Here is a 72,089-nt window from a genome sequence, read left to right on the forward strand (position 1 = left end):
TGTGTTGTTGGTTTATCGTCTGTAAGTGGACTTCTTACTGGAAAAGATGACAACTTTTGAATTTTATAACGTTTTGGAAGAATATTTGTCGACTGAAAAATTTATCTCAATTCGAATGAAGAGGGAGCAAAATGAAATGCGACGTATGTCTGTAAACTTTATAATGGATACGTATAGCTTTTTGTAAGTACATCGTATTGATGAAAAAGGCCATAAGAATTTTACTTTTTAGTTGCTATACGACATTCGTAATCTCGTGGTTTAAATTTGAAAGTCGCAGCATTTTCCGTATTTGGGTTAATGGATTCATTTCATTTATGTCGTAACACCCTATTAGCATTTGGTGGTGTGTTTCTTTTAACATTTGTTCGCATTTTTCATCTTAAAATGTGAACGGCTTGCTAATAATCAAGCAAAACGATGTAATCGAGGTGTCGAATTAGGAATAGAATTAGGAGAGCACGTCTGACACTCGACCGGTGTAAAGTGTGCCCTCCAAAGCCATCGGTATGTTTTATTATGTTGATATCAGATTACATAAATGCAATAGTTTTTCCATAATAAAGTTAACAAATATATAATGATGAAGGCTAAATTACATACAAGAGTAGCAACAGCTAAGTTATTACAAGAAAGCGAGATGCAGATAATAGCGTTACAAATTGTTAATGAAGCAGATCAGAATCTTACACGTTTTAATTATTTTAGTGTCTTTTCCATTTTTCAAAGCTATTTCTAGCATATTAATGTCCATACAGAAAGATGTAACAGAGGGTCTAACGTTCTGTACTTTACACTTATGAATATGAAATTTATGAAGCAAGGAAACCCCAGTTACTCCATTTCCTAACATTTAGTCTTCAAAATTGTATACAGTATAAGAACAAGAATTAAACAGTGAGATTGGGTTGTCATTCAAGACAGTAACAGAAATAAATATTTCTAAAACGTTTTGGAATAGGAGTAGAAATAAAAGAAATCTGAGGGGATTTTTTTTTTCATTTGTACATAAACTACAATTTGAATTTCCCCTTGGGATTAATAAAGTATCTATCTATCTATCTATTTTGGCGATACATTAATGTCATACTTATGAATTAATTTGTTAGTTGGGTACTATTTATTCATAATTTTGAAATGGATTTCTTTAACCTTGTTTGGTAGAAAAAATTCTATGGCAGAAAACAGGCAATTTAAAAATGTATATCCAAAACCATCAGAGAAGTGTGGTGTGCGTCTGATGTGGCACAGTGACAGGCTGGGCACCTGCTGTTGTCATTGGCTTATCATTTAAGCTGTTGGTTTTGGAGGAGTACACACACATTTTACTGAATATAATGGAGAAGGCTTGCTCCTTAGAAATAACTTCTTTCTTATTGCTGCAGTTAGAAGTACAATGCCCCTTTATTGTATTTTTTTATTGACCCTACAGGATGCCCTGTGGTAACCAGCCTTCCATGTGGCTGAACAGATGCCAGTGTACCCGAATTCTGAGACACAACTGGATGTCCTTTTCTTCTGCTTTTAAGATTCCCAATTTGAGATGATGTGCAGTTCATGTTAGATTTGCTATTTCTACATGTAAGACTACTGAGGCTTTCAGTTTCAGAATTAATTTGTTGACAATTCCTGCAAAGCCTCCCCATATTTATTACTTGATCTGTAATATTTTGCTGCCTTGAATACTGTACTGTATGTCTGCTCACTCTGTCCAGTAACTAACACGGCTTTTAATTTTAGACAGAAAGCCTCAGAGTGTGAATCCTCACAAACACAGAGACTGAGGTGCATCAGTCAGTCACTAAACAGGGATATTGTTCTCTTTTGCAAAATAACGTTTATTTTCTTAAGTTGCTGTGCTTTGTTGTTGGATTTTGAAAGAGCTGAGATGTAATTTTAACTTAAAACAAAACTAAGGTAGGAGAGAAAACGGAAGATATTTTCATGTTATTACCGACACCTGAGCACATCACATTAGAAGTTCAGATATACAGAGATTATAACACAATGTCTACTGTATGCGTAATGTAAAAGGAAAAAAAATGATGCTACATACAATGACAGTTAAGTTGGGGTTCTTTCAACATCCAACAAAAAACCACAATAATTTAAAAAATATTATTAGTTAGACTTTACTCTAAGCAGACCTTTATCTATTGTGATGGTTTACTTTGGTAATAATTGATCTACAGGTGAACCAAGAAGGAGGAACAAGAAGTGAGAGTACACTTTATTAATGTTTGAACTCCATGAGTGAATATCTACTGTGTTTATGTTTTTAACAGTTACAGTGAAGTAGAAGAGTCCGGTCGTGTTTTGGGGCAGCAGTTTAACAAGAAGGACGAAGAGATGTGTGCCATGTTGAAGTAGCGGCTGCCCTCCTGTCTGGCACTTCTAGAATCCTCCAACTCAATCCCTGCTCTGATCTGCTGTGCCCTTGCCAAGTGATCACGAGGTATTGGCCTTTTTGGTTTTTTTTTTCTTCTGAAAACTGTCTCGGTCTCATTACACTGGCTGTCTGTCTCACATAGAATTGATTTTAAGGATCTATTAAATAATTAGAAGGCTTTGAGTATTTTAGACCCTGCCTTTATTTTGGAGTGTCTGCTCCCAACATTTCTTTTCTGAAACATTGCTTTGCTTTTTATTCCAAGATCAACCATAAAATCTGGCAGCTTTCTGTACTCTGGAGTGCTTTGCCAATAGAGAAGTGCCAGGCTACAAATGTCAAGCATTTCAAAAACTTCAACAAGCCCACTTTTCTAATTTGGCTTTTTCTTAATTACTTGCATTGGTTGTAATAGTTTAGAAATGGTACTGTGTACACTTTGTAAGCTCTGCACTGGGCACTAACCTCTGCTGTTTTTCTCTGTTGTTTTTTTCCAGTTTATTGCAATGGTGCCCCCTGCGTCTCCACCGTCTTTTAAATCAACTCCAACTGCCTGTGATAGAAGAAAAGTTCACAAGACGTCCTGAAATGGAATTGTGATTGGACTGAGACGGCCACAATTATGTATGCTGGGATGTGCAGAGGGGGGTCTATGTGGGCTTTGGCTTGGGACCCCCAGAGGTTTATTATCTCCAGTGTCCATGAAGGCTGCAAGTTTGTGTTTGTCCCCGCCATTTGACCAGGCAGTGTATTTATTACAAAGGACAAGGACCCCTCCATTGGCTTCTCATTTACTTTTATAATGCCTTCAGTTTTCTTTGTAACTGTATATTTTTGTAGAGCAATTTGAGCAACACTTGTAAGCAAAGGTGATGTAAAATATTATTAGTGAATAAATATTAAAGGACAGATCAAGAAAAAATATCAGTTTAAATAGAACACATTTTTATGGAATATTGCTGGATAACAACTCTTTGACTCTGAGTAGCATCTTGTTCATAAAGCTAAAATAGCATTTTTCCTTTTTTGACAAATTTAATGATTCACTTTTATTGTGTTCAAAACCTTGGCTAACATTTTTTTAAATACTAAGGTAAAAATCTGTAAATATATTTGTGTTCTCCTTCCCTAATAGTTTTAACACCTCCCCTTGTTGGCCATTTTCATTGTAGTTGTGTTCTAGTTAAATGCATTTACCATTTATACATCTTTATGATTACTGAATTTTCTACTCATAATATACAGTATTACATACATATAAATATGGGTGTGTATAATTTTTTTTGAGAAACATTGTTCACAGATGTTTCACTTTTATTTTTAAAAATACCATTTATTTCTTCAATAAAAAATGTATGAATAAGTGTATTGTATTTCCTTTTTTAAAAGTTATAAAAATGAACTGGTTCTGTGTCAATATGGGTGAATAAAATCACTGACATGAGACGAGGAGTCTACACAAACAGCGCTGTGTTATGTTGATTAAACTTGTAAGAATGAATGTCACTGCTCTCCGTCCACATGCTGTTCATCATAAACTGAACTACTTCATGCTGTTCAAATTCTGCTCAGTTAGTGGAGAATATTTTATTTTACAGCTGTTAAATTCAGTTCATTTTTATTATATTAATATGTTAGTTGGTTTCTCAGCGGGTTTTACAGAGACGCCTTGAAATAAAATTAAAACACATCACTAAGAACAAATGATTACAAATATGAACTATAGCAGCAAGCACTTACTGTAAAAAAAAAAAAAATAGATCAAATAGATTGATTCACAGTGATAACAGCGCACTTCCTTAGTTTAAGTCTGTGGGTATAAAGTTAAACTTCTCTGTAAGATTAATAGCCATTGGAATAAATAAGGATTTGAACCGGTGGCTTTACGCTCTTCATTTCTTCAGCATCTGACCTGATTGCACAACTGAGAACGAATTACAGAATTTTAACAAGTGGACAGTCACAGTTAACACTAAGGGGCAGGTAACACAATGCCATGCAACACAGTGTTCATTGTTTTCTTTTTTTAAAGGATCATGTATCCAACCAGTTTTATAGAAATATATTAGGTTTTGTAAACCTGATGCCTTAGGACAAATAGCAATTTTATTAATAATAACTGACGTCTAAAGATATCTTTAAACAAACACGATTTGCTCATAAGAGGAAATTGCAACAATAAATCAAAACGGAAAAGAAACTTTATATGATTTATTACGTGAGTGGGAAAATAAAACACTACATACTTTATATATATATATATATATATATATATATATATATATATATATATATATATATATATATATATATATATATATATATATATATAAATAATACAAAGCGTACACAACATGTGTTTCGCCGTAATTGTGACTTATCAAGTGTGAACACCTAAGCTTCTTACGGCGATCGAACATTGGACATCAACGTTACGCCACAAAGGCTGCTTCGTTTATTTTGCAGGATGAATATTTTTATTATGGTCAACTAATGTGGAACTAAAATGTATATACCGTAATGTCAAGTTGTACTGCATGCACAGTTCTGATCGGGTCGTGCCGTAAAGTGGATTGTTTTGTTTTTTAATGTTTTTTCATTAAGCGCATGCGGTGTGTGTCACTACCTGGTTCCCGTTGCCGGCCCAATCTGCGTGCGCGTGCGTATTGAAAGGCTACGTCATCACACACTTTACGGTGCTGCCCAATCTGTTTAACGCATGCGCGAACAGTTTACGGCACGCTACGCTTTCAATACGCCTGCGCGCGCAAATCGGGTAGGCACGCAGATCGGGTAATGACAGATGCCTCATGACCAGCAACATCTTACGTCAACGTCGCCGCTATATTGCGAGTGGCACCGCTGTGGAGTGAAGTAATGGATAAAGATGCCTCATGCATGTGCTGCTTGGGATTGTACAAAACGCTGTACGCTCCAAACCAGATCCCGGGGGATAACATTTCATAGGTAAGGCTGGTTATATTAGGCCATTAGAAAATCCCGTTTTATAATCTTAGCACTCAAGGTCACTTTACAGTAAAATTAAACGACATTAGTAAAATTAAAACAGGAGAATGATAAATCAAAAAGCAATACATAGCAAACAAACAAAGATAACTGACAATAACAGTGCAAAATTTACAATTGGTATGCCAGTTTTAAAAGATAAGTTTTGAGAGCAGTTTTAAAATGTATTATTGAATCGAGCTGACGTATATAAGAGGGAAGAGAATTCCCGAGCTGATGAGCTCTAGATGTGTAGTACAGAAAGTAGAGCTGCAGATGAGGATCTGAGTGAGCGAGAGGAGTGCAATTCTGTAGGAGATCAGTGAGGTTGTGAAGAGCTATAAATATTCAGAGCGGTATTTAGTATTGTATTCTGTGGTTATCAGGGAGCCAGTGAAGCTAAGAGAGAATAGGTGTAATATGTTCAGTGGATTTAGAACAGCAGGTTATTATCCTGGCAGCAGAATTTTGAAGAAATTGTACGTGAGGTGACTCAGGCATTAACCAATACTTCAGTACTGTGTTGTGTAAGAACAAGTAAGGGGGTAAATAAGTAATCTTTTGAACTAGAGCATAAAAATCATTGATGTAAATAGAATTATTGAAAGACTAAGCTTTTGTCGACTCTGTATTCTTAAACCATCTTCCAGTTCCACAATCCCCCGCAGTCACTGAAACATTTAACACTCCCTGCTCCTTACCTGTCTTGTTACCCAAAGCATCAACACTCACTTCATTCAAGGCTTTAACGTCCTTCCTTTCATACACATAAAATAAGACACAAATTTCCTCTACATACGTGTCCAATAATAATAGTAAACTGGCAGCTGCTTTGTCTCCCATTACGTGAGCTCGTCTGCCGCCCCTCAGTTGCACTGGCACACGTTGCACTGGGGCTGGGGGGCAAATGCAATGGAGAATACCGACAATGTACACCTTCAGAAGTGGAATAAATCAACTTTATAAGTAGAACGCCTGGACAAACTTGTTAAGAAGGCAGGCTCTATTGTAGGAATAAAGTTGGACAGTTTAACATCTGTAGCAGAGCGACGGGCATTAAGCAAACTCCTGTCAAAGATGAAGAATCCACTGCATCCACTGAACAGTGTCATCTCCAGACGGAGGAGTAGCTTCAGTGACAGACTGAGGAGATCGTTCCTCCCCCACACTATGTGACTCTTCAACTCCACCTGAGGGAGTAAATGCTAACAATTCTCATAGTTATTGTCCGTTTTTTACCTGCATTTTTATTATTCTTTAATTTAATGTTTTTTTTTTGTATCAGTATACTTCTGGTGGATTATGTGAATTTCCTTTGTGATTAATAAAGTATCTATCTATCTATGTAACATTTCAGATAAACGATGAATTTTGTTAATCATAAACATTGCAACATAACTATTATATGTGTTGTTACTTTTTCAATAATGTGTGACTCACGAGTTGTAACAAATAATATGTGACACTGAGAAATTATAACTCCTAATAACGGGAACAAGTAAAAACTTAAACGGACATTGTAAACGTAGGCATTTCAATAAATAATTTATGAGGCTTGTGTATGCATTTCAATATCAATTTAAGAACTACAGGTAGGCCACCTGTTGTACTATAAACGGTAGCTCAAGCAACACTTAACAGTAAATAGTCTAACAGGACTGCGGTGGGTTGGCACCCTGACCAGGATTGGTTCCTGCCTTGTGCCCTGTGTTGGCTGGTATTGGCTCCAGCAGACCCCCGTGACCCTGTGTTCGGATTCAGCAGGTTGGAAACTGGATGGATGGATAGTCTAACAGGACAATGACTGACTGAAACGAAGATGCTGCGCCGCTACAATAAAGGCTCACGCTGTCATTCTGCATGTTTGGAAGGCGCTGATTGGCTGAAACAGTTTATAGCGAATTGTCCCAAATTGGAAGTGCCGTATAGCGATCAGAAACGAAAAGACACATTTAGGCATGGTGGACAGTAGTTTGTTTTTCTATAATACAAATTCAGTACGACAACAGAGTCTCCAAACACACAAATATGAAGTTTATTACGTTTTACAGTGAAACTCTTTATATACACAATATAATTAGGGACGTGTACCCCCTAGCTGACTGCGGCGGCCCAACCTTCCCTCGATAGCTGATTCGCTCGCTATCCGTCCAAGTTGGAAATTTTTGTTAAATTAAAGAATTGAATAAAAAAATCTTTTCACAAGAGGAGAATCAATGACGCGACACCCTGGTGTTTTTACTGAGAGACAGTTGCAATACTGAGCCACCTAATCGGGATAATTAACGAGCTCTGCACAACTGACTACTACTGTTCTTACTGCAGCAGATGTAGACAATATATGTTGTATGACATATGCACATTAAATTGGTTTAATTGACACAAGATTATCATTGTTGTATTCTCCTAATGAAGACGAAATAATTATATTTATAGATGTATACTATATGACTTACGGTTTTGAAGAAAATTAAGCGTTGCATAAAAAGGTTGCATGATTTACCTAATCTTTTTACATATATAAAGTCGATATATGACAATATATCTTTGACACTATGTATCAGACAAAGGAAATCACAGTAATCCACAATAATAATGAATTCTCAGAAACTACCTGAATTGTCGTTTCAGGCAGTCGCTTAACTATATCAACTAAAGTGTGTAGTGTCAATACAAATTACAAAATATAACTAGAGAGTTAAGTGTCAGATAGACTCTCAAAAATATAGAGGTCAATGCCTGCCTTCGAGTGTGTTGAGGCTTTAGAAAGCCTCCTTTAACAGCTGATGTATGCTCAGTGCTTTGACCACCCTGACGATTCAGTAACCAATGGGCATGTCTGCTCTGTGCTTCGGAGTGCGTGTCATAATGCAATCCCAGTGCGCATGTCTGCTTCGAAGTGTGCTTCGAATCATTATTCATCGAGCTACCGTTTGAAGTACATATGGCATCAGCAGAGTTCAAAAACTTGACAGAATTACCAGGCAAAATGAATGATTGTGGATGATCGATACATTTTAAATGATTGTACCCGATAATACTTAGTGGCAAAAAATAAAACTATAAATTATACATCATACAAATGCCAACTTGTAGAATGCATAATGCTGCAAAGAAGAGCTTTAATAATACCGGTGACAACAAATCTCTCACTATAATACTCTCATAAATATTCATTCTTCACTTCGTGCAACATTCTCATGCAACACTGAACGTATGTCATATAGTATACATCTATATATAATTGTTTTCGTCTTCATTACATACATACATAAAAAAAAAAACATACATTATATACATCTACTGCTAAAAACAGTAGTGGTGCAGCGGTAGCATTGCCACCCCATAATAAGGCATGCATGGGTTCTGGCCCCACGTCCATCGAGTGGGAATTGTTATCCGAAAGAGTCTGATTTTCTTTTTTTTTTTCATTTAACAGGAAATTCCACCGTGGGCAGATAACGAGCAAGGCGAGTTATCAAAGTGGGTTTGGATTTACAGGCGGGCAAGTTGCACACACCCCTAGTAAAGATATATCAAATATGTGTATATATAATATATCAATGGGCATTTTGTTTCATGTTTGTAACAAAAAAATATATTTCAGTGATGATTTCAACTGCTATTGTAATTGTTGATGGCAGATATAGCGGATTAAATTTTTAAATATTAATCAGGTGGAATTTGTTCTTACTTTGAATGTTTCCGGGGGAAACACGGTAAATGGGTTAGTAACTGGGATTGCACCTCTGTAACTGAAAGATTGTTTAAGAGTGATAAGACTGGACAACTACCATGTGTGTTTTAGGAAATGTTTTATTATTGCATTGTGCTGTGACTAAGACAACGTTTTACTGATCGCCTATTTGGACCTTGAACAATGTGTTCACGAGGGAGGGATGCTGCTGGTAAAGGGAAATGCTTTTTCGACAGCAGGTCCAGATGTGTTTATGCCGCTGCTTTTTGTTGCCTCAACACTCAAGAGGATCTTTAATGCCGACCTTGATACGTGCAATGCTTACCTTGGAGTGTCTTGTGTGTGTCGGTGTGCCGGTGACTGATCTGCGCCGCGTCTCTCAGTCTCTCTGATGTGATCCGGATTGACACCTTTGAATGTTTGGTGCAGCAGAGCAAATTCAACCTGATCTACCACAGTGGGTTTGTTATCACCTTATTCAATGGAGGGGATCATGGATATCAAATGACAATGAATAGAAGATGGATTAATGTAAATACGTGAGCTGCCTTACACAATTAGTCATCACATTTTGATGGCAAATCTAAGTGGGGATGATTCCCGAACAGATCTCTTATGCAATTCTTCCACAGTATCTCTCAAAATGATTTAGTTCAAATTGGCTATAAAGATTTCACTCCTGATCGTTTTTTTTTTTATTATTAATTTTGGTGAGTCTTTAATTCGGATCGAACTCAGGCTTGCACTACGCTCAGAATTTGAAAAGCAACCACCTTAGTCAGTTAATCCTCTGCCGGCATCTTTTCTTCGTAGTGAACTCGTTACTTTTATGCTCCACAAAATATTGCAAAGTATTAATAAATGAAATATCTCAATACTTGATTGAATAGTAATATTTGTGATTTAAGGATTTCACCTTTTCTTTCTCAAATGTGCTTACCTATATCATGGCAAAGTACAGGGATAAACCTTTATTTTCCGTTTAGTCCGTTTTAATTAAGTCAGAGCAAAGAAAACATTTAAGGCTATTAAATGTGATCTCAAGAAAAGATGAGGGTTAATTATAATACTAATAACAGGAGTGATTATAATGATACGGTGCAAAAGTGAATATATATTGAAAGAGCTGGGGATCCAAGAGTGAGGTGTCTTATTTTGTTTAACTCTTGCTATCGAATAGTGCATTCTGTCTGTCGGCCTTAGTTATATCTCTATCTATCTATCTATCTATATATATATATATATATATATATATATATATATATATATATATATATATATATATATATATAGTGCATCCGGAAAGCATACACTTTTTCCACATTTTGTTATGTTACAGCCTTGTTCCAAAATAGATTAAATTCATTTTTTTCCTCAAAATTCAACACACAATACCCCATAATGACAACGTGAAAAAAGTTTATTAAACATTTATTAAAATTAAAAAAATTTGAGAAATCACATGTACAAAAGTATTCACAGCCTTTGCCATGAAGCTCCAAATTAACCTCAGGTGCATCCTGTTTCCCCTGATCATCCTTGAGATGTTTCTGCAGCTTAATTGGAGTCCACTTGTGGTAAATTCAGTTGATTGGACATGATTTGGAAAGACACACACCTGTCTATATAAGGTCCCACAGCTGACATTTCATGTCAGAGCACAAACCAAGCAGGAAGTCAAAGAATCTGTCTGCAGACCTCCGAGACAGGATTGTCTAGAGGCACAAATCTGGGGAAGGCTAACCTCATCTCTCTAGAGAGATCATAAAATGGCTGGGCACCGACGCTTCCCATCTAATCTGATGGAGCTTGAGAGGTGCTCCAAAGATGAATGGGAAAAGCTGGCCAAGAATAGGTGTGCCAAGCTTGTGGCATCATATTCAAAAAGACTTGAGGCTGTAATTGCTGCCAAAGGTGCATCGACAAAGTATTGAGCAAAGGCGGTGAATACTTACGTACATGTGATTTCTCAGTTTTTTTTTATTTTTAATAAATTTGCAAAAACGTCAAGTAAACTTTCTTCACGTTGTCATTATGGGGTGTTCTATTTAGAATTCTGAGGAAAAAATGAATTTAATCCATTTTAAATATAAGGCTTTAACATAACAAAATGTGGAAAAAGGGATGCACTGTATATAATATTATAAAGTTAAACTATTGTTTATTATGTGAGGCTGTGTATATTGTAAAGAGTTTTTTTTTCTGATGAAATATGTATAATATATTGTAATAGTTCTATATGTAATATGTATGTTATGAAAACAGAGCTAGTCACATGGTGGAGGCTGTAGAGCCTTTGGTGAGAAGCGGTTTGACGCAACACCACTTAAGATGGATTCCAGTCAGTTACAGTTGTGCTTGAAAGTTTGTTAACTCTTCAGAAATTTCTATATTTCTGCGTAAATATGACCTAAAACATAATCAGATTTTCACTCAAGTCCTAGAAGTAGATGAAGAGAAATCAGTTAAACAAATGAGACAAAAATATTATACTTGGTCATTTATTTATTGAGGAAAATGATCAAATATTACATATTTGTGAGTGGCAAAAGTATGTGAACCTCTAGTATTAGCAGTTTGAAGGTGAAATTAGAGTCAGGTGTTTTCAATCAATGGAATGACAATCAGGTGTAAGAGGGCACCCTGTGTTATTTAAAGAACAGGATCTATCAAAGTCTGCTCTTCACAACACAGGTTTGTGGAAGTGTATCATGGCACAAACAGATTTCAGAGAACCTCAGAAAAAGAACTGTTGATGCTCATCAGGCTGGAAAAGGTTACAAAACCATCTTGGTAGAGTTTGGACTCCACCAATCCACATTCAGGCAGATTGTGTACAAATGGAGGAAATTCAAGACCATTGTTACCCTCCCCAGGAGTGGTCGACCAACAAAGATCACTCCAAGAGCAAGGCGTGTAATAGACAACAAGGTCATAAAGGACCCCAGGGTAACTAAGCAACTGAAGACCTCTCTCACATTGGCTAATATTCATGTTCATGAGTTCACCATCAGGAGAACACTGAACAACAATGATATGCATGGCAGGGTTGCAAGAAGAAAGCCACTACTGTCCAAAAAAAACATTGCTGCTCGTCTGCAGTTTGCTAAAGATCATATGGACAAACCAGAACGCTATTGGAAGAATGATTTGTGGAAGGATGAGACCAGAATAGAACTTATTGGTTTAAATGAAAAACGTTGTGTTTGGAAAAAGGAAAACACTGCATTCCAGCATAAGAACCTTATCCCATCCGTGAAACATGGTGGTGGTGGATTCATGGTTTGGGCCTGTTTTGTTACATATGGGCCAGGATAGTTTGCCTTCATTGATGGAACAATGAATTCTGAATTATATCAGAGAATTCTAAAGGAAAATGTCAGGACATCTGTCCATGACCTGAATCTCAAGAGAAGGTGCAGCAAGACAATGACCCTAAGCACACAAGTTGTTCTAACAAAGAATGGTTAAAGAAGAATAAAGTTAATATTTTGGAAAGGCCAAGTCAAAGTCCTGACCTTAATCCAATCAAAATATTGTGGAAGGACCTGAAGTGAGCAGTTAATTTGAGGAAACCCACCAACATCCCAGAGTGGAAGCTGTTCTGTACGGAGGAATGGGCTAAAATTCATCCAAGCCGGTGTGCAGGAATGATCCAAAGTTACCGGAAACGTTTAGTTGCAGTTATTGTTGCAAAGGGGGTGGGGTTTCACACCAGATACTGAAAGCAAAGGTTCACATACTTTTGCCATTCGCACATATGTAATATTCGAACATATTTTTGTCTCATTTGTTTAACTGGTTTGTCTTTATCTACTTTTAGGACTTGAGTGAAAAACGGATGGTGTTTTAAGTCATATTTATGCAGAAATATATAAAACTCTAAAGGGTTCACAAACTTTCAAGCACAACTGTACATGTGCTTACTGTCCAGGCAGGAGTAGACCTCACATTTTTAAGTCAGGACATCCCAGCGTGTCTCTGAAGGGAACTCCTCTGACAGAATTGTTTGCCATATTCCAACAGCAATATAGCTTCTCTCAGAGATTAGTTTCTGAACAATAATTTCTTTTGCTTACTTTTCTGGAAATGACCGAACCTCACTTGATTCCTGAAGGGTTCTAGTTTTTCTGGACTGAAAATTGAACTGCTACTGGTTTTATTCTGTTGTGAACTCTAGTGTGTCTCTGAAGGTGGCCTATTTGTGAAAACTGCTTACCACATACATTACAGCAATACGGCTTCTCTCCAGTGTGAATTCTTGTGTGGTTCTGAAGGTGGCTTATTTGTAAAAACTGTTTACCACATTCATTACAGTGATACGGCTTCTCTCCCGTGTGAACACTAGTGTGGTACTTCAGACTGCCTATATGTGAAAACTGTTGACCACATTCATTACAGCAATACTGCTTCTGTCTAATGTGAACTCTAGTGTGGTACTTCAGATTGCTCATATGTGAAAACTGTTGACCACATTCATTACAGCAATATGGCTTCTCTCCAGTGTGAACTCTAGAGTGTTCCTTCAGATTGCTTATATTTGAAAATTGTTGACCACATTCATTACAGCAGTACTGCTTCTCTCCAATGTGAACTCTTGTGTGGTACTTCAGACTGCTCATTCGTGAAAACTGTTTACCACATTCATTACAGCAATACGGCTTCTCTCCTGTGTGAATTCTTGTGTGGTTCTGAAGGTGGCCTGTTTGTGAAAACTGTTTACCACATTCATTACAGCAATAGGCTTCTCTCCAGTGTGAATTCTTGTGTGGTTCTGGAGGTTGCTTATTTGTGAAAAATGTTGACCACATTCATTGCAGCAATGCGGCTTCTCTCCAGTGTGAACTCTAGTGTGGTTCTGAAGAGCACTCCTGCCAGAGAATTCTCTGCCATATTCCACATTGCAGTGATCTTTGTTTCCTGTATAAAATTTAAAAGAAAAGGAAAAAGAAAAAAGTGCTTATTTTCAATTCAGTGCCTTACTTCAACATTAACTCACATATAAATACATTATGGCTGAAATTAGGAACAACCTTTGATCAGCATAAGCAATTATAAAACTTTAGTTGCACATGGAAAGACATTTCATTTTTTAATGTTATATTCTATATTACAACTACTCACCAGGTGCACATGCATAAAATTTACTTATCTTCAGAAACCATGCGCGTAAGCCATTTCTTATGCAAACGTCAGGATTTATAAAACCAGAACTTGCTGTGAAAACTGGCTTAAAGTTATCGCAAGGTTTAAGCATTGATATGTCCAATGCGGACATTTTTGGTGTTGGCATTTCAGCAACTCCAGGTGGCAAAACAAAGAACTGAATAGAAAATCTCATTTAACTGGACATTTCACATTCAGATGTTTCACAGGCTACACAAGGAGTGAGTTTTGATGTATCACAATGACATTTTGGCTCATGATGATGACTGAATTCTAAGCTGATTTAGACTCCCTACTATCATCCTCTTTGAATTGTGTGCTGAACTGCAGCTTTCATTAGAGAGACCATCATGCAGAAATCACACAATCCCAGTTCTCTTACAGGTCTTAACAGCTGTGGGTTATCTGGCAATGGCTGCTTTCAATGTGAACTGCCTGACCGGAGAGGAATCTCTCAGTCACCCTGAGGCACGTCATGCCATCTGTATGGAGTAGAATATTTAAGATGGTAGAGAGATACATGCAATATCATTACTATTGGGGTATGTAAGCTGTGATCAAAATGCAACCTGCAATCTGACGCAACTTCTTCTGTCATTAGCAGTGGTGGTCTTCCTTGGCCTACCAGTCCCTTTGGAATTACTAAGCTCACAGTGCGTTCTTTTTTCATAAGGATATTCCACACGATTGGTTTAGGTCATCCAAAGGTTTTAATAATGTCTTGATTGGTCTTATTATTGTTTTTCAGTCTCATAACATTCATTTGACATTCATTTGCACAACTCTTGTCCTCATGTTGAACAATGGCAACTACAGAGTCCAAAGGTAGTAAACCAGCTGAGGTGTCTTATTCCTGCTTGACTACGGCAATGAAACACACCTGAGGAATCACAAACACCTGTGACACCATTTGTCCCAAATGTTATGGTGCCCTTAAATGGGGGGGAGCAATATAGAAAAAGTGCTGTCATTTCTACAAGGTGTAACTGAAATGTTTGCAAATCCCCTTAAATGAAAATCAGTAATGTGTAACACTTGGAATAAACTACCAAGTAGTGGTAGACAGTAAGACTTTAGGGACTTTCAAAACATGACTTGATGTTTTTTTGGAATAAATAAATGTATAGGATTGGCGAGCTTTGTTGGGCTGAATGGCCTGTTGTCACCTAGACTTTTCTAATGTTCTAATAATATCATTCAAAAATAATATCAAGAAATCGGACAGAAATATATCAGGAAAGCAGAAGCTTAACAAAAGCTGAGGGATGACACAGGACAATAAGCCCAAACAAAGGAAGACATTAAAAAGTGAAAGGTTTAAACATACAGAAATTGGTGTTCTGGAATGGCTGATAAGAGACAACGAGATTCTGTGGCCTGACCTAAAGAGAAATGATCAGAAATGATCTCTCAGGGATGAAGGAACTGAAAAGGTTTGTAAAGTAGATATGGGCTAAAATTCAAGGCTAATTTGCAGCTATACAAAAGGTTTGTTGGAGGCTGTTACTGCTAAAGAAGGGTCAACAAGTACGTAAAGGAAGGAGGGCCACAGAATGGAATGTGAATATTTAATGATGTGTTGAGGACTGACAAGAAGATGTCCAACTGTTTGTGTGTTATTAGTTTAGGAGGACTGTGCTTGCCTGTAATTGCAGCATAACTAAATATCAGACTGCATTGTTCAGAGTAATTCATGCAGATACATATTCATCAAAAGGTTCACAACTTTTCTTGCAGTTGTGTATTTGTATATCACACTTTACAAAGCAGCTATTTTGGACTTCACCGTAAAATAACTACAATAGCAGAATAGCAAATTGCTAAACCTTGCATTAACACAGATTAAATCTAAAACTACATTTAAACACACAATAAATCACAGTATTTCTCATAAAAACCACAAGACTCAACCTTTCAGGTCCCTAAACCCCAATCCTAAAACTTGCACATTTTCATTTTACACTTACTTTTTCCAGACTTCCTTGTACGTGGTGCCTGATTTTCCTGAGTTCTATCAGATGTAGTTTCCTCAGCCCTCTTTGTATCAGACTCTAATGTTTCAGACTTCACATTGAAAGAAGACTCTGGAGATGAACAGTGTCTGCTTTGAGAAGAGTCTAGCCCTGTCACCACTCCATCTTGAAGAACGCCTTCCTGAACACTCATCAAATTTGCATGGTTATGCTTCTCAATACTGACAGACTTCTCTTCAGGTTCTTCTTTAATGCCCACTGAATGCAGTTCACTGTCCTCCTCCTTGATGCTCAGACTCTCCTGTTTAGTGTAGATGGACTCCGATTCACAGTCCTCCTCCTCAATATTTAAAGGTATCTCCATGATATTCATGTCCACATCACAGGTCTCCTGTTTCACATCCATTGAGATGTTAAAGCGTACAGTAGCATTTTCTTTTTCTGTGTAAAAAGAACAGTAATCAACTTCATTAAAATTTTATCACTTATGTTTAAAGACACTTGAATTATCATTTTAAAACATACTCTATGCTACTGTTTATGTAAAGTTAGACAGTTCATAGCAAGCTGACAGTAACTCATTTTTTCTCATATTTATTTCAAATTATCAGATGTGAAAATCTTGGAGTGGAGTGAAGGTCTAACAGGCTGAAACAAAAAGCTCAATCTGCTGTGGGTAACCCAAAGACCAGACAAGTAACAACCAATTAATAACCTTCACGAATATTCTAATCAAAGGGAATCTTGAAAAGAGGAGAGAGGTCAGGTAGTATGTAGGGATGACTGTTATTCATTGATTTGGTACCAGTACTGCGGTCTGAAAGCTGGCATCGAAACCAAAGTCAAAACCTTAGTACCGATCTAACAGCACCTCACAAAGTAAAGTTAGATTTGTAAGTGCATCTTTAGAATATGGGGGGAAGAGAAAAAAATAAAACACAGCAGCAGGACACACTTGAAAACTGCAGTACACAGTGTGAAGTACACACTGCTGGAGCTGTGCGGCAGTAACACAGACTTCAAATTGTTAATAACTTCTTTAATACTCATTAACAGGCCTTACCAGTTGTACTTTATGATATTGTAGTATGAGCGAATAGGAGGATAGGAGTAGGGAGAGATAAAAAATCCATGTAATTTTCCTCCCAGTCAATTTATGAAAATGTATGTTGTTTAAATTGGATTAAATAGTTTGTATAAACACCACAATGGCATCATAAAGTATTCAGAGCCTATCTGCACACTTAACTGTGTTGCAGGTTTCATTTTAAATCATTTTTGCCCATCAATGTACACTGAATGACATTTAAAAGGACTGCAAGAGCCTGAAGAAAAAGATTCTCTGGTCAAATGGAATAAAATTTGACATCTTGGCAAAAATCAGGCACTGTTCTTCATCTGCCTAATATCATCTCTTCAGTGAAGCATAGTAGTGGTAGCATCATGCTGTGGGGTGCTCCTCAGCAGCGGGGACCGAGTAAGTGGTCAAAATTGAGGAGAGGATGAATACAGTTAAATACAGAGAGGACCTTGAGGAAATACTGCTCCAGAGTACACACAGGCTCAGACTGGGATGATGGCTTTCCTTTCAGTATTATAATGACTCAAAGTATACCAACCATTACAATGATGTGCTGGCTTTGTGGCAAATGTCTAAGAGTCCAAGAGTGGTCAAGCCAAAGACCATACTTAAACCCCATAGAACAGCAGTTGAGAGACCTGAAAGATTTACAGATGCTTCCTATATAATCTAACAGAGCTTGAGAAGATCTCAGGTCAGGTCAGGTTGTGGAGCATGCACTGCTACAGTGATGAAACAGCTTGGGATCCTTGTTGTTCATTCTTGGGTATGATGTTAAACTGCATCCAGTCCTGCAATTGGTCCTCTAACTTGACAGGGAAAACTTGGGGTTGGTGGCAGGATTGGCACTCCAGCCACCATAAAATAATTTTTAGCTCTCAAACGGCAGACAGGACTGAGAAGATCTGCCAAGAATAATTCAATAAACTGTCCAAATCCACATCTGCTCTGCTTATGGAGACTTACTTAGGATGACTCAAAGCTGGAACTGCTGCCATGGGAGCTTCTGAAAAGTACAGAAGTAACATTCTGAATACTTACATAAATGAGAGGTTGTAGTTTTTTGATTTGCATTAAATTTACAAACCTTTCTGAAAACTTGTTTCACTTTGTCATTACAGGTTATTGAGTGTAAAATTGTTACATAAAGTTTAGTTGAGCTATTACATCATTTAAAATGTGTCATAACTGCACTTACAATTTTATACTTTTGCATAAGTTTTGTAGGGTTTCCCAGATAAATGCATGTCTTATACTGTCAAATGCCTTTTGAAAATCCAGAAATAGAATCAGTGGGTATCCAGAAAGTAATTCATTATATTCAGTCTAGTCTAAAATCAACCATATATTATCATCTTTATTGAAACCTGACTGAAATTCATCAATAAGCTAATTTATCCTTCATTTTCAGTCTTTTAGCAATTATGGAGGATAGTATCTTGTAATCATTGTTTAAGAGCATTACAGTACGCCAATTATCCAAAAATATAACATCTTAATAAGGAATTAAGGTGATGATGCCTTCTCAGAATGAATTAGGTCATTCGTCCATTTCAATATCTTAGAAAGTTACATTTAAAAAACATCAAATAGGTCTATAAACTTTTATAAAATTATGATGTTATGCCATCATTCCCAGGGGATTTACTATCCTTTCATTTTGATGGGCTCTTTAATTTCATTCATGCTTATATTCTGGGATCCAAATATGTCAATGGACACCATCAATTATGATCTTTTGAAGCATGCTGTTTACTGCCATTTCTGTCCCCCCATGAGACAGAAAAAAACATTTGCTCTTCTTTTCTCCTTTATCCAAACACTGCCTTCTTGGTCTCACAAAAGCTCCCCTTTGCCTTTGCCTCATAAATTATATCTACAGTAACTGATTTTGCAGGACATTTAATTTAGTTTTGTCTTCAATGATGTTACTTTCATTATTAGTTAATTTTTAAATACCTTGTGTTAGTTAAAGTACCTGAGATTTTTGTTATAAAACCTTTACCTTCTCAAAAGTGACAATTGAGCAACGACTATTATATTTTAGACGCTCATAATTTTTACCAATCCTCCTCATTATTAGCCAATTTCAAGCACTTTATGGTACGCTTATAAATCATGTCCTTTAGATCTTCATGGTGTCACAGGCTGTTATTTAGCTTCCAATAACCGCTGTCACACACGAGTGATTATAGAACAGCTAAAGGAACAAACGATGATGTCAACAACAAATTGATGATGTCACCTCCATTAAAAAAATCATCCATGTCACCCTTCCAACTTCCTTCATTTTATTTCCATTCCTAATCCCATAAATTGCTCCGTACATCCACCATTCAACATCAATTGTTTATTCAAAACCTGACCATTGTAGTGAACAACAAAGTGTTTCCCTTAAACCCATGGTATACGGGGACGGATTCCCCAACCTTTAATCTGTGTTTTCATCACACCACACATTCTTTTATTTTTTCTTTTGGTATCTACATTTAATTTAATAGTAATCATTTTGTGTTCTTTGAACATAGCTGGTAACATTTCAGTCTCCCTAGTAAGAGACATCAAGTCCTGTGAGATTAATCAGAGGTCAATTCTTGAGTGAAAGGAGATATTTTTTTTTTTCTTCTCAAGCAAACTGCTTAGTTTCTGGGTTGCAAAATTTCCAAATGTCAGTTAGCTCAAGATTTTGACAGTGGGTCTGAAGTCAGCTGCTGGAAACTTGAGGTTTTGGTGGATAACTGCCTATAGTATTATCTGAAATTTCATTGAAATCACCTCCAATTATAATGTTTGCTGATGGATATATATTTATGAAATATTTTATGACATCCTCAATCTCTTCAAAGAGTACAGTATTCATAGCACTAGAACAATAACCATAAGTATTGTGTATGATAAGCATTTTGTCATTGGATTCAATCACTATTATAAGCAAATGCCCGTTTTTATCTCCCTTGGTGCAAATAATATTTTTTGCTTTGAAAACTTTAGAAAATGACATCTCCTTATGTTAACAATACCCTGACTCATGACCCCAGAGAGATATCTTCCTATGTTTCAGAATTTTATCAGAGATTGTATGCATCATCTTTCAATCCTCAGGTAACTGATCTACTTTTAAAAGTTTACAATTTGTTATTTCTAAAATCAGTGACCACAATAGTGAATTCTGCGAGAAGCCATTTATTATTGAAGAGCTGGATGACATTGTTAAACAATATGGCTCCGGTGCCAAATGGACAACCCTTTGAATTTTATAAGATTTTTTGGGACTCTATGACAGATCTTGTGTATAACACATTTAGTGAATTCATTAAATGTGGGGAACTCACTGCATGAGTGAAACATTGCCTTACTGTATATCACTAATACCCAAACCAAATAAAGACCACAGCCATTTGGATAATTGGCATCCCATTACACTTTTAAATTTAGATTACAAGTTACTAGCTTCTCTATATTCAAATGGACTTAAACCCTGTTTGGAAGAATTCATTTCTAATACCCAATCTGGCTTTATGAAAAGGAGGCATATATCTTATCAAATTAGATTGATTAAATTGTGATGCTTTAGATACATTTTTAATAAATCATATATATATATATATATATATATATATATATATATATATATATATATATATATATATATATATATAAATATAATGGTATAAGTAGTTGTGTGTCTTCTGGCAGCTCTCCTCATTGGTTATTGGAAGGGGCATTCATCAGGACTGTCCGATCTCCCGGTTTCTTTTCCTTATGGCAGCACAACTCCTTCATCTGTATGTTACTCATTGTTCCAGAATTGAGGGCATTAGAACTGGTGACAAAACCCTAAATATCAGTCAGTTAGCGGATGGAACTTGTCTTTTTCTGATGGATGAGTCACAGGGCTCAGTTGCATTAAATGGTCTCAGTCTCTTTAAAACGGTGTATAGCTTCTCTGTGAATGCAGGGATAGGTGAAATTACATATGTCCATCATTCAGATAAGCGCAATATTAATGGAATCACTCTGAAACTATGTGTTAGGTATCTTTGTGTTGATAAGTGCAAAAATAACTCTGAGAGAATGTCTAAAAACTTTGATCCAAAATTACACCAAATGAAAAACATATTTAATTCTCAGCCACAGAGAGGTCTTACAATTTATTGAGGGGTCTAATTGACAACAGCTGAGGGCACACATATCACATTTTGTGTCCCCTGCACTGTCACTGTATGTTGAGAAGAGAATGTGCAATTCCATTGACTCCCTATTGTTTATGTTTATTTGGATGAACAAGATGGAATATATTAAGAGGAATACATTGTTAAAACGTTACAGTGATTGGGACCTTAATGCCTTGGAATTTCAGACAATTAATCAGGTTTTCAAATTAAACTGGATTAAAAAGGTTCCTTTCTGGGAGATGTTCTTTGGTATTGGAACTAACTTTTGGTATTTGAACATAGTAGTGGCCTAAACTTTTTTGCTGTCTTGTAATTTCAAATGTAGCAAACTCCCAATCAAACTTTCCAAATTTCACAAACAAGTACTTCATTCTTGGAAAATTGCATTTACACATATTTTTCTCTCCCCACACTGGTATAATCTGGAATAATGAGAACATAATGGCAGGCAACAAACGTTAATTTATAAAATCTTTACATTTTTGTTGATTTTGTAGTTTAATAGGGGCAAATGTTTTTTTTTTTAAAGATTATGTAAAGGTGATAAGGAGCATTCCTGCCACACAGAGAGCTGTTCAAAGCCCATCTCAGTTATGGCACTTTGTCTAATTAAACTCCAGACTTTAAATCAGTGATGTTAATATTGTGGACCAGAAATGTAATAATTACTTTATCAGAATAAAAATAATAATTTTGGATCATACCATTTCAAGAGATTCTTAAATGGAACGTTTTATACCCCAAATCAAACTTGAGTAGTTTGTAGATTCTTCTCCCCAATAAATTCATATTAAAATCCTTTACTCTCATCATCTTTGTAATTGATGACTAAGAAAATTTTGTAATGATGTGTCTCATTTTTGTTCATTTTGCAAAAAAACTATCGATCAATTATTTTGATAGCTGTGCCCACTCAAAAGTATTTTAATCAAAGGTTTCTGCTCGGTTGTTTGTTTCTATAAATTTGAACACATTTTCTGAAAAGATTAATTTATTTTGGATACTCAAAGACTCAAGACTGATGTGGACAACACCTTAAAACATCTTTACACGATTTTTATTATAATAGAGAGGTGTAATGTCTATGTATCTGCAATGGGTTATAATTCAGTGTTTTAAAGAAAATGACTTTTCTGTGTGTTGCTTAATATAATGGGCTCTAAACCATTGTTTTAAACTAAAGGCAAAATTCCTGGAAAATTCTGCTAAGTCGTTGTTGATGGCTATCTACAGGACATAAATATTTACAAAAGAGTCACTGTCTTTGATTAATCATACTGTTTTGATTAGTATCTCATCCACAAAGAATGTGGTGATACAGAACTGCCTGCTTCCTTTGAAAACAGTTCTGGGGATACTGGTTTCGAATCGGGTACTTCTTGATAGCGGACAACAAATACTATTGTTGAACAAAAGTAAATGTGTTTACACTGTTGTTCTGCAAAGGAAATTGGCATGCACCATTGTTTAACTGATCGTCATGTTGATCTATGCAGAGATTGAAGCATTTACAGATTTTTGGGTAAATGACAATAAAACAGAACAAAGAAGTATGATCTGAGACTCCTGACTGCTTCTTTATGCTTTTTCACCATATTGCTGTGGCTACACCCAGTAGCACCATGATCGTGTTCAGCTCTGACTGGAGAGCATCCCCGAGGTGGGATGAAGAGCATGTGGTTGCGATATCTCTGCCAATGAGCAACTACCTTCTAAAACACTTGTAACTGTGATCTCTCCCTCTCTCTCTCAAAAAATGCCAAACGTTACTCGTTAAAAATCTGTAGATGATAATGTCTGCTGAACAATCAAGTATTGCTAGCTAACCAGAGGCAAGTTACCCTCCAACAGATGGTGACAGGTAGATATACTCATTCGGAGGCTGGCACGTGAGTGATGATGGGGGTCTACTTTACCCGGCTCCCTACTTGTGAGGCCCCGCCCCCTCTTCCCTGGGCCTGTTGCTTCTCTCTAGGATTAGCATTAATTATTTGCTGCTGCAAGTGAACTATGAAATGTTGCGCAATAAGAGAAGTCGCAAAATCCACCAGAATGTTCAAGCAAATTGTAGTAAAAAAAAAAACAAAAAACAAAACCTCTAAATCCGTTAAGTAGGTCTCTCATCCACTAACTTAGCGGAAGTAAGGAATACCTCGAGTATGGCGTGTGAGTGAGGATGGCCCTGCCCCCCTCCCAACAGGCCATTCCGTCTCTCTTGGATTTGCAAATAAATCGATACTGATAGTAAACTACGACACTTAGCGCGATGAGAGAAGTCACAAAATCAACCGGAATGTTCAAGTAAATTATAGAAAAAAAAAAAACTGATCTAAATCTGATACAATAAGTAGTTCTCTCATGAAAATATACAGACATTGAATTATAAATATTATATTTTCTTTTTCTTTAGAGTGGACAGTTTGCATTTTAATGCCCCAACTTGTGTACTCCCTGATCAGTGTGTTTATTAAATTAATTTATTTGTGCAGTTCAAGTCAACTGGCCCATCAATGTTATTGTTAATTGTAAATATTTTCTTAGACGCAGTTGCGCTTCTTTTTTACTCAATAATTGTGAATAGCGTATTGTTTTCCTTAGTTCCAAAACTGCGGTTTCCTTGCCCTTCCCAGAGTGCTGGCTCAATCAATGGATGTACAGATTAACACAATTGGTGTTAACAGTTTCTAGCAGAGCCTCCTCCCCCAAAGTGGCCATTCTAAGATCACATTTTCAATCAAAAGATGCTTTTTGTGTAAATGCAGTTATAGACAAACAAAGTTTAAAAGAACGGGGAAATATTAAAGGAAGTGTGCTGTATAAGTTGGACTAATGGAGAGTCAACACTTTAAAGCTCAAACAATGAATATGTCAGAACTTTGTAATTTTATGTTCATGACAGCCCTTAATTTAAGAGTATTGGCATACATTTTGCTCTCACCATGTAGAAATGACAACACTTTTTTTTTTGTTTTTAAATAGACCCTCATTAGAAGACACCACACCATCTGGGGCACAGCAATGGCAGGTCTATTAAAGCCGTTGTCATATTCAAGACTTTATTGCCTATCCCTCCTATGTAATGACTGCTTGAAGTCTGAGATTCATAGACATCACCAGTCACTGAGGCTCTCCTCTGGTGATGCTCTGCCAAGCCTCTCATGCAGCCATCTTTGGCTGCTAGTTGTTTTGGCGGTTTGTCCCCTTAAGTTTTCCCTTCAGCAAAAGGAAGTCCTGCTCAGTCAGATTTAAATTTGGTGACTGTCTTGGCCATTCATAAATATTCCACTTTTGAACTTTGATAAACCCCTGTATTGCCTCAGCAGTATGTTGGAATCATTATCTTAGTGTAGTATGAAGCGTTATTCATTGAGGTTTTAAGGCATTTACTGGAACTTCAGCAGATCAGCTGTTTGTATTCACTGCAGAATTCATTGTACCACTGCCGTCAGCAGTTCCATCATCCATGAAGACAAGTATGCCAGTCAGGACCTGTGACAGCCATACATGCCCAGGTCATAATACCCCCAGCACCTTGTTTAACAAATGAGGTGGTCTGCTTTGGATCCAGGGCAGTTCCTTGTCTCCACACTTTTGCCATCACTCTGATGAGGTTCATCTTTGTCTCATCTGTCCACAAGACTTTTTCCCAAGAATTCTGCAGGCTCTTAAGTCCTTTTTCACAAATTTGTAATCTGACCGTCCTGTTTTAGTGGCTATCTAGTCGTTTGCATCTTGCAGTGTGTCCTCTGTGTATCTGTTAATGTAGTCTTCTGCTGATAGTCGTCTCTGGCGAACACACACACACACACACACACACATCTCCACCTGAACACTGTTTCTGATCTGTTGCACAAGCCTTCGGGGCTTTTCTCTACCATGGTGAGGATTCTTTTGTCAGCAGCAGTGGAAGTCTTCCTTGGCTTACCAGTTCCTTTGCGATTCCTGAACCCACCAGTTTGTTCCTTCTTCTTCATGATATCCCAGACAGTTGATTGAGGTCATCCTAAGATTTCACTGATGTCTCCAATGGTTTGATTCTTGCTCATCAGCCTCATGATGGCTTCTTTGACTTTCATTGACACAGCTCTTGTCCTCATGTTGAACAATTCCAGCTACAGACTACAAAGGGTAGAATAGAGCTGAGGTATCTTAGGAAGCCATGAAACCCACCTGAGGAATCAAACACCTGGGACGCCAATTGTCCCATATATTATGTTGCAATGAATTGGGGGAACCGTGGAGAGAAAGTGTTGTCATGGAAATGTTTGCAAATCTCTTAATTGAAAGTCTGCAGTGATCACTTTAATCACAATGTCAGAATTGCTTTATTTTGAATTTTAAACTGTGGAGCAGAGGGGGGAAACCAAGGAAAAACAGGTCTTTGTCATTGTGGGGGGCAATGTATAGATATAGTATAGATATCTATACAAACCACTGATGTAAAGCACTTTTCTAGTATAAAGGTATTATAAACTTGAATAAAAAAATGAATCACCAGAAATGCCACTGGTAGAATAAATGCCCAGCTGCTCAGAGTGTAGTAGTCGATGAATAAGCGTGAAGAGGGGCCATGTAAAGTGTGGTCAAGGGTCCACTTACAGGGGGTTAAGTGTGAAAAAGAGGTCTTTATGGCCAGTTCCACTGGAGCATACAGTGGGTACGAAAAGTATTCAGACCCCCTTCAATTTTTCACTCTTTGTTATATTGCAGACATTTGCTAAAATCATTTAAATTAATTTTTTCCCTCATTAATGTACACACAGCACCCAATATTGACAGGCAAAAAAAATAATTTTTGAAATTGTTGCAGATTTATTAAAAAAGAAAAACTGAAATACCACATGGTCCTAAGTATTCAGACCCTTTGCTCAGTATTTAGTAGAAGCACCCTGACTGTATTGGACAAGTGTTGAGCAGTTGTCTCCACACATAGAACATTTTGGCCTTAATTCTAAGCGTTATGTATGGAGACAACCAGGCACTGCTCATCACTTGTGCTTTTTAACCGTGTCCTGTTCGGCTGTGAAGCAATCAGAATTGATGTCTGAATGCTGGCGACTAGCCTTACAGTTTTTCTCTCAGGTGGAGCGTTACAGCTTCTGCTGACGTCACGCCTGATACCAAAACTGTATTAAAAATATTTTTAGATGTTTTTAAGATTCGAACCGGACACGGAGACAAAAGTGAAAGAAAAGAAGAGAGAGAAGGAAGAGATGGAGGTAAAGGGGGAGGGGGGGGTTTCAGATAGAATAAACAATAAATGAACCAGAATCCGCTTCTAGACCTGCAGAAAGAGAGGGGAAAAAACAAACCACAAGACAAAAACATTGCTGCATCAGCTACATGAAGATATATAAAAGTAAAAATGTTTGCTGACAATCATACAGTAATTATTACTGAGGCATTTAGGCCACCACAACCTTAGATCATGTGCTGAAGATGTCCAAGTCATACTTATGAAATCACCATGTGAGCACCTGTGTGTGTGACGCTTGTATGTGTAAGGTTTCTCTATAGGAGCATCCAATAGTGAGTGTGAAGGGCCACAGACCTGCCCCCAAAACGTGGGAAGATGGAGGGAGTTCCAAGCCCAGAGATCCAGAGGTCACCCCAGAGCGCGGAGACCCCAGGGAGGCCGTCACCAGAGAAGCCCCAACCCCCACCCGAGAGGCGCAGAGGATCACCCCGGGGGTCACAACCAGCAGCCGGCAGAGTCCCGGAGATATCAACGGCAAGCCCTCAGGCCGCCGCAGCCGCTCTCCCCGAGTCGGCCGGGCCCGGAACCCAGCAGCCCGGGACCCAGGGCACCCACCCGCCGAGGATCCAACAGAGCCCAGGGAACCAGATCCCACCAGGCAGCCACCGGGAGCGACCAGACAGATGCTTAAGGCAGGGGAGGGTAGGCAAAGATGTTGTAGTATTGCCAGATGTCCCAGGAGAGGGGAGGAGTCCAAAACCCCACCTGACATATACAGTCACACACAAACACAGTCATACACTCCCTCCCTCATGCTCTCACATACACATACAACCCAAGACTTACAAGGATGTACGCCAGACACCCATTCACACTCCCCACACACACCCTACCTAACTCTGGTCCCGTGCTGCCGCACCTGAGGTACAGCCATTCCTGGACGCCAGAGTTAGCCCGCTCCGCAGGGGTAATAGTGAGCAGGCACCCCCCCAACGAGAGCAAAGCAACCCACCACTCCAGACCACAGGCAGACGGCCAGCTCCCACTCCTAGCCTCCAGCCCCGGCAGCTAGCTGAGAACAGAGGTGTAATAAGACCTCTAGTCTCCCTCCGCCTGCTCTAATGTAGTGTTGGTGTGTGCTGATAAGGTGCATTTTGTGGTTGGGGGGGCGCAGGCAGTGCCGGCACCATGTGGCCTACACCAGCTGATGCCAACACACAGCCCCACCTCCCCCCCAAAACTCTCCGTGACTAGGTGCAGTTTAAAATTGGAAGTGGACACCGCACTCGGAGTGAGGCTGAAATTTCCCCACCGGATGCCGTTGAGTGTGCCCACTCCCAAGGCCCTAAGTGTGCATTTGTGTGGAATGTTTTTGTGGAAGTGTTTAATGTGCAAATAAAATTGGGGTGTAGGCTGCCACAGGACTGCGGAAACGGGATCCATACCCGCACCCCCTGACTTACCCACACCCCAAGGCCCTATGTGCATGTTTGTGTGATGATGTGAAGGAGCAGGAGGAGGGAAATGTCTGAGGATGGGGAGGAACGGCTGAGGGGCCTGAGCCCTCCAGGGAGCCAGCTCCCCTACTGGCCCCAATAGGCACCTCCGCTCCCAAAATCCACCCGGGGACGGAGGCCCCAGCCTATCTAGCCATGGCCCAAGCAGCAGCATCACAGAGCCCCACGGAGTCTGAGGCCACCAACCCACACCACACCACCCCAGCAGAATATTTACTCCCATCCCCACATTTACTCAACATTCAGATTAAGTAAGACATAAGACACCCAGGATAAAGCTGGATCCTCCCTCCCGGACATCCCTCCCCATGGTGGAACTGCCGACGTTCCGCCCTCTTCCCGCAGCGTATATGCCAGGACCCAATCCCCAAGGCCTCACCCATATCCCCATCCGGGGACGGCCGCCCCCATACCCTAAGCCACCAGGCCCACACCCAGACCAACCCAGGGGCATTGCAGCCACTAGGCAGCGACCCGCAGCCACCGCCAAGACCCCCTAAGGCCCCACACACAACAACCAGAAGCCCACCCCGAGGTAACCCAAGCACCACCAGAGTCGGGCAGCAGCCCCCCAGCCCAAGACCCCCCTAGTGAACCCACCCCAGGGATCCTCCAGATACTCCAAGCTCAGACTCTCCACCACATCAACCACAGCATCCCGCAGGACCATATCAATGACCCTCCATCATCGCTATGTGATGGAACCGATCAAAGGAGCCCAGAGAGATTGATTTGAAGTGGAGGCAGAGGCTGTCTCAAGTGTAATATGATCCAATAAAAGATTTCTATACTGGTTAATGCAAAGATTATCTTTTTTCCAGTTTATGAGGATAGTTTTCTTAGCGATGCATATGGCAGTGAGAACCACGTGAACCAAATTTGTTTCAATCGGGACATCCTCTAGGTTCCCCAGCAAGCAAAATGAGGGGGAAGTTGGGATATCACATTTCAGACACTTTGACAGGTCTTCACATACTCTATACCAGAATCCCTGAACAGGTGGACATGACCACAGTGCGTGGATATAACTGTCAGGAATGTTGTCTGTGCAGTGTGTGCAGGTGTCAGATGGCACAAATCCCATCCTGAACATCCGATGACCTGTATAGTGTACTCTGTGTAGAATTTTGTATTGAATTAGTTGTAAATTGGGGTTTCTGATCGTTTTAAAAGTTTTTAAACAGGTTTGGGACCAGAAAGTCTGATCAAAGCTAACTAATAGATCCTCCTCCCATTTGCCTATAGGAATTGCTATTGTATCATCTATTTTGGTCAATGTTTTATATACTTTAGACAGTAATTTGGGGTGTTTGAGATTACAGAAGTCTAATACCCTTGATGGTGTTTGTAATTCTACTTTAAGCTTAAATTTTTCTTTAACTACTGATTTAATTTGGAGATATTCTAAAAATCTATTCTTGTCTATCCCAAATTGGGAGACTATTCTGTTAAATGGAATGAAATCCAATCCTTCAACTATGTGTTCCATGTATAGAATTCCTTTACTTTTCCAGTATGGGAGGTTCATCATTTTATTGTTTTGCAATATGTCAGGATTATTCCAGATGGGTGTGCCTGCATGGAATTAGTGAAGACTCCGTCATTTTTAGATATTCCCACCATGCTGTCAGTGAGGTACTGATATTAATACTTTTAAAGCTTTCATGCTTTCTTATTTTTGAGCTAATAAACGGTAGGTCCAAAGCTCTATAGTATTGCAAAGTGTCTGTTCTACATCTAACCAGGACTCATCCAGCGGGTTATGTTGCAACCATCTTGGTATATATTGGAGCCTGTTGGTTAAGAAATAATGATAGAAGTTGGGTAGATCCAACCCTCCTCTATCTTTGGTCTTCTGTAGTGTTTTTAAGCTAATTCGTGGAGGTTTATCCTTCCAAAGGAATTTAGTGATGGAGGAGTCCAGGGATCTAAACCAATCAGATGATGGCTTGTTTGGGATCATAGAAAATAAGTAATTGATTCTTGGTAAAACCATCATTTTAATTGTGGCAACCCTTCCCATAAGTGATATCGGTAAGGATTTCCATCTAGCAAGATCATCTTCCACTTTCTTTAATAGTGGGATGTAGTTTAGTTTAGTTAGATCTGCCAGCCTGGGAGACACATGAATGCCCAGGTATGTAATATTCCCTGATTCCAATTGTGTATTAAGGGAATTGACAAAAGAGAAATTAATTGGAAGAACTGTGGATTTTAACCAGTTTATTGAATAATCTGAAACTCTTGAAAAGGAGTTTATTAGTTCAATTGCCTGGGAGAGAGAGGATTGAGAATTCTGAAGATAAAGTAACACGTCATCTGCATAAAGACTGATTTTATGTTCTATGTTCTTACACTTTATGCCTTTAATAACTGTAGTTTGCCTGATTGCTGCTGCTAGTGGTTCAATAAAGATAGCAAATAGCGAGGGGGAGAGAGGGCATCCCTGCCTGGTCCCCCTCTGAAGACAGAAGCTATCTGATGTTTGGTCATTTGTCCTGACGCATGCTGTTGGTGAACTGTATAAAATTTTTAACCAGTTTATGAAGAAGTTTCCAAAACCAAATTTATGTAAAGTTGCAAATAAGAACTTCCAGTTAACTCTATCAAAAGCCTTTTCTGCATCGAGAGATAATATACTGGTTTCCATGTTTCTGCTATAAGAAAAGTCTATTAAGTTGAGTAATCTACGTGAATTTGTGGATGAATGTCTCCCCTTAATGAAACCAGTTTGGTCTGGATGTATTATGAAAGGGGTTACCTTCTCTAATCTTTTTGCAAGGGCTTTACAAATTATTTTCAGGTCAACATTAATAAGAGAAATTGGGCATAGCTGGTAGGAAATATAGGATCTTTGCCTGGTTTTAACAGGAGACTAATGTTGGCTGAATTCATGTTTGGCTGTAGTCTACCATTTTCTTCTATTTCACACATCATTCTGAAGAATGTTGGCGCCAGAATGATCCAGAATTCTTTGTAGAACTCTGCTGGAAACCCATCTGGACCTGGAGCCTTCCTATTAGGCATGGAGTTAAGAGCTTCCTGAAGCTCATCTGATGTTAATGGCGAGTCCAGGACTGTAGCTTGGCTATCTGATAATTTAGGAAGTATTATCCTGTCTAGAAACTCATTGATCTCATTTTTTTTTTTTTTTTTTTTTTTTTTATTACAATCAATACATAGCAATCACGTTTTTACAAAAAAAAAAAAGAATTATACTAAGAACAGATCGATCCCCACCCTTGAGAGAGAGAGCAAGCCAAACAGTGTGAAATTTAAGGCTTTTAAAAATACCTAAATCAACAAATTCTCTGTGCTTTATAAAATCCTTTCAAAATATTACTGATTAGATCCTGCCATGTTTTGAAAAAAGTCTGCACAGATCCTCTAACTGAGTATTTGATTTTTTCCAATTTTAAATAATATAACACATCAGTTTCCCACTGACTTAAAAGAGGAGAGTTTGGGTTCTTCCAGTTTATCAGAATAAGTCTGCGTGCAAATAGTGTAGTGAATGCAATCACAATTTGTTTGTCTTTCTCCACTTTAAGACCCTCTGGAAGAACCCCAAACACAGCTGTTAATGGGTTAGGAGGGATTGTGAGTCCAAGACTGTCTGAGAGGTAATTAAAAATTTTTGTCCAGAATAATGTTAATTTGGAGCAGGCCCAGAACATGTGACCTAGTGAGGCTGGAGCTAATTTGCAGCGTTCACAGGTTGGATCATGTCCTGGAAACATTTTGGAGAGTTTTAGTCGAGACAGATGTGCTCGATATATAATTTTGAGTTGTATAATTGTATGCTTTGCACATATGGAGCTCGAGTGAATTCTCTGCATTGCTACTTTCCACTCCTTTTCTGATATATTAATTGAGAGATCATTTTCCCAGTGTCCTCTTGGATCTTTGAAAGGAAGGGATTGTAAAAGGATTTTATATATTGTAGAGATGGAGTCTAACTCCTTAAAATTGAGCAATAATTTTTCCAGCGTGGATGAGGGTGCAAGATGAGGAAAATCTGGAAGGTTCTGTTTAACAAAGTTCCTGATTTGAAGATAGTGAAAGAAATGTGTAGTTGGAATGTTAAATTTGGAATGTAATTGTTCATAGGATGCAAAGACGTTGTCTATATAAAGATCTCTAAGCAAGTTAATTCCAAATTTTTTCCAGATATTAAAAACTGCACATGTTTGTGAGGGTTGAAAGAGGTGGTTCTTTTGCAGGGTGCCACAGAAAGAAGCTTCTCCGTCTTAAAATGCTTTCTACATTGGTTCCAGATTCTAAGTGAGTGGAGCACAATTGGGTTATTAGTGTATTGCCGATAACGTGTGTTCATTGGTGCACAAAGCAAGGAATACAAAGAAGTACTGCAGGATTTTACTTCTATTGCGTCCATGCCTGTGTATGTTCTTCTATTTGTGTCCAGGTTCTTATCGACTGTATATTTGCCGCCCAGTAATAAAACTGGAAGTTAGGTAGAGCCATGCCGCCTTCTGCCTTTTGTCTTTGTAGGGTCGCTCTTTTGATGCGTGGATGTTTAGAATTCCAAATAAATGAGGTTATTGTTGAATCTAATTGCTTAAAGAACGATTTATTAATTGATCTCATTATCTGATGGGTTAATCTGTGGTGAGTACAAGGTTTTGTAAAAATCTCTGAAAGTGTTGTTTATTCTTTCAGGGTCATATACTATATTCCCAGTTGAGTCTTTAACAGCAGATATGGCAGTTTTCTCTTTGTTTATTTTTAACTGGTTGGCTAAAACTTGCCTGATTTATTACCGTGTTCAAAGTTTTCTATTCGTAGTCTTTGTGCTAAAATTGTGTTTTTTTGTCAATAATTCCTTTAAGTTCTAGTTTACTTTTACGCAATTTGTTTTGTAATTCTTCTTCTGGGGATGCCTCTAGAGACTTAAAGATTTCTTCTAATTCCTGAATACGTTTGTTTTCTATTTTTTTCTTATGTGATGAGAAGGAAATTATTTTACCTCTCATCACTGCTTTCCCTGCCTCCCAAAGAACAGATGCTGATGTTCCAGGAATGTCATTGTGTTCTAAATATAAAGCCCACTCTTTTTTATAATATTCCACAAAACCTTCATCTTTAAGCAGTGACGTATTAAACCTCCAGTTTTTACCTGATGGGATTGTTTTCTTATTTAAATGAGTTAAGGAAACTGGAGCATGATCGCTGACAACTATAGGGTGTATCTCTGTGTCTGAAATGTCAGCCAATAATGAGCTGCTGACTAGAAAATAGTCCAAACGTGAGTGAGAGTGATGAACGTGTGAGAAAAAAGTATACTCTACGGCTGGGATAAAAAGATCGCCATGCATCACAAAGCCCATAATCACTCATATACTGTTTGACTATATTAGTGGAATGCCAACTGCGCTGAGTCCCAGCTGTACTGAGCCTGTCTGAAGAATGATCCATCCAAAAATTAAAATCTCCCAAGTATAAGTGGACAGTCCAAGTGTTCGGAGAGTACAGAGAAAAATTATGAAAGAATGCGGGGTCATCTATGTTTGGACAGTATATGCTAACAATACATAAGCTTTGATTTTGTATAGATAGTTTTAGTATTATAAATCTACCATCTGGATCTGAGACTGTGTCCAATACTTTGAAATTTGTATTTTTGTGTATTAAAATAGCTACACCTCTTTGTCTAGAGTTATAGGAGGCAGAGAACAGTCTGGGAAACTCAGATGTTTTAAGTTCATCTGCAACTGTGGCAGACCTATGAGTCTCTTGTAATAAGACAACATCTGCCTGCATTCTTTTAAGCTGATCAAAAATCTTTAATCTCTTCTCTCTAGAGCCAGTTCCATGAACATTCCAACTGACAAACCTTAGTGTACCCATAGTTGTGTGTGTGATTAGCTAATGTATGGTGCCTTCATGTGAGTTAGTTAAGTAAATAAATGTATAATTTAATCTGAAGAAAAAAGAAAGAAAAATAAATAAAATATATATATATATATATATATAAAAATAAAGCAATAAATAAGTAAATAAAAATATATGCATAATAATGCTAATAACAATAATAATATTATTAATGCTGATGATAATAATAATATTAATGCTGAAAATAAATAATAATAATAATGCTGATAATAATAGTGCTAATGATAATAATCAGACAATAATAATAATAATAATAATAATCAGACAGAACCAAAAGTGTTTGTGGTTGTATGATAAAATGTAATAATTATAATCTAGTGTTTGTATGCGCTTGTGTGTGTGCTGACGAGTGTAGGAAAGTTGTGTGATTGTGTCATGCGGATGTAAAGTTCCAGAAGCAGGTTAAAGAAAGAAAGGAAAGAGTGATAAAGGTTAAGAAAAGAAAAAAAAAAGTAAAAAGAAAAGGTGTTAGAGGTGTGGGGTGGCGAGAGAACAGGTGATCCCATCATCTAAACACGGCTATAGCAGCTTTTTATTCTGACATGCTCATACCCAGTGAATCCCGATAAGAAAAATAAACTTGTGACCTGATGTTGGGCTAATAAAGCCAGTCTGTCACTCCTCGCTCCTTGTACAGCCTGTTGTTGACGTAGAGCTTGTCCACAGAAATGACAGCGCTCCCTTCTTGGATGAATTTTTTACGTATTGGGAACAGAACTCTGCGGCGATCCAAAATTTCTTTAGGAAATTGATCATTCACGCTAAAATTTTTCCTTTTGAGCTCTTTCCCGTGGCTCTTAACAAAATCCTTCTGTTTAAAATGCTCAAATTTAGCCACGATGGGACAAGGTCTTCTGCTGTCTGCTCTCTTGGCTCCAAGGCGATGTACCCGGTGAAAGGTGATGTTTTTTACCGTTTCTTCGGTATCTTCATGTGGGTCTGGAGAAAATACTTGATTGTTTGTTCGAATCCTCCAGTTGTCCTCCCGTCTGCTCCGCAGGCCTCGCGAACACCAGATTGTCTCTCATGCTGCGGGCCTGAAGATCCAAAACCGCTCCTTCAGGGTCTTGTTGTCTTGGGAGATCCGTGTCAATCCTTCTGTCAGGGAAGACACAGTCTCCCGCAGAGACGCGTTTTCAGCAGCAAGCCGCTCCACCTGATCCTGGCTGAATTCCAGAGATTGTCGGAGGTTCTGGAACTCCTGGTGTAGAATTTCGAGCAGGTGGAGTCGTCCCTCAAATCCCAAAAGCCTTTTATCTATAGAATCTAATAATTCTAATATATCCTTGCGGGGAGATGAGGTCGCCTCGGGGGAATCTTGAGGACGGCTTCTCTTGGTAGCAGGTGTTTCCGTGATAGCTGCTGCTTTCTTAGGCCCCATGACAACAGACTCAAAAACTTGATCAATATAATTTTGTAAACTTTCCAAATTTTCTTCACTTACCTCCAGGTTGAGTGAGTTATACTTACCGGATTAATTGCGCTTGTCAGTAAATAAATTTGGCGTAAATGTGTCTTAATTGTTTAGAATGTTCGCTAAAGAGCTGCCATCTGCTTCAAACACTGCCGAGAATCCGTGATCTTCCTAGCCAGCACTTCTCTCTCCCAGCATGCTCCCTGATTCACCTTGAACCTTCACTTCTCATCACTTGTCCAATACAGTCCCCACAGTGAAGCATGGCAGTGGCAGCATCATGCTGTGGGGGTGTTTTTCAGCTGCAGGGACAGGACAACTGGTTGCAATCGAGGGAAAGATGAATGCGGCCAAGTACAGGGATATCCTGGACAAAAACCTTCTCCAGAGTGCTAAGGATCTCAGACTGGGCCGAAGGTTTACCTTCCAACAAGACAATGACCCTAAGCACACAGCTAAAATAACAAAGGAGTGGCTTCACAACAACTCTGTGACTGTTCTTGAATGGCCCAGCCAGAGCCCTGACGTAAACCCAATTGAGCATCTCTGGAGAGACCTAAAATGGCTGTCCACCAACGCTTACCATCCAACTTGACAGAACTGTAATGGATCTGCAAGGAGGAATGGCAGGGGATCCCCAAATCCAGGTGTGAAAAACTTGTTGCATCTTTCCCAAGAAGACTCCTGGCTGTATGAGCTCAAAAGGGTGCTTCTACTAAATACTGAGCAAAGGGTCTGAATACTTAGGACCATGTGATATTTCAGTTTTTCTTTTTTAATAAATCTGCAAAATTTCAAAAATTCTTTTTTGTCTGTCAATATGGGGTGCTGTGTGTACATTAATGGGGGAAAAATTAATTTAAATGACTTTAGCAAATGGTTGCAATATAGCAAAGAGTGAAAAATTGAAGGGGGTCTGAATACATTCCGTACCCACTGTATACTGTAATGTCAATGGGCTCTTAATTGGGCTTTTTATTTGTTTATTTTCTTTAAAAGGTAGAATAGGCTTTATTTTCTGTCAATGTGTGAAGAAACCATGAAATATCAAGGATATCCAGGTTGTTAACACCAGTGCCCAGAATCTGACTTGACTTCTAGTATTATATGTGAGGCACATTAGGACCTGATGGACTCAGATGAACTACAAAGAAACATCTGTCTTGTTTTCATCTGTAAAAATACCTTTTGCTTAAGTAATGCCATTTTTTTTATTTTAATAGCCATGCATTTCATATACATAAAAGGTGACATGGTGGGATTTACTCACCTCTGATTCATGTGACCACCACAGTTCATTCGGTGCAGGGTGGAGTACTTGTCAGTGTGCCAAGTTTGATGAGTCTCACCTGAATAAAAAAGGGACACATGGCTATGTCGACATGTACAGCACAGTATAACACTTTACATGACATAAATGTGGAGCCCCAAACAGGGGAGCAGACTGGCAGCTTGGCAGAGGTGCGATGGCATAGGATTAAAAACCCTGAGGCTGTGGGTGCAAATGCATCTACTGACAAACGGGGACCTTGGGCGAATCGTTTTACCTGCCTATGTTCCAAAAGGGGGTAAAAAAAAACAAAAAAAAAACGTAACCTATTATATAATAAATGTTGTTATCTGCCTTTGAATTAGCCCATGGGAGAAATAACCCATATCTAATCTAATAAAGGTATCAGACAAGTAACGAAATGGAAATGTAGAACGATAAACGGGCCGAAACAAAACACGGACTCTCTGGCCCATTGGTATGAATCCGCTTTAAGGCCTTTCATAACGGGTCCGCACCCCACAACGTCAACAAAGAAAAGAAAGTCTTTTACCTCGAGTGGCCGAATATTCAACAGGCTGCAAAAGACACCGTGGGATCTCCAAATGGTAAAAATAAAATAAAAAAAGAAGAAGTAAGGAAACTACATAAATCCGTTAGCCAAAGATACTGCGACAAATGAAAGACGTGATTTTCATCTGAAAGAAACTTTCAGTTTGATAAAAAGTTTCCACCCTAAAGAATTGCAGGAATTCCATCGAATGTGGAGCTCGGGAGTGTAAAGCTAAACTCTGCCACCTAGCGGCCATAATGTTCCTCAATTCTCTCATTTTCTCTCAATTTATCCGTCAGCGGGTTGAACACTCGGCCTTTCACGTCTCCAGCATTCAGCGTCTGTCTTCTGTCTCATTGGTTTCGTAACAAAACGAATAACATTGATTGTTCTGCCTCACGTGCTGTTATTTGTTCAGCTGTGCTTCCCCTTCATCTTGTCATTTATTAACACACCAGTCAGTCACGTCCCACACTCACAGTGGTGCTATAAAAGTCTATGAAACTCACGGAAATCATGTAGGTCCCATAATAAACATTTGAAAAGAATGTCTACAATGTGTACATTAATCGGCAAACTGATACATTATTTCAAAGAATAAATATTCCAGATTTAGGACTTGAACGGGTTGAAAATATTAAACTCAACTTTAACAAACAAATCTGCCCTGGACAAGTTTATATTATGCCATATAATATACATGTTGTAGATGTCCAAACATTGGGACATTGTGGTTAGGGTTTTGTCCTCTAAATCCTGCATTTGTCGATTCAAGTCCTGATAGTGACACTGTGTGACCATGAGCATGTCACTTCACCTGTCTGTGCGGCGCGGTTTCGGGATCGCTGGACATAAGTAATGTAACCAGCAGTAACTAAATGTTATGCTGGATAAAGGCGTCAGTCATAAATGTAGAATTTTGCCTTTAGAATAAGTAACTAGTATGAAAAATCTGTATGAAAAAAGTACAGTGGTGGATTGCAAGGAGCATGTAGCTGGAAAACAATAAAACGATGACCAAATACATACTTAATTTCAGCCTTGTGTTCATTATAGACTCAATGGCAGATTCTGTTAAAATAGTAATAATTACCAGCAAGTCCTTTCGCAAACCTATTGTGCGAAAAATATACTGCTCTTTTTAAACCCAGATCAGTCTCCTGTCAGCTTCTCTTCATGCTCCATGACTCTACGGGTCTCCTGTTTCTTGCCCCTCCCATTTCCGCTGAAGATCACGTGAACAACCAATATAGTTTGTACGCAGAACCATAGACATAGAATTACAAGACGTCGCATGACCAGCAGCATCGTACGTCAACGTCGCCACAAAATATTGCGATTGGCACTGCTGTGGAGTGAAGTAATGGATAAAGAAGCCTCATGCATGTGCTGCTTGGGATTGTGCAAACCGCTGTACGCTTCAAACCAGATCCTGGGGGATTAAATTTCATAGGTAAGGCTAAACAATTGTTTTGGTTTTATTTGGCCATTAGAAAATCCTGTTTTATAATCTTAACTTTAGCTACACCAAGCTAAGCTAGCAAAGCTATACATTTATGTGCTCAAGTGAGCCTCCAAACAACGTTTTGGTTAAATGTATTTAGTCACTAGCTATTTAGATTGTTGTTAACTGTTAACATTTCTCAAACTCTGAAGGTTTCCCAAAGAAATCCACATCAGGAAGCACTGGGAGGTTGCCCTTAGACAGCTGTCCTGTGATGTGTGCCATGCTAGTTTGGTAACAGATGCTGTACCGGCATCATATGATCAAAGCTACCACTTGCTCACATTAAAAAACAAAGGAGGTTTCATGATTCCTTCTGAGGGTACAGTCAAGGTGGTCAAAGTAGCCGAGCGTGTTATTGGACAGTCGACATTAGAACAAGCTGTCAGTGTACCTTGATGAGATTGGTTCAGATTACGTGTTTTTTCTGAAGGAGCACATTGAGGAAACACAGTTTGAAATTGACAACCATCATTTTATGCTCATGTCTATAGTTGTGTCTTTCTTCCACAAACTAAGGCTGCACCATATTGCCAGGCTGAATACTCTCATCTTTTAAATCAACTCCGCCTACTGACAGTTTGAAGCGCAGTAAGGGCCGTTCATGCTCTGCTTTCCAGTATAGACTGGCGTATCTTGTGGCCATAAACAATGAGAAAATCATTTCACACAGGGCCGAATAGGGATCTGATTGTCTTAAGCGTTTCAGCTTTATTCACTTTGCCTCTCCTGAATTGCCTGTAGTCTGCAGTCTTCTTTTGATGTAGCTCACTACACAAGCACTCGATTCAACTTATACAGTTCAAACTCCACTGTTGCAGACAGTGCAGTAGGTATACAAAACCGATGCTGCTTCAGTGGCCAATTCAAAAAACACACGCTATTCCAATGCTCGTGCTTTGGCTGAAGCTGCGTGCACGCGCATCCTTATCAATAAAAGAGCTTGTCATTAAAAGAGAACGAGCAAGAATGGAGGCAGCACTAGAGGCTCTTCAATCCGAAAAAAGCTGCTGCCACAGTAGCTGAAGCTGAAATATTTGCAGCTGCGACAGATTTACTAAATCATAAGATCCGCAGGAGCTGAAACTCACCTCAAGCTAAGGAAAGGACGGCAGAGTATGAAACTCTTGACGCTGACACCTCTTAGCCTAACTCACCTACACGCAAAGAAATGGAAACACCACATGCAGCACAACAGGACATCATGCACGGTTGATCATACCCTGTCGTACGCAAGTTCTCTGCTCAGTTTTGCAGACTGGTAGCACCCAGCGTCAAACCAGTGCTACTGTTCCTGTGTGGTTATCCTTTCTTTTCACATCCACATTCCTGACAAAGCTTTATAAATACACTGAAATTAACCGCAAATTGTTTATTAGTTTATAGTTTATCTGATTATAATTAACTTGTAACAATATAATGGTCCACAGAATGGTCAAACTATTCCAAATGCCATAACTGCTTTAGCGTTGTTACTCTCACTGCACCTCGGATCCCACATCGGATCATCTTTTTCCATATTACTCTCAGTGCACCACTTGGAGTATTTATATCACTGTATCTGAGTGTGAATCACAGCTGTATAGCAGCTGATCAGAAAGAGAATTATTGGTATACAGCATCAAGCACAATTTGCCTCAGCCATGCTGTCTATTGAACTGCTCTCATATGACAAGTGCTTCAGAGCTTTTCCTGTACTGACCTCGCAGTTCAGAAACAGTTTCATGCCAAGAACTCTAAACGCACTCAATCAAGTACTCCTTGTAGAACTGTTTGTACTTATTAGTACAATCACCTCACTGTAAACTTGCACTACAGTTATAATATTGCACAACCTGAGCATCTTTATAAAGCACGTATTTACATATGATGACATATTGTTAAGATGAAATGCAGCAAAATATGTTTATTATACAGATAAAACGTTAACTTTAAATGCATGGTGCCGCAGCGCTAGTGAGCCGATGGCGCTCTGTTGATGGATTGTTCATGCCTCATGCTGTATTATTGCTGGTGCTGACGCAACACTGGAAGGTTAGATGGATAGAATAATTAAACACATACTACGAAGATATTTCGATGTTCCTTAAAAGTTTTGAAGAATCGTCGTTCTAAGCTTACTGGTGGCTTAACGTCTATTACAGAGCTGATTGTGTGGCGATTGGGTATTTGGAGAAAGAAAAGTAAGGACAGGAATTGGAGGTTAGTACATTTGAAAAAGACAGTACTGCTACAGTAAAGTATTTCATCTAAGGTAGCACTCAGCACAGCAAGCATCTTGCATGAAACATGAACAATCACTGCCACCATGTTTCCATGTTTAATAACATACTTTAACTCCTATCATCATGAAAATGAAATCATGTACACATCGCAGTATTTTAATTATTCAGAGAGCTGTAATATCACAAATGTAATGGATTCTGTGTCCTATCGGAGGAAGAGAAAGGCGGTTTAAGAAGCATGTAGTGATTCACACATATAGAGCACATATAAGATCAGATACAAAACAAAGCATTTAACGTGCTACTTCAGTTACAATGGGATTGAGAAACTAGTAAATTAAATGATTTTAAGATTAAGTGTATGATGTTCTACTTTAATGAGAAAATAAACTAAGTGATTAAAGTGGAGATTTCCAGATTAAAGTTGACATTTTGAGCCTTTTATTCACTGTGTCCCTATTTTTTTTTTTCTTTTCTCTGTACCCTAATAAGCTTTCATATGACACTCAAAATGGTGGGTCGCATTCTGCCTTTTCACAGCGAGTTTGATTTCTGATAACTACTTTTTTTTTATTTCGGGCACTGTGCGACTTTGTCAACGTGAGCTTTGGAGTTTCTCTGCCACTCGATCAACTTCCTTTTGTTGTTTATACCACTGTTTAAACAAACAAATAGTATGTTTTTCTTTGCCTCCACTTGGTATTCGCTGAAATTCTTCAAATTTTCCCTCTTGCTTTTGCCATTGCCTTTTAATAGAAGGCTGAGCTTAAGGGCTATTTATATTGATTTGCATATTCAAAGAGGCATAATTCTGGGAGGAGCTGGGGCGGGACAACAGGTTTGTGCAAGTGCGTTATTTTTCACGCTGACTGGGATTTATGTAGCGGAAGAACGTGGAAGTTGATGTACAAACAGATTTATGCATCTGATATTTTTGTGCATAAGCACATTTCCACTTTTGTCCGTACGCCATGTTATAGTGTGAATTCTAAGCACGGCGTTATACATGAGGCCCCTGATCTGCCACAGTCCATGGAATTCCTGCATTTGTCGTAGGGAGGAAACGTTCTGTGAAACGGAAATTATCTTTCGCAGAGGAAAAGCACGTCTTCGATTAGTAGCAGTCTTTTTGGCTAACGGATTTATGAAGTTTCTTTTTTTTTTTTAATTTTTGCCATTTGGAGATCCAGCAGTGTCTCCTGCAGTCTTTTAATAATCGCCACTCAAGGTAAAAGACTTTCTTTGTTGACCCGATTCATACCGAAGGGCCCACAGAGTATGTTAATAATAATAATAATTATTATTATTATTATTTTTTAAAACACCAATGTCTCGTTTATCGTTCTACATTTACAATTTCTAATTTGTCAGACACCATAATCAGATTGGATTAGATAGACTTTATTAATCCCATGGGGAAATTTAAAGGCAGTTAACAATATCTGAGATAGATAGATATATATAATAACTAACCATATGAACAGGCATATAGAGCGACATCACAAAGTATCAGTAGATCATTTGAACCCACACCTTCAAGGTTTTCAATCCCAAGCCATCACCACTACGCCATTCTTTCTGTCTGCTCCTTCTACTTGGGTCTCCACGGTTGTGTCCTGTGAAGTGTTATACTGCGCTGTACATGTCGACATAGCTGTGTGTCCCTTCTGTTTACTCAGGTGAGACTCTGGGTGGACTCATCAAACTTGGCAAACTGCGGTGGTCAGCGGAAATCTGAGGTGAGTAAATCCCGTAGTGTCACCTTTTAAGAACAGTGTAGTGACATAAAGCCCCAGACATCTAACGGTACCAGACACCCATTGTTTTTCTTTATTCTTTCCCAAACTATGTCTGTGTGCATTAGGCTTCTCAGATTTTCTTTTCTACTGCACATGGCTGTGGACAGGTGTACAACATTTGTAGATGCGGATAAGCCAATCCATAGGAATTGAATCAACAGATAGTGAAGATCTACTGTGGAGATGAAAAAGAGAAGGAAGTATTGAGTAACAACAGCAGTTGTTAGTGTGGTAAAAGGTTGAGATTTTGGGTATTCTGTTATGAACTAAATAATAAAGAGTATAAAAGGACAATAAGGTCACCCCTACAATGACAAAACAATGGTTGAATAACATCTTTTTTAAATTCAACACGACTAAACCCAACCCATGACGAGAAAAAATTCACACTCAAACAAAAATTATTCTGGAAAAATTACAATCCAACAGAAGACAAAAATGCAACAGTTGTAGTCTTAGATGAAACTGAACCTTTTCAAGTGACATTAACTTTGTGTACATCTTTCTTCCTTGATCAATGGCTTGAATTTTCATTGGTTGTGAAATGTCAAGATTCACCATTTTCATTTTTCACCAAGTTTCAGTTTTATTCAAATTGCTGGTTCATCACCATTAATGAGCAAAAAACATAATCAGTAATTGAGACACACCAAACCTCCACTTTCACAGTCTGTGGCTTACAAAATACTTTATAAAACAATCCGTTATTCATTGTTCTCCGTAGACTACACCTTGGTATTGCAGTTCCTACTTTTCAGAAACAACTTAAGAAAAAATATAATATGGACTTGAACATTTTCAGTCCTTTGTAATAGTAAGGATCTTGATAAGATTTGCCCATATTTCATTGAGCATAGAGTGGAACACCCCTTATACAACAGAATCACCCTATGAAAGATCTTACGGTCATATGGAGTTCCTCCAAAGACAGTCACACTTATGGAAATGTTATACTGTCAGTTTAAGTGCAGTGTCATAATTGACGGAATCCTGTCAGAATGGAGTCCGGTGGAGTCAGGAGGGAGACAGTATTATCTCTCCCATCCACTTTCTTTTTGTCATTGACTGAATCATGTGGAGGACAACAACTGACAAACATACAGGCACCCAGGGGACCAGAATATCCCAGCTTGAAGATCTTGACTTTGACAAATTACCTAGCTGTCCTCTCTTCAAAATTACACCATTTGATGAGAACAACTGACACACTAAACTCCTTTGCCAAGCAAACAGGCCTCAACATCAGTGCCTCTAAAACACAAGTGATGCCTGGTTCATCTAAATTGCCCAATTAATAAAGGAATCCTTTCTCCTTCCACATGCTGCTCTGGCCTGTTGCCTGCAGGGTGCATACAATAGTGAATGTCACCAACGGGCAACACAAAAGTGTGCATACAGAGAGGATTCAAGCCAGGGAGTTGGAAAGTTTTAACAGTGTGAGGGCCTCTGAGGAAGAAATATTTAGAATTAAGTTGCTTCAGTATTTCCAAATAATAGTGTGGTGCTAATAGAACTATAAGAAACATATCACTTATGTATTAATAAATAAGGATGTATTAAGCTAACTGAACAAATGTAATCTAATACAGACATTAAGCTGTAAGAGTGTATTCCTGTAAGACAAATGTACTAAAATAACTTTTAAGGTAGCATTTGATATTATATAATCAATTATTATGTGCTGTGCATTAACTAATAGTATAACATTAATCCTTTTATAAGCTGAAAAAAGATTCTTAAATTGTAACTACCACATAGCCATTGAAGTGTTGTAACCCTGATAGTGCAGAAGAATAGGGAAGTACATGTTTTGCAAAGGGTGGTCTCTGTAAAACTAGTCATAGCTGAATTGCATAGCCTATGTTGAATAAACAACCTGGAATTTTGGATATGTAGACAGTTCCTCTTATCTAAACACTACCGTGTACTACTCCTGTATTGATCTAATGTGTCATTTTAAGCTACTTGCAAACTCTATGTGACTTCACAATGAGCTGCTGCATTTCCTTTTTTTTCTTCTTGTCAACTAACCGGAGTATTAAAGGAAGTCTCTGTTTCCTGCTAGCAGGCTAAGCTACCTGTAACAAGTTGAGCAAGCAGGTGCTACAAGCCTCTCTACCACCAACAATAAAAAAATTGCTTTTTTACTTTTATTGTTGTCCGCCCTCTGTTGTTCTCGACTTCAGCAACCACACCTACAAAGGAGCCTTAGGGATGTGCAGACATTTAGGAGATGGGTTCGTCTCTGTTAAGTGAACTGGGGGCTTATTGTGCGTGACTTAAACCACTTTAAAACACAAAGAATTGGGTCAATTTCTGGTAAAATGATATGGGAAGCTGAATTTCTAGTCTTACTCAAAAAATGCATTTAGTTCCTGTCTGAAAGTGTTTAACTGTAATACTTCCACTTGTGTCTGCTTGTTATTTACTATTTAAAGATCTCTAGTAAAAAATAAATAGATAAAATAACTGGGCCCATTTCCTGTCATATGTAGACATTTTGTTGAACCATCAGAATGGGGCTGTGATTGTTTTGGTAATGCACCATCTCTTGGTCATCACAATCCTAAAGATGAATTTGAGACAGAAGTGAAACTTCAAACTTCACAGCCCAAAAACAGCAAAAGATAATCACTAGGCAAGTAATAATTAGGTGTTTTGGTGGGAAAAAAAGTGCAGTACGTTACATTTTCATAAATTGCATTACACCGTTTTGTGAAAACAACACAAGTAACAATAAAAGTGTAAATGATATTGCACCAATGTGCTATCAGACTATTCAGAGCGCCGAGTTTGACAATTCACCTTCCCGCTTCAGTGCGCTCGGGTGAGTTTCTGGTCAAACTATTCAGAGAAATCAAGGCCGCTGTTCACTTGTTACTTGGTCTGCATGAAGTATAATTATTGACAGCTCTTTATTTATTTCAATGAAAAAATAGAGTTTAACTAAAACAACCCTTGTGGATTGTCAGAATAGCTTAATGCACGGAAGAAACCAAGTAATGAGGTGCACTAGAGGACAAGAGTGTATCAAGCAACAGTACCCCCCTAAATGCCCAAGCTACCTTCAATTCAGTGACAACTAAACTTCAGTAAGAAATAGATTACGAATACAAACAATTATCCGATACAATGAATAACAAAGGATTTACAACAAAATGAATTTAACTGCAAAAAAGTAGACCTAATTATCAAAAATCAGCTCCTCAATCTGAGAATGGAATATAAAAGTTTAAAGCGACAAACTTTTATCCATCCCGAGCAACGAAGATACACGGAAAATGTTACAAAAGGATTTTGATGCTAAAATGGTAACTTTTAATACATTATCGAGATGTACAATGAATTGGATTTTGGAAGTATGTAAAAATTAAAGCCTCAACCAACAGCGCAAGTTCAGCAGCTACTTCAATTAGTGCCATCAGATCTCAAGAGGCAGCACATGCTGTTCTGTTGGCTAAAGCAGAGAACCAAAGAAGGCAACAGGCTCTAGTTATGGAAGAAGCACAGCTGAAAGCCAAAAGAAAAGCTGAAGAAGCACAGCAGGAAGCTAAGGAAGTACAGTTAAAGGCTAAAAGAGATCAATTGGAATTGGAAGCAGCTATTGCAGAATCCGATGCAAAACTGAGAGCTCTAAAATAACACAATCGAAGTTCAGATAAACCAAATCCTAATAATGTTCCCCGGAAACCAGATGTGAGAAGCACAAAACCACAAGAAGCAAGTATTTGTGACTTTTCATGTAACAATAAAAGTAAAAACAATCCTCAGCAATCGCTTTATAATCAGCAAAATAAAGCACCAAAACCTCTTCAACAACCGCTTTATGATCAGCGTTACGATCAACAGAAAGAACAGCAGTATAAGACTCAAGTGCCCTATTTGCCATACAGAAAGATCCCAATATTTGCCGGCGATCCCTTGAAATATATGGATTTTATTGGAGCATTTGACTGAGCTATCGACGAGGCAATAGGGAATCTGCAAGATAAATTGGACTTATTGGCACAGTTTACTTAAGGTTCACCTCACGAGATTATTAAAAACTGCAAATATTTGTCACCGTTAGAAGGTTACCAAAAACACAGAATGAAGCTTGAAAGTCTTTATGGAAACCTGCTACTGAAAGCAGATGCATATATGAGAAAAGCCAAAGGATGGCCGCAAATAAAGCTAAACGATGGAGAAAGTCTGAGCGATTATGCTAACCTTCTTGGCAGAAGTACAAACATTATGCCCAACTTACAAAGCGGAAAACAATTTGAAAGTAATGATAATCTTCATACTAAAGTCTCCAAACTTCCTCAGGACCTATTAGCACCTTGGCAATACAAAATTCAGAGTATTGAAAGTAAGGAGTACAGACGAGCCCTTCTCGCCGATCCAGTGAACGTTCTGGACAAACAGATAACATCAGCTTTGAATCCCGTGTATGGTTCAGTTCTACAAAGCCATACCTTCAAGAAGGAAAAGGACAAGACTGATCAAGAGGAGTATCCTTTGAAAGGCATCCTGAGAGAAAGCAGTTTTGCTACTAATTTTTCTGCTGCTGACGAAAAAAGGGATACAGACACCTCAGTTAAAAAGGTGGAGACGGCTGGACGTACAAGCGGTAAGCTCTGTCTTTTTTGCAATGAAAATCACAATCTTAACAAATGCAGTGCAATTCAGAAAATAACTTATGAAAGTAAAATTGACTTTTTGAAATCTAAAGGCTTATATGCTTTAAGTGCCTTAATCAAGAACATCTTAGTAAAGACTGTGAAGAAAAGATTAAATGCCAAATATGCTCTCATTTACATCCAGTCATTCTGCATATGAATAAGGAAAAAGGCACCGACAATAAAGCCACATCTCCTAAAGAGGAGAATGCTAAGTCAGAAGAGAAGAACATTTCTTCTGCCCATATTTCTGTGGAACCATTAGAGACTTGTACTGATACCGGGGCTGGTAATGAGTATGTCTTAGCTGTGACTCCAGTCGAAGTTAAGTCTGAAACGAGTGAAAAATGTGTAGAAACATATGCTCTAAAAGACTCTGGCAGCTCAGCTACATTTTGCACAGAAAGTTTGCAAAAGCAGTTAAATCATTCTGGAAGTCTCACATCTACATCAGCTCTGTAGAAAGAGACAAAGTAAATAGACAGAAATTAGTGAAGTGTACAGTCTTAACGGAGTTACAAAACTCTGGGATAGAACAAAATACATATTTTGATTTACCAGAAGTGTTCACACTGAGCTCTGTACCAATGAAAAGGGAGATCATCTATACACAAGAAGATGTCAAGAAATGGTCTTATCTAAAAGACGTGCATCTACCCCAGATAAATGCTGACCAAAGCAATAATATTGTAATTATAATTCTATTATTAATATTATTGTTATTAGGTACAAATCCCGTAAAGTCATGGAGCCATGGCAAATCATACATAGTGAAGAAGAAAGACTTTACACTGTGAAAATATTCCGAGGTTGGATTGTTAATGGAATGAAAAAAGGCTCAGACAAAGAAAGACTGCAAAGATGTTCTGTCAATCATATGACAATAATGGAAGTAGAACAAATGTTAATCCAGCAATACAATGTAGACTTTCCAGAGTGCAGTTGTGACGAGGAGGAGGAAATGTTACAGGAGGACATTAAATTCATGTGCATAGCTTCAAATAATGCAAGGCTAATGGATGGACACTATTAAAACCTTTTAAAGATGAGACACTTAAAGCGCCAAACAATTCCAAGAGGATTACAAAATTTTCATGAAAGACATTTTAGATAAAGGATATGCCATCAAGGTACCCAATGAACAGATGACCCTTGAAAAAGAGTGTGTGGTACATTTCCCACCATGGAGTATATCATCCAAAGAAAAATAAGATCAGAGTGGTTTTTGACTGTACAGCCACTTACTGAGGCTTTTCTCTAAATGAACAGTTGCTGAAAGGACGCGATTTAACTAAAACACTCATTGGAGTTCTTACAAGATTCAAAAAGGAGCCAATTGCTCTCATGGCAAACATAAAATCAATGTTTTATCAAGTGAAAGTTTCAGAAGAAGACACAGATATTCTTTCTTTCAATTGGTGGCCTGAAGGTAATCTAAACAATGGACGAGAGGAATACCAAATGACAGTGAATCCTTTTGGTGCTACTTCATCACCGAGTTGTGCCCCTTATGCCTTAAGAACAGCAGAGGATGCAAGAGGCACAGTTCCAGAGGAAGCAGTTAACACTGTGCTGCACACCTTCTGTGTTGATGACTGTTTGAAGTCAGTTGCTACAGAAGAACAAGCCATAATATTGGTCAAAGATCTTCAAGCCCTGTGTTTACAGGGAGGATTTTATCTTACAAAATGGATAAGTAATAGCAGAGCAGTCTTATTGTCCATTCCTGAAGAAGACAGGGCAATTGATCAGAAGGACTTAGACTTAAGGCTCTTTCAACTGGTAACCAATCATGACTTTGGTGTCCAATGGTGCACACGGACTGACAGTTTCAAGTTGTAGGTAAAGCTGTAAGATAAGCCTGCTACAAGACATGGTATTCTGTCAGTGGTCAGTTCAATATATGATCCACTTGGATTTTTAGCACAAGTCATATTACCTGCTAAGCTTATTTTAAGAGAACTGTGTAAAGAGAAATATGCATGGGATCAAGAAGTGGAGGTTAAGTATGTCCGGCAATGGAATAAAGGAATGAACGATTTGCAACTACTTATGAATTACAATGTAAACAGGTGCATTAAAACGTCTGCATTTGGTCAAATAATTTCTGCACAAATGCATCATTTTGTAGATGCTTCAGAAAATGGGTATGGCATGGTTTCCTACCTCCTCCTGACTAATAAAGAAAATAAGAGACATTGTTCATTTATAAATGGGGAAATCAAGAGTGGCACCACTAAAACCTGTCACTATACCAAGGTTAGAACTTACAGCAGCAGATGTAGCAGTAAAAATGGACAAAATGTTAAAACAAGAACTACAGATTCCCCTCCAAGAGTCAATCTTTTGGACTGACACTAACACAATATTAAGGTACATTGCAAATGAAAGTGCACGCTACAAAACTTTTGTTGCCAACAGAATCGCAGTAATAAGAGAGCACTCACAACCCTCACAATGGAGGTATGTTGTACCAGATCAAAAACCTGCAGATCAGGGGCCTCATGTATAACGCCGTGCGTAGAACTCACACTATAACATGGTGTAAGCACAAAAGCTGGAATGTGAATACGCACAGAAAAATCCAGATACAGGAATCTGTGCGTATGCAAACTTCCACGTTCTTCCACTACATAAATCCTGATCAGGGTGAAAAGTAACGCACATGCTTGCTGTCCCGCCCCAACTCCTACCAGAATTATGCCTCTTGAATATGTGAATCAATATAAATTACCCTTAAGCTCAGTGTTCTGTGAAAAGGCAATGGCAAAACCACGAGAATAAATAGAACAATTTCAGCAAATACCAAGTGCAGGCAAGGAAAAATGTACTATTTGTTGGTTTAAACAAGAAAAGGAAGCTGGAGTGACATAGTGTGTTGGAGAAACTCGAAATCTCAAGTTCACAAAGTCACACAGTACCTGAAATAAAAAAAGAAGTTGCATATCAAAGTCGCTGTGAAAAGGCAAGTCATAGCCCACCGTCTGAGTGTCATATGAAAGCTTATTAGGGTACAGAGAAAAAAACAAGGCACACAGTGGATAAAAAGCATGAAATGTCAACTTTAATCTCGAAATTTCCACTTTAATCGCATAGTCTATTTTGTCATTAAAGTAGAACATCATAAACTTAATCTTAAAATCGTTTAATTTACTATTTTCTCAAATCCCACCGTAACTAAAGCAGTACGTTAAATGTTTTGTATTTGATCTTCTATATGCTCTATATGTGTGAATCACTACATGCTTCTTAAACTGGCTTTCAGGACACAAAATCCATTACATTCGTGATATTACAGTTCTCTGAATAACTAAAATACTAAAAGACGTTAAAGCAGGTTATTAATCATGGGAACATGGTGGCACAATGATTGCATGTGACCTTCGATTAGATAATTTATTGCAGCAGTACTGTCTCTTTCAAACGTACTGATCTCCAATTCCTGTCCTTCCTTTTCTTTCTCCAAATACCCAATCGCCACACAATCAGCTCTGTAATAGACATTAAACCATCTGTAAGCTTACGACAACGATTCTTCAAAACTTTTAAGGAACATCAAAATATCTTCGTAGTACGTGTTTAATTATTCTATCCATCTATCCTTCCATTGTCACGCCAGCCCAGCAAGAATACAGCACGAGGTAGGATCAATCCGTCTACTAGCTAGCACTGAGGCACCGTGTCCTCACATGTTTAATTATTAATAATACAGATTATTTAAATGAAGATAATTTTATCTGTATAATATAATCAACATATTTTGCTGCATTGCATCTTAAAAATGATATCGTCATTATATGCAAATACGCTCTTTATAAAGTGGCAGGTTGTGCAATATTATAACTGTATCACAAGTTTACAGTGAGGTGATTGTACTTATAAGTACAAACAGTTCTACAAGGAGCACTTGATGGACTGACTGAGTGTGTTTAAAGTTCTTGGGATGAAACTGTTTCTGAAGCGTTTTGCCGTGGCTGAGGAGCGTGTGCTTGATGCTGTATCCCGATAATTCTCTTTCCGATCAGCTGCTGCTGTGATTCCCCACTCAGATACAGTGATATAAATACTCTGGGTGGTGCAGTGAGAGTAATATGGAAAAAGATGATCCGCTGTGGCAACCCTTAAAGGGAGCAGCTGAAAGAAGAAGAAGAAGGTGCAGTGACAGTAACAACGCTAATGCAGTTATGGTATTTGGAATACCATGGCTATTCCATGGACCATTATATTGTTGCAGGTTAATTACAATCAGATGCATTACACTAATAAACAATATGCGGTTAGTTTCAGTGTATTTAAAAAGCCGCATCAGGAATGTGGATCTAAAAAAGAAAGGAAAACCACACAGGAACAGTAGCACTGCTTTGACGCTGGGTGCCGCCAGTTTGCAAAACCGAGCGCAGAACTTGCATACGACAGGGTATGAGGTACCGTGGAAATGTGGGTGGCTTTATGCCAAGTTTAGGTTTTATACATCGCGATTTGAACGTGGAAACGTTTGTACACAACATTTCTGTGTGTACGCACCATTTATACATGAGGCCCCAAAAGAGGCAAAACACCCTGCAATTATTCAGAAGAATTCACATATTGCTACTCTCATTATGCAACAAGTTCATTTGACATTGTGGGCGTAATTATAAGATGATACACCCTGTAACTCCTGGGTAAAGTATCAAGTCATCAAGACAATGCCAGATGCAAAAGGAGCAGGGAGAAGAGTCAGACCAAGACCAGCACACTGGACAGACCTGTGAACAAATTGTGCCTGCCCCAGGAAGCAGCAAATGATTGATGATTTTTTAACAGTTGAATTTAAGTTTTAAAGTTTCTTAAGTTTGGTTTAAGGTTAGTAAAGTAGTGAAGGCTCTTATTAAGTAAAAGTAAATGATTTCTGCTCCAGCATAAAGAATTAGTGGCTGGATATGTAAGAGCCATTTTCCTAGTTATATAAGATCCATAAATATTTTACTAGATGACTAATGCATAATCTATGGGCAGTTCCAATAACCCCCATAAGTTGAGTGAAATTGGTATATTCTAGCTATTTCTATCTGCTCTGACTAAATAATATTCTCAGTTAGTGACCAGCCTTGCCATGTGTAAGGTGTAGAAGGCATATGGTTTTTAAACCGTGCCTGTGGGCCTCATGAGTGTGTAAAGTAACTCGTAAAACAGCACTTATTTAAGTGTTGAGCCGTACGTCTAAAGCGTACAGAAGAAGAAACTAAGAATCTTTAGGTAAAGAAGAAGTAAAAAACTTTTACAGAAATAACTATAATTTCTCAAGAAAAGCTAAGTCTAGAGAAGATATTTTTCCCTTTTTTTTCCCTTTTATTATACGTGTGTAACTACTTTTTTCTTTATTCTTGTGTGGATTATTTCCTTTTAACTTTCACTATATATTTTTAAAACAAACTTTTGGACTGAGAGATTTCTTTTGGCACGCGTTTTACCCCTGCTTGATCTCACCTTATACTTCGGCGGCTACAACAACTGCAACATATCCGGCGACAAGCACCTACAAAGGAGAGTGAAGACAGCAGATAACATTATTGGCGTGCCTCTCCCTTCACTACAGAGACAAATTTTACAAACGCAGTGTATGCAAGGCCTGCAGCATTGCGCAGGATCCCTTAAACACCTCACATGGACTTCTCACACTTCTGCAATCCAAGAGAAGATACTGCAGCATCAGAGCCAGGTCTGCCAGGCTGCAAGATAGTTTTTACCCCAAAACTGTCAGTCTCCTTAACACCATGCTGCCCACTGGGATGTTCCAAACTGCCTCAACCACCTCTAAAAACAGAACTTGTATACATGCAAGCCACTTTCCTATAAAGCCGAGTGTGCACGTAGAAAAGAACTGAAAATCTCATACTGACCTTTAAGTATTTTGCACACCGCACTTTAACATTCTTTGATATCCTTCTGCTGTGAAACATTCTGACCTGTCATTGTTTACACATGTCTTAATCAACTATTATCATACACTGATAATAGATATAGATAATACAGAAATTTATTGATTAATTAAATTACATATTTATTGACTATATTTATGTATCTAGATTGCATACCATACAATGCATCAATCTTGTCTTTGCATAGTCTTGTCTTGTTTGTGTTTTAATTTACATTTTTAATTTTAATTATATTTTAATTTAATCTTAATTTTTTATTTGCACTTCATGTTGTTACACTGTGGACCCTGAGCTTTGCAATTTCATCTATCTGTATACTTGTATATGGTTGAGATGACAATAAAGTTCGATTGATATTTGACAAGGTGAAATGACTGGCTTAACTTGTTAGAACAAAAAAAAACACAAACCAAAACAAGCCTACATTTCTGAGTGATAAAGAAAAGGCCAAGCATGTTGGGTCAATCCCATCAGCCCACAGCCTCAGGCTAATTCTTGTATTTGTGCACCTACCTTCTCCAGAAGAACTTGAGCCTATCAGATTCATGTCAGGTTCTGGTGTCACATTGACAGAATGATGCGGTATGGAGCAGTGTCCACTCGGTGTGCATCCTAAACCAGGACCCTCTTCATCTGGATTAACACACTGCCTGTCAGACCCCTGCTTGAGGTCTTCTTCCTTCAAACTGTCAACAGTTTCTTTTTTCTGGTTAGCAATATAAGACATCAGCTCAGAATCTACTGTAAAGTTCAGAGGTCCACTATCATAGTCCTCCTCCTCCACCTTTTTTATGCAGACACACTCCTGTTTTAGATGTTCAGACCTCCATATGCAGTGCTCCGCACTGACTTCTATTCCATTCATAAAAAGAAGGCCCCAGGGTAATGTGGGATTTGTCTTCTCCTTGTCCCTCTGAACTTCTGAGATCCCCTCTTCATATTTGAATGTCTCATGTCGAGGTCCCTGGACAGTTGGACTCATCTTCTCCATATTGGACAACTAGTGACCGTGGCCTCCTTGTTATCTGTAGATAGAGAGGAGAGTAGAAATAAGAACAGCACCAAAAACACACTGAACACTTCGGAGGAGACTCCTTCACACACCCCTTGCAGCTCGTCTCAGTGAGACCCCTCTTAAATGGCTGTTTCTGCAGGAAAATTCTTGTGAGTCCACATAGACCTGTGTGGGGGACACAGTGAGAAAAGGGGGACGAGAACAGAAAGACAGAGTCATTTTGAGAAGCTAGTCAGTGTGTGTGATTGTGTGAGAGAAGAAGAGGATGAACAGAAATTCATAATATACAGTATGAACATCTGCACGACTGTGGTAGTTCACCTTGTGTTTTGAGATAATCCGACCAAAGAGGAGGATGGGGATTGAAAATAACAGTGGACCCAGAAGAGCTGATTAAGGTATGCCATATACTGTACAATATAATGGAGCTCCAAACTACAATCTTCACAACTAATAAGACTGTTAAATAAGACTGAAACTAACTTTCAGACACAGCCCAAGAGGGGCACCCATTGACTAAGGTAATTTAAAGATACAGTGGTCTATGTTGTTAGATGCTGCACTCTGGTCTTGTAGAACAAGAACAGATTGGTGGCCTACGTCTGCCTTAACCCACAAGTCACTGACTACTTTAATCAGCAAACTGACACAGAGGACCATTTGAAAGAACTCCTAAAAACTCAACTTTTTAAATTTATTTTTCTCACAGCTACATTTTGGTTGTTCTGCTAAGAGACCAAACATGCATAGAATTGCCATCTTCGTCTATATATGTATTGATTTATTTATGAAAGCTGTGCAGCACTTTGCTCGACCTCTGCTAATTTAAATGTGGTCCTTAAATAAAACTGACTTGACTCGACCAGAAGTGAGTGAGGGCTACCAGAACAAGGGTGGGCTCGGCTTAAGGAAGGGCTTGACTGATTTTAGGGGGGGTGGTCGAGATGCAAAACTGGACTAAACTGTTTGGAGAAGGTTGATCAAGCACATGGAAAAAGAAACAAAGAGAAACAGAAAAAAGAAAGAAGAAAAATAAAAAGTAGGAAACAGAAAAACAAAAAGAAATGAAAAAATGAAACAAAAGAAAAAGAAACAAAAAAGGGAAGAAGAAAAAGAAACCAAAAAAAGAAGCAGCAAAAATGAAATAGAAAAAGAAGAAACAGAAAAGGAAACAGAAGAAAAAGAAACTAAGGGGAAGAAAAAGAAGAAGATAAAGAAGAAAAACAGAAAAAGAAAAAAAACATAATGAAAAAGAAACAGAAACAGCCTGCTTATCAGGACAAAACCCAAGCCTTGATCAAACTGTGGTCAGGCCTAGATCAGAACAAGAAGGTCAAACGATTTCTAAAGCTTTGAGTGTTCCCAGGAACAAAGCAGGCCTCTGAAATTGTGAAATGGATAGTTTGGAACCACCAGGATTCTTTCAAAAGTTGGCCATGTGGCAAAATTGAGCAAATGGGCAAGAAGGTTCTTGGTCAGGGAGGTGATTAAGAATCCAATGTTTATTCTAAAAGATCTCTTCTGAAATGGGAGAACTTGTCAGAAGGTTGGCCATCTCATCAGCAGGTGTTAATGGTAGAGTAACTAGATGGAAGTTGTTTTTGAATAAAAGGCTGTTGAAGGACTCAGAGAGCATAAAAAGAAAAATAATTTGGTCTGCTGAAATAAAACTTGAAGGGTTTGGATTGAATTTCAAGCACTATATCTGGTGAAGACCGGGCACTGCTGATCACTTGCCTGATATCATTGCTAGGCTGAACCCTAGTGTTAGTGGCAGCAGTACACCATGGGAACAGGGAAACTGGTTAGAATTGAGGGAAAGAGGAATGCATTCAAATACAAATAAATCCTTGAAAGAAAACCTGTTCCAGAATGCATGCCACCTCAGACTGGAGTGATGGTTCAATGACCTGAAAATACAGCAAGACCACAAGTCTCTGATCATCCTTGAGTGAGGCAACCAAAGCCCAGACTTGGACATGCATGGAGATGGCAACCTACAGAGGCTTCCCATCCAATCTAAGGAAGCTTGACAGGATGTGCCAGGAAGAGTGGGATCAACTGCCCAAATCCAAGTGTGCAAAGCGTGTAGAGACTAAGACAGCAAGGAGCTATAAAGGCCTTCTATGAAGTATTGAATTAAGGGTATGAAAACTTCTATGAAGGAAAGATTTCAGGTTTTTGGATTTTTAGTAATTCTGTAAACCTTTCTAAACAAACTTGATTCAACTTTGCCATTATGAGTGTGGACTGATGAGTAGAAAATGACAAAAAATTACATCTGCAAGACAAAGTTGTGCAGATAGTGTAGTGGTCTCCATACATTCAAAATCACTGTATAGTAGAAGAGCAAAATTATGTAAAAGTTAGAGAGGCCACAGTCACTGCCGTCAACTGCTTTTAATGGTTTGTCTGTCTGTCTATTAAACATCCTTGTACAGTCCTTGGAAATCGAGTGATAGTCACTTAGTCCATGTGCCCGTTGCAAGAGCCAAACCTTTTATGTGAATATTAAGGGTAAATCCCAATATGTTTTTGATAAATCTGAACAGAATGTGGAAGATAACATAATGAAAGATTCTGTTTTATTCATGTAAGCTAAAAAGTTAATGGAGTGTCCATAATGCTCTGCTACAATGTATCCGGAAAGTATTCACAGCGCATCACTTTTTCCACATTTTGTTATGTTACAGCCTTATTCCAAAATGGATTAAATTCATTACATTTTACACAACACCCCAATAATGACAACGTGAAAAAAGTTTACTTGATGTTTTTGCAAATGTATTAAAAATAAAAAAATTGAGAAAGCACATGTACATAAGTATGCACAGCCTTTGCCATGAAGCTCAAAATTGAGCTCAGGTGCATCCTGTTTCCCCTGATCATCCTTGAGATGTTTCTGCAGCTTCACTGGAGTCCATCTGTGGTAAATTCAGTTGATTGGACATGATTTGGAAAGGCACACACCTGTCTATAGAAGGTCCCACAGTTGACAGTTCATGTCAGAGCACAAACCAAACATGAAGTCAAAGGAATTGTCTGTAGACCTAAAAGACAGGATTGTCTCGAGGCACAAATCTGGGGAAGGTTACAGAAAAATTTCTGCTGCTTTCAAGGTCCCAATGAGCACAGTGGCCTCCATCATCTGTAAGTGGAAGAAGTTCAAAACCACCAGGACTCTTCCTACAGCTCCCCGGCCATCTAAACTGAGCGATCGGGGGAGAAGGGCCTTAGTCAGGGAGGTGACCAAGAACCCGATGGTCACTCTATCAGGGATCCAGATGTCCTCTGTGGAGAGAGGAGAACCTTCCAGAAGGACAACCATCTCTGCAGCAATCCACCAATCAGGCCTGTTTGGTAAAGTGGCCAGATGGAAGCCACTCCTTAGTAAAAGGCACTTGGCAGCCTGCCTGGAGTTTGCCAAAAGGCACCCGAAGGACTCTCAGACCATGAGAAACAAAATTCTCTGGTGTGATGAGACAAAGATTGAAATCTTTGGTGTGAATGCCATGCGTCACGTTTGGAGGAAACCAGGCACCTCTCATCACCAGGCCAATACCATCCCTACAGAGAAGCATGGTGGTGGCAGCATCATGCTGTGGGGATGTTTTTCAGTGGCAGGAACTGGGAGACTAGTCAGGATAAAGGGAAAGATGACTGCAGCAATGTACAGAGACATCCTGGATGAAAACCTGCTCCAGAGCGCTCTTGACCTCAGACTGGGGTGACGGTTCATCTTTCAGCAGGACAACGACCCTAAGCACACAGCCAAGATATCAAAGGAGTGGCTTCAGGACAACTCTGTAAATGTTCTTGAGTGGCCCAGCCAGAGCCCAGACTTAAATTCAATTGAACATCTCTGGAGAGATCTTAAAATGGCTGGGCACCGACGCTTCCCATCCAACCTGATGGAGCTTGAGAGGTGCTTCAAAGAGGAATGGGCGAAACTGGCCAAAGATAGGTGTGCCAAGCTTGTGGCATCATATTCAAAAAGACTTGAGGCTGTAATTGCTGCCAAAGGTGCATCGACAAAGTATTGAGAAAAGGCTGTGAATACTTATGTACATGTGCTTTCTCAGTTTTTTTTTTTATTTTCAATAAATTTGCAAAAACCTCAAGTAAACTTTTTTCACGTTGTCATTATGAGGTGTTGTGTGTGGAATTCTGGGGAAAAAATGAATTTAATCCATTTTGGAATAAGGCTGTAACATAACAAAATGTGAAAAAAGTGATGCGCTGTGAATACTTTCCGGACTTATATTCTTTAATTTACACAACAGTGAATACTTTCCGGATGCACCTTATATTCTTTAATTTACACAACAGAGGACTGCAGTCAGACAGTTAGGAAGACACCGATTGTTAGAGAGGCACAGAACATTTTGACCGTTACGTTACAAGTGTACAGTGTGTGCAATCACATATTGAAACTTTAAGACATGTAACCAAAAATCAAAAATGAAATATTGTAGACAAGACGATTTGTGCGTTGCTGCTACTTGTGTGTGCACAATGTGTTAAACTTTCTTACTTTATTTTTTTGTGTGAACTGTTTGCTTGGAGTTTCACTAAAGCCATTAAAAAGAAGACACTCAGACTATAGAGTAATTTTATATTTGAGTCATACTAACTGCTACAGTCTTTCTGGTAGCTACATTTTGAATTTTGAATTATTAACCCTCAAACATGTACAGCTTGCTTGTTATAAAGAAAAAGTTTCTGAAGCGATTCTAAACTCGTTCAAATCCTGCTTCAGATGAGTTTAGCTGCAGACGACACTCTTTTCCAGTTTCGTATCACTTCTTTCTTCCTATAACGGTATTGCGGCTGACCGGAGATCTCTAGCCGTCGCTTTTTATGACGTCACGAAACACGTCTCCATAAGACTTTCTAGTAACAGTTGAAGAGGAGATTAATAAATGGGAAAGCATCACTTCCAGTTAACGAAAATAGCACAAAGGTTAATAGAAAACTACGTTTTGCACCTATTACATGTACGCAACATTTCGTTGATCTAAGTTAAAGTGTACTCAAGTTATCGTGTTTATATACGCGTACACACAGACATAATACCACAAATGGTGTTGTCGGAATTGGGAGTTCCAAAACGTGGTGATCCAATAAAATATCGAAATGGACTTTTTGGAGGATTCCCTTTCTTTCCCCATACTTCATATACGTGAAAGTCAGGGAGGTCTAAAACGTTGAAATTCATCAGAATCTCGACATCGAATTTTGGGATGATTACAATACTGTCCCTATACATCGTACACATAAAATTCAATCCATCCATCCATTTTCCATCCATCCATCCATTTTCCAACCCGTTAAATCCAAACACGGGGTCACGGGGGTCTGCTGGAGCCAATCCCAGCCAACACAGGGCGCAACACAGGGCGCAAGACAGGAACCAATCCTGGGCAGGGAGCCAACCCACCGCAGGATACACCCACACACTAGGGACAATTCAGAATCGCCAATGCACCTAACCTGCATGTCTTTAGACTGTGGGAGGAAACCGGAGTACCCGGAGGAAACGGGGTGAACATGCAAACTCCACGTAGGGAGGACCCGGGATGCGAACCCGTGTCTCCTAACTGCGAGGCAGCAGCACTGCCACTGTATTTGGAGTGACGCGATCCCCTTTGAACGTGTTTAAGTTGCACTTGTATGCATAGTAAATGTATTGTGTTTGCCACTTATGGATGCATCAGGACACAATTGGCCGAGTAGATTACAGTATACAATATTTTGAGGCAGCTCTTCAAGCATCTTTAATTTCTTTTCTTGGGTATTAAATAGAAAACCAACAGTCAGTTTGGGGGAGTTTCATACTTAACGGTACAACAGGAGAAAGAAACCCCGAGCTCCGGTGCACTTTCTATTTAAGGAAACCGCCACCAAGCCGCGGTTGTGCAGCCATCAGCCGGACACTCACAGAGAAGGAATGAGCAGTGTGCAGACTTTCAAACAAAAGCGGGAACATCGTCATCTCAAATTACCCAAATCGTATATGGCGCAACTACGTACCTTTCTCGTCCCGTGTCTTCCACCTGAATGACCAGCCAGTAGTGATGGGACGCTCGATACTGAGATTTTGACACTGTGTCGAGCTTTCAAAGCACCGCTTCAAGGCTTGTTGTAAATACGCCCGTCACGTGATTTTGAGTCGTACTAGCGTAATGATGTCATTGATATATGCGCCATAGACATAGAATTAATAGACGCCTCATGACCAGCAGCATCTTACGTCAACGTCACCGCCATATTGCGAGTGGCACCGCTGTGGAGTAAAGTAATGGATAAAGATGCCTCATGCATGTGCTGCTTGAGATTGTACAAAACGCTGTACGCTCCAAACCAGATCCCGGGGGATAACATTTCATAGGTAAAGCTGAACAATTGTTTTGGTTATATTAGGCCATTAGAAATTCCCGCTTTATAATCTTCGCACTCAAGGTCACCTTACAGTAAAATTATACGACATTAATAAAATTAAAACAGGAGAATGATAAATCAAAAAGCAATAATTAGCAAACAAACAAAGATTACTGGCAGTAACAGTGCAAAATTCACAATTGGTATGCCAGTTTGAAAAGATAAGTTTTGAGAGCAGTTTAAAATGTATTATTGAATCGAGCTGACGTATATGAGAGGGAAGAGAATTCCCGAGCTGAGGAGCTCTAGATGTGTAGTGCAGAAAGTAGAGCTGCAGATGAGGATCTGAGTGAGCGAGAGGAGTGCAATTCTGTAGGAGATCAGTGAGGTTGTGAAGAGCTATAAATATTCAGAGCGGTATTTAGTATTGTATTCTGTGGTTATCAGGGAGCCAGTGAAGCTAAGAGAGAATAGGTGTAATATTTTCAGTGGATTTAGAACAGCGTGTTATTATCCTGGCAGCAGAATTTTGAAGAAATTGTACGTGAGGTGACTCAGGCATTAACCAATACTTCAGTACTGTGTTGTGTAAGAACAGGATGAAGTCTAGAAATGTTTCGGAGGTGGAAGAAGGCAGTCCGAGAAATGTTACTTATATGGGAGAAATTATTTAATAATAATAATAATTATAATAATTATTATTTAATAATAATTGCCACTATTAATGTATGAATTTATATAAATAATTGCATTTAAACGATTCGACAAAATTTGCTACATGTAAACGATACTGTTTTAAACGTTATTGTTTTTTCATCAGAAAACCCGGTTTCCACGTCTACCTGTATTAGTTTAAATGGCACTTTTACCACTCACAATAGGGCAGATGCGCTGACGTATAGTGTCGACTGGGCGTCACAGTGAATGCAGCGTCTATCTATATATGTCTATGGTCCCTGCAACAGCTGTAAGGTTTGCTTACACGAGTTCAAATCCTAATTGGTGCTCGCGTATGCCTGCCTAAAGTTAAAATAAGGACTTTGTAAACCACAGTTATGTAGTACTTGTCTGTAAGTTAACAAATATATTTTGGAGACATTATATGAACGATTTACATGGAACACCTTTTACCTTTGTGTGAAATCGCGTTCACAGAATCTGTAACAAGTTGATGAGCATATTTTGCGTAAGGTAGCACGTATTGTAACCAGAAACTGTTCCAGCCCATGTCGATCATATCAGAGAGACTAAGAAATGCTTCACTAAAGCCGACGTGGTCATTACACCAGTATGTTCGCAAGACACTCCTCGTTAAAAGTTTTTACTATTCAGTGATTCCCAGGGGCCTCATGTATAAACGGTGCGTACGCACAGAAATGTTGCGTAAGAACTTTTCCACGTTCAAATCGCGATGTATCAAACCTACACTTGGCGTAAAGCCACGCACTTTTCCACGGTACCTCATGCCTTGTCGTACGCAAGTTCTCCGCTCGGTTTTGCTGACTGGCGGCACCCAGCGTCAAAGCAGTGCTACTGTTCCTGTGTGGTTACACCTTATTTTCCTGACGCGGCTTTATAAATACACTGAAACTAACCGCATATTGTTTATTAGTGTAATGCATCTGATTGTAATTAACTCGTAACAATATAATGGTCCAGGGAACAGCCATAGTATTCGAAATACCTTAACTGCTTAAGCGTTTTTACTCTCACTTCTTCATCTTCTTCTTCTTCTTCTTTCAGCTCCTCCCGTTAGGAGTTGCCACAGCGGATCATCTTTTTCCATATTTCTCTCACTGCACCACTCGGAGTATTTATATCACTGTATCTGAGTGTGAATCACAGCAGCAGCTGATCGGAAAGAGAATTATCGGTATACGGCATTAAGCACACGCTGTCTCTGCCACGGCAAAACGTTTCAAAGCCTTTCCTGTACGGACCTCGCGGTTCAAAACAGTTTAATCCCAAGAACTTTAAATGCAGCCAATCAAGTGCTCCTTGTAGAACTGTTTGTACTTATAAGTACAATCACCCCACTGTAAACTTGCACTACAGTTATAATATCGCACAACCTGAGCCACTTTATAAAGCGCGTATTTACATATGATGACGATATCATTTTAAGGTGAAATGCAGCAAAATATGTTTGTTAAATTATACAGATAAAACTTTAACTTCATTTAAATAATCTATATTCTTCACTGGGAGTGTCGTGAAGGATAGAATAATTAAACATGTACTACGAAGATATTTCAATGTTCTTTAAACGTTTTGAAGAATCGGCGCTAAGCTTACAGATGGCTTAACGTCTATTACAGAGCTGATTGTATGGCGATCGGTTACTTGGGGAAAGAAAAGCACTGACTGCAGTGACGGCTACGCCAATATATATTGAATATAAAACAGAAAGAAAAAATAACAACACAGCTAAAAACGCAGCGGCAAATTTCGGCAAAAGTTAAATGCTTGTGTCATGAGCACGAGGCGGCTAGTGTCTGCAACATACGTGGCCATCCACCGTGCATAAGCTGCCTTACTGACATTGGCGGCGAAGGAGCCACCGATTCTTCCTCTGCCCAGTGCCACCACAAGCTTAGAGCCGCCCCTGAGTACTGCTGCAATAAATTATTTCATCGAAGTGAAACACATGTTTAATAACGTGCTTTAACTCCTATCATCATGAAAATGACATCACGTATACATCTCAGTATTTTAGTTATTCAGAGAGCTGTAATATCACGAATGTAATGGATTCTGTGTCCAGTTGGAGGAAGAGAGCCGGTTTAAGAAACAAGTAGTGATTCACACACATAGAGCACATAGAAAATCAAATACAAAACAAAGCATTTAACGTGCTACTTTAATTACGATGTGATTTTAGAAACTGGTTAATTAAACAATTTTAAGATGAATTTTATGATGTTCTACTTTAATGACAAAATAAACTACGTGATTAAAGTGGAAATGTCGAGATTGAAGTGGACATTTCGTGCTTTTTCCCCACAGTGTGGCTTTTTTCTCTGTACCCTAATAAGCTTTCATATGACAGTCAGACAGTGGGCTACAACTCGTCTTTCCACGGCGACTTTGATATGTGACTTTTTTATTTCCAGCACTGTGCGATTTTGTGAATGTGAGCTTTCAAGTTTCTCCAACACGCTATGTCACTCGATCAACTTCCTTTTGTTGATTATACCACGGTTTATTTGAACAAATAGTATGTTTTTCCTTTGCCTCCACTTGGTATTCGCTGAAATTCTTATATTTTCCCGTGCTTTTCCCATTGTCTTTTCACAGAAGGCTGCGCTTAAGGGCGATTTATATTGATTTGCATATTCAAATAGGCGTAATTCTGGGAGGATTTGGGGCGTTACATAATGCGCGTGCACGAGCGTTAGTTTTCACGCTGATCGGGATTTATGTAGCGGAAGAACGTGGAAGTTGGAGTACGCACAGATTCCTGCATCTGGATTTTTCTGTGCGTAAGCACATTTCAGCTTTTGTGCTTACGCCATGTTATAGTGCGAGTTCTACGCACGGCGTTATACATGAGGCCCCAGATCTGTAGCCGATATGTATTATTGATTTCAAAAAAGCAATGCGAGTAAAAGTGTGTGCTGCATAACTAATCACAACTGTCTTTAAAACAGAATCGGCGCCATCAACAGTGTCTTCTGCAATTTTAGAAAAGCCTCGGGATTTCTGCGTTAATGAGACAAACAAGTTGTAAAGAAACTTTGCGAATTCATCAAGAGGTGGACATAAGGATCACTCAAGTACTGACAAGAATGAAAAGCTGGATAAGCACATCTGGAGCCAAACTTTCAAAAAAGCACTTGACTGTCAGCAGCATCCTTTCCTTGTGAATGCATCTTATCATAGGCTAAGCGTTGGGGGATAAATTAGTAATCTTCTGAACTGCAGCACAACAGAGTAAATCATTGATGTAAACAGAATTATTGAAAGACTAAGCTTTTGTCGTTTCTGTATTCTTAAACCATCTTCCAGTTCCACAATCCCCCGCAGTCACTGACACATTTAACACTCCCTGCTCCTTACCTGTCTTGTTACCCAAAGCATCAACACTCACTTCATTCAAGGCTTTAACGTCCTTCCCTTCATACACATAAAATAAAACACACATTTCCTCTACATACATGTCCAATAATAATAGTAAACTGGCAGCTGCTTTGTCTCCCATTACGTGAGCTCGTTTGCCGTCCCTCAGTTGCACTGGCACACGTTGCACTGGGGCTGGGGGTCAAATGCAATGGAGAATACCGACAATGTACACCTTCAGAAGTGGAATACATCAACTGTATAAGTAGAACGCCTGGACAAACGTGTTAAGAAGGCAGGCTCTATTGTAGGAATAAAGTTGGACAGTTTAACATCTGTAGCAGAGTGACGGGCATTAAGCAAACTCCTGTCAATCATGAAGAATCCACTGCATCCACTGAACAGTGTCATCTCCAGACGGAGGAGTAGCTTCACTGACAGACTGAGGAGATCGTTCCTCCCCCACACTATGCGACTCTTCAACTCGACCCGGGGGAGTAAATGCTAACAATTCTCATAGTTATTGTCTGTTTTTTACCTGCATTTTTATTATTCTTTAGTTTATTTATTTATTTTTTTTTTGTATCATTATACTTCTGGTGGATTATGTGAATTTCCCTTTGGGATTAATAAAGTATCTATCTATCTATCTATCTATCTATGTAACATTTCAGATAAACGTTGAGTTTTGTTAATCATAAACATTGCAACATAACTATTATATGTGTTGTTACTTTTTCAATAATGTGGGACTCACGAGTTGTAACGAATAATATGTGACACTGAGAAATCATAACTCCTAATAACGGGAACAAGTAAAAACTTAAACGGACACTGTAAACGTAGGCATTTCAATAAATAATTTATGAGGCTTGTGTATGCATTTCAATATCAATTTAAGAACTATAGGTAGGCCACCTGTTGTACTATAAACGGTAGCTCAAGCAACACTTAACAGTAAATAGTCTAACAGGACTGCGGTGGGTTGGCACCCTGCCCAGGATTGGTTCCTGCCTTGTGCCCTGTGTTGGCTGAGATTGGCTCCAGCAGACCCCTGTGACCCTGTGTTCGGATTCAGTGGGTTGGAAACTGGATGGATGGATGGTCTAACAGAACAATGACTGACTGAATCAAAGATGCTGCGCCGCTACAATAAAGGTTCACACTGTTGTTCTGCATGTTTAGAAGGCGCTGATTGGCTGAAACAGTTTATAGCGAATTGTCCCAAGTTGGAAGTGCCGTATAGCGATCAGAAACGAAAAGACACATTTAGGCATACTGGACTGTAGTTTGTTTTTCTACAATACGAATTCAGTACGACAACAGAGTCTCCAAACACACAAATATGAAGTTTATTACGTTTTACAGTGAAACAATTTATATACACAATATAATTAGGGACGTATACCCCCTAGCTGACTACGGCGGCCCAACCTTCCCTCGATAGCTGATTCGCTCGCTATACGTCCAAGTTGGAAATTGTTGAATTGAAGAATTGAATAAAAATATCTTTTCACAAGAGGAGGATCAACGACGCGACACCCTGGTGTTTTTACTGAGAGACAGTTGCAATACTGAGCCACCTAATCGGGATAATTAATGAGCTCTGCACAACTGACTACTACTGTTCTTACTGCAGCAGATGTAGACAATATATGTTGTATGACATATGCACATTAAATTGGTTTAATTGACACAAGATTATCATTGTTGTATTCTCCTAAAGAAGACGAAATAATTATATTTATAGATGTATTCTATACATGACTTACAGTTTTGAAGAAAATTAAGCGTTGCATAAAAAGGTTGCATGATTTACATAATCTTTTTACATATACAAAGTTGATATATGACAATATATCTTTGACACTATGTATCAGACAAAGGAAATCACAGTAATCCACAATAATAATGAATTCTCAGAAACTACCTGAATTGTCGTTTCAGGCAGTCACTAACTATATCAACTAAAGTGTGTAGTGTCAATACAAATTACAAAATATAACTAGAGAGTTAAGTGTCAGATAGACTCTCAAAAATATAGAGGTCAATGCCTGCCTTCGAGTGTGTTGAGGCTTTAGAAAGCCTCCTTTAACAGCTGATGTATGCTCAGTGCTTTGACCACCCTGACGATTCAGTAACCAATGGGCATGTCTGCTCTGTGCTTCGGAGTGCGTGTCATAATGCAATCCCAGTGCGCATGTCTGCTTCGAAGTGTGCTTCAAATCATTCATCGAGCTACCATTTGAAGTACATATGGCATCAGCAGAGTTCAAAAACTTGACAGAATTACCAGGCAAAATGAATGTTTGTGGATGATCGATACATTTTACATGATTGTACCCGATAATACTTAGTGGCAAAAAATAAAACTATAAATTATACATCATACAAATGCCAACTTGTAGAATGCATAATGCTGCAAAGAAGAGCTTTAATAATACCGGTGACAACAAATCTCTCACTATAATACTCTCATAAATATTCATTCTTCACTTCGTGCAACATTCTCATGTAACACTGAACGTATGACATATAGTATATATCTATATATAATTGTTTTCATCTTCGTTACATACATACATAAAAAAACATACATTATATACATCCACTGCTAAAAACAGTAGTGGTGCAGCGGTAGCATTGCCACCCCATAATAAGGCATGCATGGGTTCGGGTCTCACGTCCATCGAGTGTGAATTGTTATCCGAAAGAGTCTGATTTTCTTTTTTTTCTTTTTTTTTTTCATTTAACAGGAAATTCCACCGTGGGCAGATAACGAGCAAGGCGAGTTATCAAAGTGGGTTTGGATTTACAGGCGGGCAAGTTGCACACACCCCTAGTAAAGATATATCAAATATGTGTATATATAATATATCAATGGACATTTGGTTTCATGTTTTTAACAAAAAAAAAAAATATATTTCAGTGATGATTTCAACTGCTATTGTAATTGTTGATGGCAGATTTAGCAGATTAAATTTTTAAATATTAAATTAATCAGGTGGAATTTGTTCTTACTTTGAATGTTGGGGGCTACACGGTAAATGGTTTAGTAACTGGGATTGCACCTCTGTAACTGAAAGATTGTTTAGGAGTGATACAGACTGGACAACTATCATGTGTGTTTTAGGAAATGTTTTATTATTGCATTGTGCTGTGACTAAGACAACATTTTACTGATCGCCTATTCGGACCTTGAACAATGTGTTCACGAGGGAGGGATGCTGCTGGTAAAGGGAAATGCTTTTTCGACAGCAGGTCCAGATGTGTTTATCTTGTTGCTTTTTGTTGCCTCAACACTCAAGAGGATCTTTAATGCCGACCTTGATACGTGCAATGCTTACCTTGGAGTGTCTTGTGTGTGTCGGTGTGCTGGTGACTGATCTGCGCTGTGTCTCTCAGTCTCTCTGATGTGATCCGGATTGACACCTTTGAATGTTTGGTGCAGCAGAGCAAATTCAACCTGATCTACCACAGTGGGTTTGTTATCACCTTATTCAATGGAGGGGATCATGGATATCAAATGACAATGAATAGAAGATGGATTAATGTAAATACGTGAGCTGCCTTACACAATTAGTCATCACATTTTGATGGCAATTCTAAGTGGGGATGATTCCCGAACAGATCTCTTATGCGATCCTTCCACAGTATCTCTCAAAATGATTTAGTTCAAATTGGTTATAAAGATTTCACTCCTGATCGTTTTTTTTTTATTATTAATTTTGATGAGTCTTTAATTCGGATCGAACTCGGGCTTGCACTACGCTCAGAATTTAAAAAGCAACCACCTTAGTCAGTTAATCCACTGCCGGCATCTTTTCTTCATAGTGATCTCGTTCCTTTTGTGCTCCACAAAATATTGCAAAGTATCAATAAATGAAATATCTCAATATTTGATCGAATCGTAATATTTGTGATTTAAGGATTTCACCTTTTCTTTCTCAAATGTGTTTACCTATATCATGGCAAAGTACAGGTATAAGCCTTTATTTTCCGTTTAGTCCATTTTAATTAAGTCAGGCCAAAGAAAACATTTAAGGCTATTAAATGTGATCTCAAGAAAAGATGAGGGTTAATTATAATACTAATAACAGGAGTGATTATAATGATACAGTGCAAAAGTGAATATATATTGAAAGAGCTGGGGATCCAAGAGTGAGGTGTCTTATTTTGTTTAACTCTTGCTATCGAATAGTGCATTCTGTCTGTCGGCATTAGTTATATATATACAGTGCATCCGGAAAGTATTCACTTTTTCCACATTTTGTTATGTTACAGCCTTGTTCCAAAATAGATTAAATTCACTTTTTTTCCTCAGAATTCTTCACACAACACCCCATAATGACGACGTGAAAAAAGTTTACTTGAGGTTTTTGCAAATTTATTAAAAACTAGCAAAATACCCACGCTTCGCAGAGAAGTAGTGTGTTAAAGAAGTTATGAAAAAGAAAAGAAAACATTTTGAAAATAACGTAACATGATTGTCAATGTAATTGTTCTGTCACTGTTATGAGTGTTGCTGTCATCAAGGATTTGATTATCATTATTTCTTTCAATCAGGTTCATATTTGGAGGATGCGTTGTGTTCAAGTTATATTCCGTGTTTGTCAACCGTTGTAAAGATAACAGGTTTCATTCATCAAAGTGTTTACTACACAGATCGGTACTCGTGAATCTAAGATGTTTAACAGGCATTCCCAGTATTAAGTTGTGGATTTGCCTGCGAATATTTAGCGGCAGCGTGTCGATGAACTTAATTTAAACTTAAGCTTTACACCTTGCTTTCCTATTGATATGTCTACAAAGGCTTGTTCAGTTTCAGAGGGTTGTTCCATTCTTACTGCATCAATAAACAGCTCATCTTCCTCTTTATTTGAGACATCACACACTGCATGCACGGGTTTACCTTTTCCCAGTCCTGCAAACTTTAGCGAAGTGGTTCAATTTACCACATTTTTTACACTGTCTTCCTTTAGCTGGACGTTGACTTTTTCCACCGTGTGCTTTGTTTCCACAGTAGCTGCACTTATGAATATGCTTGTATGCGTCACTCACTTCATATTCTTTTGCTGCCATCTCAATTGTGTACAGTAATGCGTTTTTTGTTCAGTGCTCTTTGGAGCTCTTGCTTGTTGTCTGCGTACTGCGTTCACAGTCGGTGCATGTGAGCCGCTCAGAGTACATGCATCAAAGGTTCTCAGCTGTGCTTGTGCTATCTCGTGCGATCTTGCAATGTCCATGACTTTATTTAATGTTAGCTCAGACCCGACACTTAAAAGTTTCTCTCGCACTTTCGCTGAGTTTATGCCAAACACTATTCTATCCCTGACCATCTCATCTTCGTTTGCAAAAGCACAGTCCTTCACCAACAATTTTAACTCTGTTACAAAGTGATCAAAGTCTCGTTTATACCCTGCGTCTTCTCATTAAACTTGTATCTCGCGAATATCGTATTCGTCTTAGGCATGACAAATGCCTCAAAGCGGTCATAATAAGTTTTCAGTACCTTGGCTTCCTCCTGGGTGAGAGTCAATGTGTTAAAAATGTCTTTTCCTTTTTCCCCAGTCCACAGGAGCAGGTAGCTGCATTTATCACTCTCGTCTTTGCCTTTTAGCGGGCCAGAAAACATCAGCTCCACGTCGAACCTTTTCCATTCTCCTGGCAGGTTAAGAGAATCACAGACAATTCGTGGCGAGGGAACTCCAACAAAATCCATGACTGTCCTCTATTCTGACACCATGTCTTGTTTTCACAAATTATGAAAAATTAAATGATGGCGAGACTTTCTTTTAAAGTATGCAGGGGAACTTGATTTATTACAGCTCTGACATTCACGGCATCCGTGCTCTAAATTAACTTCCATAATAATAGCCTTGAGGTCCCATTTTTTTTCTGTTTTTTTTTTTTCAATGACATATAAATATTACAGTCATCACCTCGATAGACATCTCACCACCCAAATCGCTACTCGTGAATCTAAGATGTTTAACAGGCATTCCCGGTACAGTGTAACGGTTCACAACCATAATTCGTTCCAAAACTCTGGTCGTAAACAGATTTGGTCATGAACCAAAGCAATTTCCCCCATAGGATTGTATGTAAATACAATTAATCCGTTCCATACCATATAAACTGTATGTAAATATATACTTTTTTAGTTTTTAAGCATAAATATAATTATACCATAGAAAGCACAGCGTGATAGTAAACTAAATGTAAAAACATTGAATAACACTGAGAAAACCTTGAATAACAGAGAAAACTAACACTGCAATAGTTTGCGCTATAGCGCTACCTACCACTGGCTAAAAGCACTTTTTTAATGAGTTTTAAGCACAGGGAAAAAATGAGCATTTGAAAAACTCCATAATTTAATAAACCACCAAGAAAAATAACATTGCAACAATGCACGCTACAAACAGATTGCTGGAAACAGAAGTGAAAACAAAATCAAGACCAGTGCATTCTTTAACTGCCTTCCTACCTTAATGCATCCAGCTCTCTCTCGCGCTGCCTCTGTGTGTGTGTGTGTCGCACTCTCTCTCGCGCTGCCTCTGTGTGTGTGTGTGTGTGTGTGTGTGACGCTATCTCTCTCGCGCTGCCTGTGTGTGTGTGCTGACTGTGTGTTTGCATCTGTCTCTCTCTCACGCTGACTGTGTGTTTGCGTCTGTCTCTCTCTCGTGCTGCCTGCGTGTGTGTGTCACGCTCTCGCTCTCTCTCTCTTGCTTGCTGCACAGGAAATGCACAGGGAGAGACTGAACATGTACAAACTGAAAGGGAAACTGGTTTGTTTCGTATACCAATTGTGTGGTCGCGAATATTTAGCGGCTGCGTGTCTGTGGACAAGCAGTCAATTATGTGGGAGACGTGCTGATTTCCACAGTAGCTGCACTTATGAATATGCTAAACATAGTCCTTCACCCGCGATTATTTACCTTATATGGGCAGGCACTCAATTACGTGGGAGGCGTGATGATGCGGGACTCAACTCCGCCTTAAACGGTGACCGACCTGCAGGCTATGGCCGTATACAGTATATGGACAAAAGTAGGTTCCAGTTATGACCGTGACGCGTAGAATTTTGAAATGAAACCTGCTTAACTTTTGTAAGTAAGCTGTAAGGAATGAGCCTGCCAAATTTCAGCCTTCCACCTACACGGGAAGTTG

At 38.7% G+C, this 72,089-nt stretch overlaps 1 pseudogene; it reads right to left on the reverse strand.

The window, feature by feature from the left end:
• Window positions 1–12,951: 12,951 nt before the first annotated feature.
• LOC120533401 lies at window positions 12,952–60,619 on the reverse strand (annotated as a pseudogene).
• Window positions 60,620–72,089: the final 11,470 nt, after the last annotated feature.

Source organism: Polypterus senegalus, chromosome 8 (assembly GCF_016835505.1).
Source record: "Polypterus senegalus isolate Bchr_013 chromosome 8, ASM1683550v1, whole genome shotgun sequence".
Taxonomy (NCBI): Eukaryota; Metazoa; Chordata; class Cladistia; order Polypteriformes; family Polypteridae; genus Polypterus; species Polypterus senegalus.